The 72,089-nt window shown below is 35.8% G+C and overlaps 1 protein-coding gene across 2 annotated transcripts; it reads left to right on the top strand.

Annotated features, from left to right (window-relative positions):
- The first annotated feature begins 21,483 nt into the window (after positions 1-21,483).
- Positions 21,484-49,173, top strand: FAM204A (family with sequence similarity 204 member A). Of its 2 annotated transcripts, none has more exons than XM_063307224.1 (8): positions 21,484-21,547; positions 26,063-26,304; positions 27,425-27,521; positions 29,020-29,059; positions 29,496-29,595; positions 31,719-31,808; positions 48,461-48,567; positions 48,874-49,173. In XM_063307224.1, the coding sequence occupies exons 2-8, from the start codon at positions 26,065-26,067 to the stop codon at positions 48,923-48,925; spliced, it is 726 nt and encodes a 241-aa protein (XP_063163294.1). In that variant the 5' UTR covers positions 21,484-21,547; positions 26,063-26,064; the 3' UTR covers positions 48,926-49,173. The 2 variants fall into 2 exon arrangements, with proteins under 2 accessions (XP_063163294.1, XP_063163293.1); XM_063307223.1 differs by lacking the exon at positions 21,484-21,547 and adding an exon at positions 25,895-25,978.
- Positions 49,174-72,089: the final 22,916 nt, after the last annotated feature.

Genomic DNA, 72,089 nt, shown 5'->3' with positions numbered 1-72,089 from the left:
TATTAACATAGTAATTACCAATGCAATTATGAAATTGAAGATTAACCTGGAAATGTAGGCTGCCTAATTTATTTTTATGATAGCTAGAAGTTTAATAGAATGTGTAAAGCTTCTACCATTTGAGGTATAGTGGGGTTACTCTAATACATAATTTAAGGGATGCTAATAAAGGAGCAAAGCATCCAACACTCAGGGAAACTCTCACAGGAATGGGCTTGCTGACAAGTATTTTTATTTTTATTTCAACAATATTTATCTTAGCATTTTTGCAGTAGGGTCCTAAAAGTTGCATTGGACCTCATTGGGCCATTCTAGCACCATATCTGTACACAGAAAAGACAGGCAACCTTGTGGTCCTCCAGACTTTCCACAATCCCTTTTCATTAACCATGCTATCTGTGGTCCATGGTTTAATATCCAAAATGTCTTCAGGTAACCAGATTGCCTATCCTATCCATGAACTCAGTTCTTTCTCTGCCGTGCCTAGAGCTATACGAATTAAATCTGAGAACTTTTGCATGCAAAATAGCTATATCTTCACTGGGATAGGTAGTCTTTCCTGGTTTAGGGTCATATCATCTGAATATGTCACTTTTGCCAGTTCATTCAGTGGGTTTGTTTGTTTTTAATCACTCACATACTGGGCATAGATGGCAGCAAAGAGATACAAGCAATGTAGGGGTCATGCAGCTTTTGAAGCCCAGACATGGTGTGCCCAAGTAGCACAGAACATGGCCATCTTTCTAGGGGTTATTGCACACTTTTCCATTAAAAAAACCGGCATTTTCTCCTCACCTGACTTGAATGAGTAATTAGGTCTGGACACTACCTATAAAAAGGAGAGCATAGTAGTATATGTATAAGAGCATCAATGTCACCCAACAGGCAAAGACATTTTTGGCCCTGATCTGGGATATTGCTATATTTCCCTTCCAGTAAGAAATAAGGCTGTCTGGTGCAGCAATTCTAAGATCTTAATTAGAGAATTAGCTTCAGTAAAAGGTCTTCTGCCTTACCCCCATACTATAATGGGGGAGGTGATGCTGTTGTTACACACCTGCCAGGGTATGTGTCTACAGATAAGGAGGGTGGGCCAAAGTGAAGCCAGAAGTATCATGTGGCAGCAGTCCTGTTGCTGAAGAGTCCAGCAGCATTAGAGCCAGTGACCACACTGGCAAGTTCACACCTGCCCCCAATAAGAGGTTAGCCAAAAGACACGTAAGGCTTAAAGTAAGATCAGATCCTGGAGTAAGCTACTTTTTGATGGGACTCAGCAGTGTATTGGATGGAGGTTCTGCATGGCTTATTTGCTTACATTCAGAGAACATTTTGTACAGGAGTTTCAGTCAAGATCAGTGGACGAGGAGATAGGCCAAGCTGAAGACAAAAATAAAGGAACATTCTTTCTATCCTCCAAGAATAGGGTCCATACAAAGTGTCCTGTGGCCTGATGGGAGACTCATTCTTTTTATGCAGGAGGGATAGAGATAGACAGATACTTGTTGCAGTTTATATTCTGGGCAATCATTCTTTAAGGAATTCTGTGAAAATGGTGTCTGCAGTTTATCCTCCATATTAACAAATATTACTTCACATGCATGGATTTTGAATTATTTGTGAGCACTGCTCTTTCTTTTCCAAGTGAAAGTATAATGTTATGTGGTTTGCTATGATACTTTGTATGTTCAGTTTTACCCAAATAAATGTCAGATTTGGATAATTTTACATAACCTATGTAAAACGGCGTTCCGTGTAGTCATGCCGGCCACATGAACACGGAACTGTCTACAGACAAATGCTGGCTCTTCGGCTTTGAAACGGAGATGAGCACCGCCCCCTAGAGTCGGACACGACTGGACTTAACATCAAGGGAAACCTTTACCTTTACCTATACCATATATCCTTAGGAAGATGAGTCTCTGTAGTTTAAGAACAAAGTAATTTTTTCCATTCTAAATTTTTACAGTGATGACATGGCAGAGGATCATATAAAGTTTAAGAACATCCTTAAACTTTCATCCCAAATTACTTGAGTAAGTAGATCATGTTCAGTATGAAGAGTTTTACTGAGACATTTGAGAATACAGTTTCTTGTTTTATTACAAAGATAGCATGTTACAGACTCTAACCTGAGAAGTAACCTATGTTAAATTTAATATGTTGGTCAAGTAATCTGGATAAGTTGCTAGGAACTGATATGGGAATATGGGTTATTAGTATTCATTAATTTAACAAATGCATATTCAAGTTGCGCTTAACTCCTGCTGACTTTAAGACACTTCCCTGTAATTTTATTTTCTTCTTCTGGCTTCACCATTAGCTGACAGCCCTTGTATTTCCTTGGATGACCTCCCATCCAAATACTGGCCCTGCTTAATTTATGAGCCCAGACAAGGTCAGCCGGCAGCTGAAATGTATTAATAAATGGTGAGTTAATATTATGATGCTTAAATATTTTTCATATGTTCCCCAATCCATCTTTTAATTCTTCCATGTCAGAAATCAAACCAAGCAAATGGCCAAGGTGATGGCTAAGCATCTGAACCACAGAAGTGACAGTATAATCCAGATTTAAACTTAAACATAATTTGCCTCTAAGTCCAAGATGAATTAGTAAATTAGTCTGATCCTTGTAATCAGATTTTGAGGGGTGGTTTCCAGTTGATTCGGATGACCCCCCACCTTGAGGATATCAAATTATGTTGATACTGTTTATGGCTATGAACACTTGGTCAGGTATGATGCCACACAGCACTATAACTTTAAAGTCTACATTTAACTCATATGTATCAATATAGAAAGAGTATAGAATGACAATATGAGAGCAGATAATTTTATCCTTTGCTTAATAGGAAGCGGTTTTTGATACCTTAAAGTTTCTTTCATTTACATAAAAACTGTCCAAACTGACATTAACCAGTCAAATCATATATTTTATTATCTTCAAAAGAAAATGATTCCTTCAGGGAAAAAGATATATTAGCCACTTTTTAAGGTTCTCTTTCTGCTTTCATCAGCCTTCATTTAACGGATGTTAACATTTGCCTTTGAATTCTTCTATCATTAGATCTTGTTTTAATACAAATAATGCATAGGGGTAATGATGTGTTGACAATACTTTGCAATGGCTTAAAAGAAAAAAAAAACCCAAATATAATTCAAACATGAAGATATGAATTAACAGCAGTTTCATTTGTGATTATGCCAGACTAGTAAATTAAATCACAGCAAACTGAACAAGGCTCTAACAATATGGAAAGAGCTCAAGGATAGTATGCTGGACTAGAGTATTGGACCAACCGGTACTAGGTTTCTGTTAGTCCCATTGTTTGTATCTTAATTTTCAATTTATTAAATATGCTAAGATATTCTCACTCCCTTAACCCTATATAACTGTTAGAGGTCTTCTGCATAAATAAGGCACTTCATAATGTTTCATAATACTATTTTATGATTCTGGCTGTAAACTGAAATGGCAAAATCCATCTTAATGACCTTGTGAAACTTCTTCAAATCTTCCAACACTGATGATGCGTCAGAAGGATTTGTTCTGATTGTCTAAGTCCTATCTTCTCCCTCTCTTTTGACTTTTTTTTTTTTTGGTGGCAGAGTTTGGTAAGTGCAAGAGTGAACATTGTTTTAACTCCATAGCCTTTTTCTTGGCAATCTTTTGTCTACATGAAAATGAGCTTCATTGAAGCTCTTAATCTCATGAAAACTGTAGCCTCTTAAGAAATTGCCAAAAAGAATGAATGAAAGGAAGATGGATCTATACTTCCGTCCCTTCCCCTGCAACCTCCAGGTGTTGACAGGGAAGATGAGAATGAAGCTACACTCAAAGTCATCTGAATACATTTACATCTCCACAAAACGGGGAACTCTATCCAATTCTGTGGTAACTACAGTGAGCAAAATGTGATTACACACCTTCTGTATACTTATCAAGTGTCAGCCCTTCGAAGTAGGGAAAGTCAAGAAAGAGGCACAGTAGAGATTCCAGGAATGCTCTTAATTATTGTGGGATAGAATAACAGAACTTTGAAGACTGTCAGAGTTTCTCTCTGCCCCTTCTCATACCAAACAAAATCACAATTGAGTTATTCTCAGTTTCTTTCTCATGCTTTCCTCTTTCTCAGGTCTGAATAATCTTTTCTGAAAGTCCCTATTAATGGCCAACTTATTCTTATTCCCTGGGTCAGGTCTACATTTCTTCCCATCAACATGGGATGACCAGGAGTCAGAAGCCACCCACCCATCACACAATTTATTTTTGAACAAAGACTTACAGCCATGGCTTGAGATTTCTCTCCACTCTTGGCAAGCAGAATAGTATTTTTCTAATCCATCATTTGCCCACTTCATATGCTCAAAGTATATGTGTTTCCTTGCTGCTCTAACTATCACTTCAGGAGAACAGTCATCCTTTATTTGGTCCAGCACTGACCATCTGATTCTTCTTCTTAATATCATGATATGAACTGTATCCAAATTTGTATTTCAAAGATGTACAACTTTCACACTTCACCACAGAACAGACCACAGCTTTAACAATTGAAATCTTTCTTGACATTTAAATGCCCATAACCTTCCTGATCTTGTGTAATGTTGACATTGCCTCCCTCACTAGGATTAATCTTCTCTTTAATTCTCTAGCACACTATCCAGCTTTATCTATTTTGAACACTAAAAATCAAAATTATCTACCACTGCTACTTCTTTGTTCACAAAGCATGCAGGTTACCATTTTATTTTCCATTTTTTCTTTATTAATGAGGAAATAATGGAAAATAACATCTTCACTTTTAGCTATGTTTTTGGTACAATATTCAGATCCAAACAGACAAGTGTGATTCAACTCCAGTATCAGCATCCTCTGATACTACATCTTTTTTTAAGTCACCTCCATAATGCCTTTGTTGCTCAAATGCATATTGTCCAGAGCCTACACAGTTACCATGGAAATTCCAGAAAAGATACAGCTTTTTTAAGGACCAGCCAACAGGTACAAAGAGAATGACCAAGCTAGATTGGAAGTATCCTTGCCTGTTTCAGATCTGAATGCAGCACAACTCTAGTTTTGACCTCCAGTTTTGACTTCAGCTATCCTTCCTTCCAATCCTACCATTCATATATATTTCTTGTATAATTTAAATAACTATCCTAGTCTCAGTCTCTTACTCTGAACCATTCTATTTCTCCAATATTTTTTCAATAGTTTCTCATTCATTATTAAAATTCCTCAAAAGAATAATCAGACTAGCCCTTAACCTTAACTATGTTGGTACAATTAAACCAACCACTCAGTCCAGCTCACTGATGTGTCTTTGACATGATCAAGCAGCCAAAAAGCAATTTGCACACTAATGAGATCTAAGTGCCATAAAACCACTTGAACTTGGAATTAGTGATGTTCCAAACCTTCATGTTTGTTCTCTTCATTTTGGTGTCCCATTCACAGGTGGCAAACCTGGGGCATGTGGGAATATTGACTTGAAAGAAGGTTGCTGGCTGCAGAAGCAGAACTTTTCCCTGTAGCTGGTAAATGCCATTTTAATTTACTATCATTCATCTGGGAATAGTATAGTAATGCCTCTGGAAAATAAATGTGGCCCCCACATAAAACTAGCAATCTTAGGGAACAGCTCAATTATAGACTCTTCAAAACAATGGCAAGAAAAGAAAGAAGGCAAACCACAAAATATATGTCAGAGTTCAGTAAAATGATGCTAAATTCAGAGAAAACATGGATTGGCAGTTCACAGGTTCAAGAACTGGAATGCTCTCCCCTTAGAGGATGAGATGCACATAGTGGTTTTTGGATTTTTGCAGCCTGTATCTGGTCTTTACTTCTTTGCTTTATTTGTCTGCTGCCCATTTTAGAAGGTCCTGGGTGGCTAACAATCAGAAATATCATCAAGCAACACTCCCTGCAAATAAACCCACCAATAAAATAAATCATTTGAATCTGAGTGGCTTTATCTGCCAAATGCTGCCAGAATTCTTCATAGCAGCCCTTCAGATGTTTTCAGTGATCATCTTTCCCTAAAAGAGAATGAATTGCCTTAAACAGTGCTACTGGGTGACATTCAGCAGACACAATAACAGCAGCAAAATATTTCCAATATTGAATAATATTTAAGGAATCTAAACAATTACCCCATGCAAGTCTTCAATCAAAAGAAAAAGAAAAAAGCTGAGTTTCTTAAAGGATACTTTAGCTGGTCTCATTTAGCTGATGCTGGTCTCTTTCTCAAGCCAACCTAGGGATAGACAGGTAAAGAAAGAAGAAATATAATCATGGAGCATAGTGGAGCATTATATCAAAGGATATAATCATGGAGCATAGTGGAGAACTTACAATGGTGGATCCTGGTTCAATAGTCAGATTAAAAAGTAGCAGGTTGTATTTCAAAGTAGATACACAACTTGTTATGCTGGTTTATTTCATGCACAAAATACAAAAGAACATACTTAATTCTCTGAAACTTTTAAGTTTATTATTGTTTTTATTTGTTTAAGTTTGATGTATGTTGCAACCTTAATTATATCAAAGCTTCAGAATAAAAAGCGTATTCCTTTTCACAAGGGATAGGGAATTAGAAGATTCAATCAAAGATTGTAATAATATAGCTACATAGAAATTTCTGTTGGGAGAGAATATTTGATATTGGAAAATGAACATAAGAATTTTATAATCAATAATCTTATGTTCTAGATTAATATTTGGTTTTGTTTCTTTTATCATTTGCACCATAATTTAAACCAAAGTTAACAACTCAAAAAAGCTAAAGTACTGGAAGCTATCATTCTTGTTCCCATTGTTCTTTGAAAACACCTTTGCAGTGCATTTTAACCATACAGGAACAATTCAAGAAGTTGGCCTTTGAACATCTATGACCAGATGTGTGATTACCTGGGAAGTCTCATTGATAATGAGCTCACTTGACACATGTCAGAAAGCATTCATAGGAAATGTGCAATACTTTCACTTTTACTCTGTAATTATTAATGCATAGCTTCTTTTTGAGGATCAAAGAGTAACATCCTTTCCTTTTCCTTTAAATGATATAGACCAAAGTTTAATTACATGCACATATTCTTGATAATCACTATCTCTTTTTGGAAAGTGCCTATTCTTTTAAAAAAGAATAAAAATAAAATGAAATAATCCCAATGTATTCTTTTGAAAAGAAAGGAAATTGTAGATTGAGAAAACAGTGGGAATTTTAAATAGCCTTGCATGTTAAAAACATGTTTCTTTGATGCCTATATTCAATCCAGTCAATTGCATATTCTATTGTTCTCTGTAGGTCTACCACAAGAACTGAACAGGCAATGTTTAAACCTTAATCAATAAAGTGAAGCATAACCTTAGGGAAAATAAGTGAGTTAATTTTTCCTCAGGTCCTTAAATCTTTGTACCCAAGGCTGGAAGTCTTTTAGTTCTCCAGAAGTTGTTGAACAACAGCTCACAGCAGCCAAAGGCCATCAGCATAGTCAGGAGTATGAAACACTATAAACTGTAGCTCAATAACTTCTGGAGGATCATGAGTTCCTCTTTCTTGTTCTAATCTTTGGACCATGTTTTAAAATTAATATTATGTTGATTTTTAAAGTAATTCTATTCAGCCATCACCTTCATCCCACCAAATCTCAGAAATTTTTTCATGAATATCGATATGGTTGTCCTCCTCTCAACATTTAATTCTCCCTAACCAGTTCTTGTTCCAGCTGACCAGTACCACAAATTGGTATCCAGCGAGTGTCCCACCATCATTGCTGTCTGGCTGTATTTATGTCTGTGTGTGTGAGGAGGAAACCCAGCCACTCAATTTAAAAGCTATGGTGAAGCAATGGCAGTGCATCATGGTACCTTGGCTTCAGTGGAAAAAGAATGGGAACCAAAGATTTTGAGTGAGGCAAGTATTCTTGCCAATGGAAGACAATGTCAGCAATAATGCCTCAAAATTATCTACACAACATTACTTTTGGTGTTGTGGATGAGCCAGAAATTGATTGGCTCAGATACAGAAGAGCTTTAACGTCATGTGATAAAAAGATATTGACAATGAATGACATCATACTGAAAACCGAAAAAAAGGAATGTATTTTAAAGCTAATCCACAAGATACATTTTTACAGTTATGTCCCAAACAGCCTGTTCTGTCATATTTACCCTAAAAAGTAGAATGACCTTGTCTTTTAAGTTGCCTTTCCCTGGCAAAAACAAGACTAGTAACAAAGATATAGAGACACACAAGCACACACAACTTGTACATGCCAGAAGCAACACTCTGAAAAGGAAGGGAGAAAGGAAGGAGAGGGGAAAAAAGTAACTGAATAACCTGTTGTTAAAATTAAATTATTTGTAAAATAATTTCTGGTAAAATTAATTGATTCCCCATTTGCATATACTAGTGTTTTTTCCCCCTTTCTCACATACAAATTGCTTGCCTAAATATGCTCACATTCCCCACAGTCCTTCCAGCAGGCACAACAAAAAACAAGGAAAATAACAACCACTAGAAACCAGAATGGACATAGTGATGAAGTAAGAGGAAGCGTAGTTGCAATGGGAGCAGAAGGAAATAGCAAAAGAAAAAACAAACCTGGATGGAAATATGGTCAGGAGAACAGAAAAACAGACAACAGAGGAAGCTACTTTGGCATTATGAAAAGTATGAAAATTTAGAAGACAAACCCTTTCCCAAGAGAGTTGTCCGAGGCATCCATGCTTTCTGCAACTATTTGCATCTCCAGTCAATTGGTTTGTTTTCAGCAAGGTCTAATATTTATTTCCTTAAACTTTTAACATCAAACATCTTAAAATAACCTAAGTTGCTCTAGAAGAAAAAGAATTATCATGGCCCTATTTGTTAACTTACTAATATTCCAAGCACACTGTTTTATGCTACAAGCAATTTGACTATGATAAGACAAGCTGATGTTCAGTTTCAGTCCTGTCCTTGCATGCTTATCAAACTAATCTTTTTTTTTTCTTTGTTTAGATTACAGGAAATAATAAATAAAATATTTCTATTTTTGGAAATATTCTCCATCTTCCTGAAACAGGTGGACAATGTGTGTGATTTGGGGAGTAATCAATCTAATATAATTATTATACCCTCTTAAAAATGAGATAAGCTTTAAATAGTTAGCTAACCCATTTTGTTCTAATATTCAGCAAACTCCAAGAAAATCTCTTCTTACACAATCTTTTGGATATGTCATTTGCCATTTATATTTCATGGCCTTAAGGGGAAAAAAGTTATAAAAAGGTATTAATGCAAGTAGATAATAAAGCTGCATTCTATAAATCTATAGCAGCTTAGAGTAATCATTAAAGCATGCAAAACTCTTTCATCTATTCAAAAAATACGCAGAGCACAGAAAGCCTACTAAGGTGCATGACAAGTCAGAGTTAAATATATATTAATAAATGAATTAGCTTCATAAATAATAGTCATAATGACATTTTAGGAGACAATAAGTCTGAGGATTGTCAGAAAAAGGTTGATGCATGGGCTTCACGTCTCAGTGATTCTTCAAAATGAATAGGCTTTGTGGAGATAGTTCAGACCCACAACCAACCTATTTCCTTGAATAATTTACTTGTTGTCAATTTGTACAGCCGCATTACACATGCAAATTGTGTTGCCTATGCAAACACCACTTTGAGATGATAAAAACAAATTTACGAAGGCTATAGAGGAAGGATTTATTTCACTTTCTCACCCAGGTCAAGCAATACATGTATCTGATGATTGTGTGTACCCAATTTTGTTGTAATTATATCAGCAAATTATTCTTTATAATCTTATTATTTTTAGCAGTCTCCTTGTGCTTGGGATAATTAGCTTTCTTCACTCAGTGTAAAAACAATCCAACTTGCCAGCGAGGCAGGGCACAGCTCCATTATCTGTTTGGGGTTTAAATTTATTCCCTATATTCTTGGACACTTTGTGTAAATTAAAAATTTCATAGTCCCTAATACTGTACACGCTGTTCATTCAGTGATGAATTAAGGTCCCTAAACCTTACGTTTGCTATTCGATATCTCACCCACTTTATATGTTAATCTGTGCTAATGAATTCCACAACCCCTAGCTACAGTGAGATGACTAAAATTATTACCACTTACAGAGATATGCCTTTTTCATTTAAAGTTCAATTCAAATTGCTCCCATAAACAGTCTGCCTCACAAAGATACTTCCTTTAAAAGAGAGTTACTTACCTGTAAGTAGAGTCTTCTAAAGGTAGCATTATCTTTGGATACACATTCCAAAATCATGTGACCTCTGGTTTTAGTGCACAGGAAAAGTGAGCTTGGCAGAAATACTGCCAACTTGTAAAAATCCCCAAAGACATTTCCTCTTCTCTCTAACCTTATACTCCCCTTCCCCTGACCTTAGTACTTGACTCATAATGAAGGATCATCTATTTTAATATTTGTATTAATTTTGATAACACTGAAACAGCCATGCTTGAAAATAGAAAAGTAGATTTAATAAGGTGTAAGAGCTTTTTTTTTTTTAAACTGTCCTCCCTGCATGTTCTGAGTTGGGCATCTCTTATTTCTAAGTCATTCAATCACCATCTGCTAGCTCAGAATTAGTATGTTATTTTTATAACCTTTCACTGTTATACTGTAAAATTTTGTTCAGTACTAAGGTTACCAAGCGAAGTACTTTGTAACATGGCTCAATTGCTTAACTAATGCTTTGCAAAAGAAATCAGAACTGGGTTGCAAAATTGTTTCTTTTCTTTAGCAAGTTTTATTGCTAGGAGAGTCTTAGGCCCAAAAATTGATTTGGAGACTTCAGCCAAGATGAAACTGATTTCAAATACAGGACAGGGATGCTCCATGTAATTTCCAATATATATTTATATTTATAAATGGTTAGGAGTATATTTTGTGAATATTTTCTGACTGGGACATAAAATTCAGAACAATGAATTTTATTATCAGATGAAATTGTTGTTTTCCAGGCCCATCCAAATCAAATTGAAAGATTAGATGAATGAAAGAATACCAAACTTCAAATCTAAAATGTATAAATAAGGATGCAAAATAGATGTGTGATCATTATAAAGGAAATAATAAATTGAAAAGAAAATGTGGTAAGAATGCATTTTTGGTAAGATAATTGAAGGTAAAAGTAGTACTTGTGAGCAATAGACCCAGACAGAACAATTGAGAACATTTCACTGCCATCTTGTATTTTAGAAAATTAGAATGTTTATTTTGGAGAACGATAATAGTTCAACGCTGTACTTATGCTAGAGTCATTTTATCCTCTATGATAAGACATAAAGCTTCATGGCATCTTTGAGTCATTACTGATTGCTCTGCTGGCATACAGGAAACTTTCTGCTACAGCCCTGGTAATACACTTGTCCTGTCCTGGCACTTGGGCCATTATCTGCTTCAAATGCAGATCATGGATTGAATCTGAGATGATAAATAAATGGAGGTAAACAACTTATTTCTGGCAAAATTCAACTTGAGTCTGAAGAAATTCCTTTTAGTACAGTTTGATGCAAATGGCTGATGTAACACTTGGACATTGATTCCTTTTCAGAATGGCAGCACTGCTGTACAAGACCAGTGATTTATTTACTACATTTATATCCCAATTTTCCTTAAATAGTTCAAGGCAGTTTATGTACTCACCATCTCAAGGTCATTTAATGAGATTCATTATGAAGTTTGAATGAATCCAAGTCTGCATAGCCTAATGTAACATTACTGATACTGTATCAAAAAGCTTAGAATATTACTGTACTGTAATTTTATTATTTTGCTGCAATGTATTACTTGCCTTAAGATACCCCCACATGATTAAAAGATGTTAGAATCCTATTATAAATGTATCTCAAATTGACAGAAAATACAGAGCCCCAAACAGCATTAAACCCCTTTAAAGCTATCTTGAACATTATTATTAATACAAAATAAAACCTGAAAATTTAGATGCTATTTTTTGGTCTTTGTACATCTCTTTCTAAAATCATTAGTATTCCTTTTCAGCAGGGGGTGTTTTATTAAACACAGTCACTCTGTAGAATTTCCCATTATGTTCACAAAAATGAATATGGCATAGATACTATCCTAACACAATGACTGTAATCTACTAATACAATAAATTCTTCAAAGTATGTTTAAACAAGAACCTCCATTCTTGATTATTTCAGCTTATTTCCAAAACACTATCTAAAATGAAGAAAATTAATATTTTCCTTATATTTGTGAAAGAAAATAACTTTAGATTCATTTCTTGCCAGCCACTGTCAAGAACATCCAGTGATAAATGATCGTTTAATTTATCTTAAATATACATTTTAACATTAGGATTATATAATTTGCCATCTTTTGTGCAAACACATGCAATGTAAATTTTAAAGAACATTTATTTCTAACAGTAATGTTTCCAAGCAATATCTAGCCAAATGTTTAAACAAGAGTTAAGTTGTTCAGTGTAAACCAAAGTTCTAAAAATTCTGAATATATTTGACAGTCAGTTCCTCACTATTATCAGTCTCTAGAATCTTTTACACTGAAATTAAAAATTCTGTCAACTAATGAGATTTACCTTAGATGGCGCTTGATATCCTATTTATGTAAATCAAGAATAATTACCAAGTATCTTTATGCTTTTCATATCATGGCTTTGATCAATTTATCAGCAGGGCCAGTATAGCTTACAGTGCAGATTTAGAATTACAACAGTGGGAAGCTATTGCAATTTAAAAAAAGAACTTTGGTCAAAATTCAAATATATTTTCTTTCCCATATATGATAGAAATATTGATGCTCCAAAGACACACTGATTGTCCATCACACTGGACAATAGAGCCTTTGTGTATAAAAAACAGAACTTGTGCAAGATTAACTCACAATGCAGTTGTATAGCCAGTTAACCTGAGAATAAACCTTGAGGAATTTAATGGGATTTATTTCTGAATAGACATATATAACTCTGAATTATGAATTAAAAGCATAGATATGAAATAAAATAATAATCCTGGGTTACATACTTGCTAGCCATAACTAAGTAATTTTATTATTTTATGGCATTGTTTCAAATGTTAAAACATGAGCAAATTTGTTAAACCAAAACGAAAGAAAACTACATCATGGCTTAGTGCAGTATGGTAACCCTGCCTTTCTCAGCTCTGCCTGGAGAAATCAAGAATTGCATTTGTGACACTTTGTAAGCAATGCCTCTGCTATAGGACTATGCTACGGTTATTTGATGAAGCACCAAAATGACGTATTTCCATTCAGCGTATTATATGTCTTTTTGTCAGTGGGTATCTGCTGGGGAAGAAGTGTATGACCTTGAAACAATATCTAACATCTGTACTGGTTTCTTTCAAGTTCTGCTTGGTGTCTTTTCTGCAAGGCGTTTGGGTAGGACAGGGTTATAAGAAGTACGGCACAGGCCAAATATGGCCCATTCTTTTTGGTCCCAGAATCTCCCCAGAAGGAACAGGGCAAAAATAAGCCTATTTTCATTTGGGGGGGGGGCAGGTGAGAGAGCAAAATAAAATGTCTTCTTTCAGTATTTCATCTCTTTAGACCATGGAAAACCACTTAAAACCTGCTCTGGCCCTTTGTATGCTGATATGGCCTTTCAGGTTACACAACCCTGAAATAAGATATATACCCTCTTATTTATTTGCTTTCTGTACAATATGGCATAGTTTGTTTTGGTGTTTTCAGTATGTACTGCCATAGAGAAGTTTGACTAAAATGAATACTGACACAGATGAATGATGAGCACACCACCTTTATTTTATTATTTATTACTTAATTTTTCAAGCAATAGCAACAATGATTCTATAACCTGCAGTGTAATTGCTGATCTTCCTAGTTATTTTACGTTCTAGAGAATCCCTGACACATGACTCGTTCATAAGAATAATTGCTTGGAAGAATTCCAAGACAAGAATTTGAGTAAAAAAGGAAGTTACTTCCACTGACTTGAAGAAATAAATCAAATGTTTTGACATACAAGAATAGATTGTTGATGTGAGAAACACACACACAGAGAAAGAGAGAGATTAATTGGAAAGTAAAACTGGACTAAATTTCATACACGCTTCGTTCTCTTAGATACAAGGAGGCTCACTAAGCAAACATTCATTTTAGATCGTGTGGCACTTGTGCAGTCAGTATCTTATTCATTACAATAGGAATTGCTTGTAAAACTGAAGAAGCAGTAAAAAATATTTGTTAGTCCAAGAAAGGAAAACCATGAATTGGAAATAAAAATAGATTTATACATTTGGATCCCAGGACTGATATGAAGATGAACATACGTTTCTACCAACTTTTCCAGTTACGTCAATTCATCCATTTGTAGTATAATCCTATCCTTGAATTCTGCTCCTGGATAGGGACAGAATTATTCTTATTTTTCTGGTGCCAGTAGATCAAAGCGCTGCTTTACTAGAAAACAATCTCTGCTGGCATAAAAGTCCTCTTCCATCAATGGGACATTACTTCTAGCATGAGGTACAAAAAGACATCAGAAGAGAGAAACAGAATGGAGAATTTGTAGCTTCTAATAATGCTCTGCCTGCAAAATGGTAATGCCAATTAATATATTGCTGTTGAAATGCTGACGACAAACTCAGCTTTGCTTGATTGAATAGTACAATTTACTGTACGTGTTGATGCAGGTAGACAAAAACTGCAAAATAATATTTAAATTAAATCAGAATTAAATTCTGAAAACAAAAGTCATGTAAAAGTCCGTAGTGTTGCTCTGTACAATACATGATCAGGGTTAATATTACTGTTTCATATACTACATTGGATCGCAGCCAAACGAAAAAGTCTGTAGTGTTGCTCTGTTGAATATAACATCAGGGTTAGTGTGTCTTATGTTACTTTGCATTACATTCAGCAATGGTGGGTTTCAGGACAATGGACGCAGGAGACTCACAGAGAACCCTTCTAAATTCTAAGCAAAACTAAACAAATCACATATTGATTTAGTGTTATATGCACGAGGTCACTGCAGTTTATAAATCCTTGTTTGTGGGTTAACATGAGTGAACACTTACAGTTGTTTCACAAACAAATAAGTTTTGCAAAACAAAAAAACCTGAACACAATATCCATGGCTCAGTGTTATACATAAACATAGGTAGGTAGGTAGGTAGATACACAGACACACACACACGGGGTATGTGTGTATAAGCTTATATACCAGAGTTCCTTATTTATATTCCAGGCAGCTAATGTTTCCAACTCCCTTTCCCTTTATAGAGTCTGCTGATTGGTTTTGCAGATGTAGCATTCTGACAATGAACTGATTTTCAACCAAGAAATGAATATACAGATATTTGGAAAGAAAGAGCTTTATAGGATACAAATTCAAATGCAAGTAAGTTCCTAGCATGCCCTAGTGAAGGCTATGAAGGCAACAATTAACTAAACTGAAACTGTCTGCAAAACTACTATACAGCATGGTCAGCAAATAACAGTGACTGAATCTGCATAAAATGCTAAGTCCAAACAAACCACCTTCTGGGTTAATTTGATGGCCTAACATAAACAATATACTAAGACATAATATAATTTGTTTGGTTTTGGCTTGGCTACTATAGTTTGCAAACCATAGTTCAGCCTAATGTACACACAGAATACCAGTCCAAGGATAATGCTGCCCTATCTTGCCTGCAAAAATACAGATGACCATTAGACGTTAGCAGAGAATTAAGAGTTTTCTGTAACTCTTTAATGCTGTCTAGTGGATTGTTCAGACTTTTACAGCCCAGATAGGGCAGCCTTATCTAAGAATTTTTTTCGTCTTTGCTCATTAGCAGTTAGTTAATGTAGGACAGGAAGATTTCCTCTATTTTGTCCTCCTCCTCTTCTTACCAGAGTGTTAAAGACATTGCTACTGTGATAGAGAAGGAAGAAGACTCCTCTGGAAAATAGGTTTGGAGAATGACTACAGTGGGTATAGTAATCAAATGGAAAGGACAAGAGATTTAATTAAGAAAATTACAGAAAACAAGGAATTTTTTTATGCAAAGATGTGTATGATAAAAGACAAAGAACGCAAAAATCTTTTGGAGAAAGAAGATATAAAGGAAAGGCATAAATATATGTAAGAAGTATAAACAAGAAATCCACAAACCAGTCAACCCTACAAAGGTTTGACCCATTAAACTACTGACACTTCTGGAAAGTGAAGTTAAATGAGCTCTAGAAAATATTATTAGCAACAAAGCTGCAGGAGTTGATGAAACACCAACCAAACTGTTTAAAAATCTGCAAGATGATGCAGTTAAAGTGCTACTTACAATTTGTAAGCAGGTGACCAAGGGACCAGAAAAGATCCATTTATATCCAAATAAGAAAAAAATATGGTGCTAAGGGAAGCTCAAACTACCAAACAACTGCAGTTATCTCACATGCTAGTAAGATAATGCTCAAGATTTCAACAATACATGGAACAGAAACTAGATGTACATGATTGCTTTCAAAGAGGCAAAGCATCCAGGACTCCATTGCTAACATTTGATGGACAACTGAAAAGGCAAGGGAGTTATAATGATACCTATTTTTGCTTTACTGATTATACAAAGACTGATGACTATGTAACACAATGATGTGCAGATAGCCCTTTGAAATATGAAGAATGTGTATTTTGAACAGGAAGCAAAAGCTAGAATGGAATATGGAGCAACCAAACAGCTCAGAATAGGAAAAGGAGAATGCAGGGTGGATATTGGCACCTTATTTAACTTACATGAAGAATGTATCATAAGAAATGCTGAATTAAAAGACATAAAATGGAATTAAAATTGCTGGAAGAAATATTAACAACCTCATATATTTTGCTGATGCCACTTCGAGAGTTGTAAATGAGGAATCTCTTCTTGAAGGTAAAAGAAAAGAATGCAAAACCCGGTCTACTGCTAATATGAGAGAAATCTACAAAAACCTCAACAGGCAACAGACAATGCCAATCCAATGTAAAGAGGTGGAGAAGAGATAGTAACAGCTTTTATTTTCCTAGAATCCACAATTCTTATCTTTCTCTGTCTATCCATCATACTTGGTGAAAAGTCTATGGGAGATTCAGTTTCTGCTTGGCCCATTGCCAGTACAGGATGGTCACTACTTCTTGAGTGATGTTCTTGTCCTCCCACTCCCAGCCAATTGCAAATGCACCCTGGACAGCCATTTAGTCCTGGGCTGCCAGACTACTATGTTCTCTGTTGGTTGGTTGTTGCTCATTCTTTTATAATAGTTCATTGATTTAATGGTCCAACAATGGTCCATTAAATCAATGAACTATTCTCAACTCTAGAAGCTATGTTCCATTCACCTCTTATTTCTCGCTGTGAACATACTTTTGCTTTCTGCCCAGGCTGGTGAAGCACCCTCACCTTGCTTTTCCATTCCCGGTACATAGTATCACAAAACTTCCTTCCCTTAATTTTTAAAAATATCTTTAACTTACAATGTTGCAACTTCTATGAAAATGAACCACCTGTTCTTCCTTGTCACAAAGTTTCATGGACCTACAGAGGAATGAAGGAATGAAAAGAACATCCTGTTCTCTATTGTTTTGTTCACTAGAGCTAGGATGGTACCATAAGGAGAAAAAAGAAAAGGTCGGTGTTAGTGTCAAAGGAGATAATGTGGGAAAACGGGGCAGGCAGAGTGAAAGTATCCATCTGTGCAAGTGTCTTGGTAAGCAAAGGAAAGGCATCGGAAATAGTTAGGAGGGAACAATCTCTAAAAGGAAAAGGCAAGCACTGGTAGATGGGTCTGACCAGGAGCCAGTCAATGAGGCTTGCCTTTCTTGCATAGATGGGAAGGGCAAGAAGCAGGAATATGACTAATCAGGTCTTGTGGTGACCATAGTCTGGACAAAGCACTGCCCAGCCTTTTTGCAAACCTACTGTAATCCAGATGGGAATTTCTGAAGTTGGCTTAAGAAACAGCCAGGCATAGCATGGGAAACAAAGGCAATAATCATTAGAGAAGACACTGATGTTTGGAAAAATCTAATACAATTGAAAAAAGAGGATGACAGAAGACAAGGTGGGCAGATATTATCACTGATACACAAGCAGGAGTTCACAGGAGCTCAAAGAAGCAGTTACTAACAGACAATTCTAATACATACTGTCCATTGGGTCATGAAGAGTCAAGAGTGAATGAATAACTAAACACCAGCAACATTGGGTTGTTTTTTTTTTAAACAAAAAGCAAAGTAGAGGTGTTTCTGTATGACTTATGGGGAGGTGACTCAAGGGAAAAGAAATCTGCCACTGAAAATGAGACTAGTTTTTCATACATGTTGCCACTGTTAACAGGCAAGGAAAATGAGACTAGTTTTTCATACATGGCACAAAGCCAACCCAATGTGTGAATCAGGTACAAGAGCATTGGGAAGGAGTAGGGTATGAATCTATGAGTCTTATGAGTCCTAAGGTTCTAGCTGGACCTTAAGAGTTCTGGGATTACTGAACTAATAAAAGAAAGTATCAAAATATACATTGTGTCATGTTCGCCGTTTCAATGTGTTTGATACATCGTAACGTTTCGCATGTCATTAGCTGGATGCGTGTTTCATCTTTGCCGGGAGGATGATTCCTGTTGGGAGTGGTTTATCTCTTGGCTGTGAACTTGGAATGTATTTGGGTTATCTCCTGTGTTCAAGGTTACTTTCCCAGGCTAGGAGATCTGACGGTTGCCAGCACCTGGGACGGGCGGCTCTGCTGGTAGGGAGGCGGGGTTACGTTTGCAACGAGGGTTTTAAGTTTGTATTTGGCGTGCTTTCTGTCATTCTCAGCTTTCTCTGTATTTGTCCTAAGTTCCCTAATAAATCAGATTTCATTTAGCAACCTCTTGTGAGTCTGAGTATTTGGGCTGGGCAACCATTACACATTGGATTGTTTAACCTATGGAAGGTATAGATTTCAAGGTAAGGATAATGAGTCCATCAGAGTCACAGGGTAAACATTCTGAAGGATGAAAAGGAATTATTTCTTTGGATTCCTGGCTCCTTGTCAGAATAAAAGCTAATTGACTGAATTTACATTTCTGACAAAAATTACTACAAAAATCTGCATGACTACTAGTTGGTAGTACAGAATTAGCATTTTCAATATATTACTGCTCTCTGGTAATCTTTTGGATTTTTGCAGCCCAATCCGATAGCCTTAACAGAGATGCTCAGAACCAACCATTTCCACAAGGAGTGTTTGGGTTTTAATCTGCTGCTTGAAAGAAGGACAATTCATGTTTAACAATGCTGATTACTAAGATCACTTTTATGGTGAGATGGGCGGTGCATAAATTTAATAAATAAATAAGTTTGAAGGTATTCTTATGGATTATTTGATTAAGGTGCTGAGGTCATAGTCAGGAAGGCATTTATATTCAGCTTTGCATAGAAATCTTTTGATTAATTTACAGAAGCCAATGGATATTGTTTATAATAAATGGAGGTAGCTTAGCAACTAGCATGATCCTCTTACTCCTAAATACAATGATTCTTTCCTTTGCAGTCTTACCTAACATTAAATAACAACAAATAAAACAACACAGTAGAAGAGTAATTCTAACAAAGATACCATGTACAAAAAGATAACACAGCTGAACTTCTCCATAACAAGTAACACAAGGTTTTGCCAGTTTTGTCAATAATTCCTTATTTCAAGAGATAACTCTTTGAAAAGGGATCCTGCAGTTAGACTCATCATGTTAACCCACAATGCAGTTAGTCTGATTTGAGTTTAGCATGCCATATGATTCCAAGGATTATGACTTGTAAATCATAGTTCATGGTTTAAGATGTCTTGAAATAAGTAATGGGAGAAAAAACCCTACCTGTAGCCCTGAAGAGCAAGTAACTTCCCAATATGTATTAATTAATATAGTGATCTACAAACATTTTGTTGGCTAAGCTGAAGGCGTTTACTGTCCCACCATCCCATCAAGATGTATAATATTTGAGTCAATCATATTATTTTGGCATTCAAGCAGAAAGATATACAAACAACTCTCCATTTCCTGGCAGTTTTCTGCCTTTATTTTTATATATTTTTATATATTATTTTACATAGATAAATCGGCTACTGCTTTATTCTGGCAGTAAAGGGAAGTTTCTAATTAGGAAACAAGGGACTGAAAACCTCTCTACTAGGTTAGGCTTGGGAAACAACCCAAACCAATATACCTAAACTCTTATAGTATTATTATTTCTAGAAATCAGTCTCTAAGTGGTAGGTAAGTGCAGGATTACCCCCTCGGGTGTTAGTTCTTGGCACAAATAACCTGCGGTGTGCTTGTTTCTGCCTTAGCTAATGATTATTAAATCAAATGAAATCTATAGGCAGCCATTTTTCTTCTCAGAAATGTTTACTTCCACTACATGCCTAGCTATTCCCCTCACACTTGTGGAGGGACTGCTTTTAAATGTCTGTCACACCTCTCTTAAGTTGCACAAACAACACTTTCAAGATCATGTTTAATACAAGTGAAAGGAGTCCATAGAGTCATTTATTTGAAACTTCAGTGATCACTAGATAGGGCAGCCATGAATGCCTTGGAAAAGATATAAAATACCGTGATGTATACCTACAAAGATCAGAATCATGCAAGCCATGGTATTCCCTGTGACACTCCACAGAAGTGAACGTTGGACTTTGAAGAAGCAAGATAGGAAGAGTATGGACACCTTTGAACTTTGGTGTTGGAGAAGACTCCTGAAAATGCCAGGACAGCCAAGAAAACAAACCAATGGATCATTGAACAAATCAACCCAGAATTCTCACTTGAAGCATGAATGACTAAGCTCTAATTAATTAATTTATGTTTTATCCCACCTTTATTATTTTTATAAATTATCCTACTTCTGTCACATTATGGGAAGACCCAGCTCTCTGGAAACAGCACTAATGCTGGGAAAGGTGGAAGGAAAGAGAAGAAGAAAATGACCAGCAGCAAGGTGGATGGACCCAGATACAGTGGTGATTGGTGCAAGACCTGAAAGACTAGGTTAGGGACAGGAAGACCTGAAAGACCAGATTAGGGGCAAATAGTCATGGAGAAAATCTATCTATATGGTCACTAGGAGTCGAAAACGACTTGATGGCACATACTCAAAAGAAATTCAACTACCGAACTTCTTTGATCATGGCAACGTCTGCATTTTTGGCTACCCTCAGAATACTATTTTAATTTAATTTAATTTAGTTAATTTAATTTAATTTTGGGGGGAGGCGGGAATACTCGGACCGTTTTCAAAGCAGTCCAGCGAAAGTAAGCTTTCAACCCACCTTGGCCTTTCAAGCGTTGCTTCCGCGCACCGAGACCCCGCCCGCCAGCAAAACCCGGAAGTTTCGACAGGCAGCCTTTCGGCTGGAAACGCAGAACGACCGGTTGCTATAGCGACGCCTGCACCTAAAGGCTGGCCAATGCGGGTCGGCGAGGGGTGGAGTTGTGCCGTTAGGCCGGCTGTGGGAGAAGTTCCAAGATGGCGGCAATGTAAACAAGATTCGGCGGTAAGTCGGGCTGGGAATTTGAGTGTTACTGGGGTAGCTCTGTGGTGGGGGGACGAGGGGGAGTCAGTTGCCTTGGCAGTTTGGCCGAGGCAGGCTGTGGCTTTTCACAGATTTTCGGTCAAAGCCGTCTCTTTGGCAGACGCAGGTGTGCAATTCGGGAAAGATGAAACCGACCGACGATTTGCTCAGAAAGAAGCGCCCTAGAATGTGGTGGCGTTCCCTTCCCAAGTCTGAAACATTCTTTGTGCCGGAGAACCCCTGGGGTTTCTCCTCTCTCTTTTCGCCCTCGTTTTCAGTTGCTTTTATTCACTCGTTGATGTGCTTTGCCATGCATAGGCCGTTCGAGCAAAATCCGCCAGCGCTCCGTAGTTTTGCGAAAAGGAAAATCTGCGTTGGGCTGAAGCTCGCTGAGACGATTTTTGTGCTGTTCGGTTGCTTTTGTGTAAAAGGAACGAGAACGTTTGGGCATCAGGTCCCACTGTCTTACAGGGCTCCTGGCATTTCATAGTTATTGCAGAAAGTTTTGCTTAGATAAGTTGGTGAGAAACTCTTAAGCCTGTTTGACAGATTTAAGGGGGGTAACAATAAACTATAACATGGACATAGATTAAACCTCGGAGTAGGTGCAATCCAGATGCTGAACTCTTAGCACCATAAAGGTTTAGTGCAATATATAAAACGGGGTATATAACATAGTGTAAGATTTGTTAATAATATAAATAACTTATAAGCCATATGTGTAATAGAAGAGTGTATACTTGATGATAGCTATTTTGTAATTTTGGGCCAAGACCTGTTGCAGTGAATGACAGAGTGGTATGGGAATAAAAGAGAATGGCGATAAGCATGTTTACTTTTCTGCTTTGAAAACATTAAGGTGTTTTCCCCTCTATATTGCTGATTATTTCCCTGTCAGATGGGCTCTAATACTGTAATCTCATGAAATTATTGTTGCAGATTGATTGATGGGTGAAAAGAAGGATTAGCCATGCTTACTCCAGGCAAGCATGTTTGCTCCAAAAATAGGATCTCACACCTGCTCTGTACCTCAGTGTAATAATGCTGGAATTAAGAATATGGATTTTTATCTCTGTGTAGTTTTGCCCTTACAATGAGACATGAGGCAAGAAAGATAACATTCTTGTGTGAAGGAAGATAAGCATCTTTATATTTCATACTCAGATTGGCTGTTGTTTTGCTGCTGAAATTTTCATAAGATAATGTGGTCTGTGCCACCTACTGTAATCTGTAGCTATTGTTCTTCACTGAATGCATTTATAGGATTAGAAAACATCCTGGATTTCTAAATTGGCAAACTATGTTGATTTTGCTCAAATGAAGTACGAATAAGTGTATATGCAAGTTGTGTACCTAAATTATAATGTATCAGAGATTCTAACATCAAAACAAATGAGTGGTGAATAGGAAAGCATAAATATGATAAAAGGTATTTGTTTTCTGTTGTTGCACTATTTGTAAGCGTACTCATTTTTGAGTTAGGGTCTATTAAGCTCAGCAATATAATTTGATACATATTGTTCAGCAAATTATTTAGTGGAAAGCACTTGTGTTTAAGTATATTCTTAGTAATGCTATACAAGTGAGAAAATCAAGCTAACAATTAAAATTTATGTATTTCATTCAGAAGTGACAGACATCAAGAGGTAAAACCAATACTGTGTTGCTTCATATCATGGAATAGAGTTGGATATGACCTTGGAGCTCATCTAGTACCTCAAAGCAGGGTCCACTGAAACATCTTGGATAGGTGACCATCCAGCCTCTTATCTGGAGACCTCTATCTGCTACTCCTTGACTGCCCCATCATCTTATTTTATTAAAAATTACTAGAATTTGAGGTTTTCTAAAATAAAACATGTAACATATGGAGGCAAACGTTTATAATTCTATTGTTATCAGGAACAAAGATTGAGTAGAGTGATCTGTTTTTGAGGGACTAATAAGAAAACCAAAATACAAAAATAAGCAAACAGAAAAAGATCACTGCAAAAATGAGGGATCTGTGCACCATCGAAAGGGAACTACATAGAATTTTATGGAGTGGGGTATGATGTTTGTTTGTTTATTGAACTTACAAATCACCAATTCGTACACGTCATAACAGTTTACAATAGCAAAATAGGGCAATATAAAATAATAAAATAAATGAAACGTTGATAATTCATAGAATCAAAAAATTCAGTAAAAACAGTATAATGCCTAAAAATGTGATCTATAAGGCCTTGGATACTTAAGGGTAGCCTTAAGTATCCAAGGCCATGTAGAATAGATTAGTTTTTATTGTTAAAATCTGTGGCGGTCTAGCCTCAGAGAGAGAGGAATGCTATTAAATAAAGTGGGTTCCATAACTGAAAAACACTCCCTTCAATTTCACCAGACACTATCCCTGCTGAGATGAACGCAGTGGACAGGATGGGTTTTCCTGGAGAGGGTAATCCTGATGGAACCTAGGAACCACGCCAAGTTGAGCTTTAATGGTCTGAACCAACACACTGAATTGTACCCAAAAACGTGCCAACAACCAATGCAGTTTCTGCAATATTGGTATAATATGAGTGAGGTAGCCATCTTCCACCAGTATTTTGCACCAGATGTTTTTGAGTAGTCTTCAAAGATAGTGCTGTGTAGAGCCCATTGGAGTAGTTTGGCTTGGTGGTGATGAGACAGGTTACTGTCGCTGGACCCTCTCAACCAAGATATGGCTATAACTGGAACACCTGATGAATCTGGATATAGGCCTACCAGGTCATATCCTGTGCCTGTCCAGAGAACAATAGCTGTGAGTTCAAAAGGATAGCCACAGATGTCGAGTACTGATGGCGAGCTGGAAGGGGCCTCTATCCAGGGGGGAAAACGCATGTGTAGTACTGAGGAATTAAGCAGCCATTCAAAGAGACACAGATCAGACCCACCTTAACTTTTGAGGTTTATCTGTCTGGGTTTTTCCCACGCTTCTTCAGTTTGTTAGGATTCTGTTTTATGTAGCAGTAATAAACACTAGAGACCTACTCCTTGTCTCAGCGTGATTTCTGACTGTTAGGACAACAGATTTTTTCAGGGAGAGTGCCATACTATTCAGAGTTACAACTGGAACAGACCGTGACTCAGATGGCCTTCTGTGTTCATGGAACAATACAAGGTGTCAAGATGACATTTTCCATTCTATGTTTTTTTGTCTGTTTCCATCCTTTTTTGTACCATACATATACTTATGCACACAAAAGTTGAAGAGGGATATCTAGAACTACTGCAGAATATGTTTTCTTTGAAAAATTGGTGAATCATGAATAAGTCTAGGAAAATATATAATTGCCTACTTTTATAAATGTAAAGAAACAGCCCACCTTAAGAAAACTTACTTATGTATAAAAACATTTCTGTACTACCACGAAGCACTTCACAGGTGATTTGCAGACCAAAATAAAATACCATAGGCGTAATAGCAAAATTAAATAATGAAATATGAAGAGTTGAATAAAAAACTTTAATTTCTTTTAACAATATTAAAGATTGGTAGAATACCAATGCTTTTGTTTCCTGCTTCAGAATCCTTTTCATATGTATATGTGTAGTAAAATATCAGGCAATCCTAACTTGAGAACTTTCTCCTTCTTGGGAATAGGAGATAGGCTTTTTTAGTGGTAGTGCCATGGAACTGGAGATTAGTCATCTTCTTCCAAGGAACTGTTAAAGACTTCTGAAAATATCAGCAAATGTTTAACATTTAATTAATTTCTCTTTTCAGATACTTTTCTGCTTTAAACAGATAAGTCATGCTGCTATTTTTTTCGTATTTCTTTAGATTTCTTTTATTATATTGTTTTATCTTTTTTCTAAGCTAAAGTGCAGAAAAAAGCACTTTAGCTTAGAAAAAGCTAAATATAGTGTAATTTTACTATATATGAATTTTACTATTCATAAACAATTGAGCTTGGATATGAGATCTTGCATTATTGCACTGTGTGTAGTCTAATTAAAAGAATTATAGAGAATGTGCTGTACATTTATTCAGAACATTGCAAATGCATCTGAGTTTACATTTTATTTGTACCCCCTCTTTTTAAAAAATTGTATAATACGTTTGCTGCTAAAACTGCCAGAACAACACTGAAAACAAATGCTTATATACTATTATCAGTAGTTAACTTACTTGTGCACATTGGTATTTTTTTAAAAAAAATAAATTATAGGTTATTGGACAGTTCTAATAAGTCTTTTAAAGCTATTTAAATGAAGAATTATTACTTTGTAATTGTGTATTTTTCTCATTCCTTGTATGGCCAATTTATGCTCATATTCAATTTCCTTGGATCGTAAGGACAAACAAAGGAACTCGAATTAACTGACACAGATGAACAAAAAGTTAAGGACTGCAGTGCATTAAGAATTCTTGCCCTGGTTTTATCACTGGTAAAGATGCCCTAAAAATATTTTTAATAATGTTGCTGAAGATTCCTTCATGATGACAGTGAGTTATTTATCTTTTATTTCTAGAGATGTGGAGCGGTCTGCTACCTCCTGGTGTGAATGAAGCTGATGTTTCCCTAAGTTCAGATGATGAAGAAACTGTGTCCCGTCCTGAGCTTATCTTAAATGAAAAAGGAGAAGAAAAGGAACTCCTAGGCAAACAGACTATTGATCATGAGAAAAAAAATATAGCTGAAAACCAACTTCCTTCTGCAGAAGAACAGGAATGTGTGGCATGCCTTCCTGGAATTTCCTTAGATATGTGGAATGTAGGTTTGTTTACAACTCCGTACAGTATTTCATTGAAACTGAAGTGTGGATCAGTTATGCCTGTTGATAGCTGGGCATGTAATCCTTCCTCCAAGAGTAAATATATTTTGAATGAAATATTTGTCTGTTTAACCTTTTCTGTTATAGAGAAGAAATATTGTTTTAATAACATTGTTTGACAAACTTTTACTTTAAAATAAGATTGAGGGAAGTTTTGATGAATTCATTTTCAACAAATATCTAAGCACTTCAGTGCTTATATACTGGAGTGTTCTTGGATCTTTCTTAGATTTTTCAAAATTGATTTTGCCTTCTCTTGCCTTGTGTGCGTATGTGTGTATGTAGTGAATGTTATGGAATTCTTAACTTGCTCATGAATGATTCCTTACTATATTCATTAACTATATTTCACACTTCTTCGTTAGGGCTTGTATGTTTTGTGAATCATTTAGAAGAAATGCTTCAGCTATTAAGTGAGTGTAGCATCTTTCCTATTCATTAAACAGCCCATCTTTTTTTTTTTTTTTTTGCTTCCACATGAGCCTGAAAGACATGTAGCTGTTTTAAAGCTACATTAACTTCAGCAACTCAGCTTCTTAGAATAGTGTGAAAGCCACTGATTACATATAGAAGGAATTTCAAAAGTGGCAAATTGTATGGGGTGTTCAGAAGGGTGCATAACCCTGGAAGCAGATGTGGCTGCCTTAATTATTATAGAAAAGTGCTTCATTCATGCTCCCACGTGTTCTGAAGTATTGCACAATCATAATGTTCAGTGGTGTTAGGTTTTTTAAAGGAGGAAATAGAGTCCCATTGGGCATGCTTACATATATTAAACTTTTTGGATCTCAGCCTTTATGTAGAGTTTTACAGTTAATGTCTAAAGAACTTTCCTAATAAGAAAGTGAAAAGTATCATATAGTTATATTCAAGATAGCCTTGAATATATGACAGCTGTTGCACATGTACAGTGTATATTTAAGCATCTTCACTGACTGCTGTGTTATGAATATTGTACTTTTTTTTGGTATTGTGGAGCAATTAAAATAAGTTTTTTTATGCTACTCAATTTACTATAATGAAAGAAAAACAAAAAAAATCAGTTTTCTCTTTCAACAGAAATTTCAGAACCTGCAAAAGAAAAACCTTGAGATGAAAAATCAAGAAAAATGTCAGAGAGATAAGCGACGAAAGAGAAAGCATTCCCGAAAAAATGGTTTGTTTCCAATTATTAAAGCACAGGAACACTATAATAAAGTTCCCAAATAATTTAGTGTTAGGACTGGGTAATTTTATGATCACCTTATTGATTTTCTGTTATCCAGTAGTATAAAATAATTACCGTAGTCCAGATCCATATAAATGTTTGCCTAATTCCAGGTATGCAAAGAGGCTTTGTCATTTTTTCTGTACAGCAGCCTTCTTGCAGTAGGACAAATCATGATGGAATTTATGAGGACTTTTTCAGAGCTCTTTGATAAGGCAAGAGAGATAATCACAGAAAATATTCACATGCCTAAAATAGATTTTTGCACTTTTGTTCAGTTGTGTAATACTTTTTGCATGTGGTATTGCGTGTGGTCTTTTTGGGTCTATTGTGGACGTATTCTGTAGGAAAACAAAGTGTCAATGTCTGAGCTTGGTTTTAATTCTAAATTTTGGACTTTTTAACTGTTAATTATATCTCAGACACTCTCTTCTGTGTTTTAGTGGTTAGACCATACAAATTTTAAACAATACCTCTTCAGCTGCGGCTTTTGATTTAACATTTGGTTTAGTTGGGTGCAGTGAGCTCAGGAGTTCTGGGTTAGTTACTTGAGCTCAGGAGTTCTGGGTTACAGTGGGCTATGCAGCTCAGGTATCCACACATTTATATAGTGTAGATTTGTATGCAAATTGCTCTCTGAACCTTTGTACCAGAAACTGTCTTACTAAGCTGATTTGTCTCTGTCATGATAATTCTGTGTTGGAATAATACCACTTTGGTAATATCCCCACAATGCTTACAGAGGAAAGTTGGAGAGAGAGATTATGATTGAACACATCTTTATATATCTTTAGCGGTTAGTTACCTGTTCTGTGATAGTGCTCCTACCCTTTAAGGAGTATAACGGGTTTACCTCATCCCCCGCTCCCCCAGTTATGAACTATTCTTTTATTTCTTTATTGATTCTGCAAATTTATATGGCCATCCATCTTAAGTAAATCTTATAAGGAGGCTTGATTAACGAAAGCAGTAGAAATTACCTTTCTATAAATGATTTGGCTGTAGGTGCAAAGGATTGTATAATGAAATTGATTCTATAATTCAGTCCCAAACCTTCAAAACAAAACAAAGCCCACCTCTGGTTTTATCATTCCATCACTGTCTTGAAATCTTCATTCATCAGAAAAATAATTTAAAATAAGTGCATTTCTCAGTTGCCTGTTACAGCTAAAAGGGACCCCTCTCCCATCCTAGCTTAGTGCCCATATACAGCTACTTAGCATACCATATTATTATACAGAACATATAGGCCTTTAATTCCCTCTAAAGTTAGGTACGTGACAGTACATATTTGCTTTTGTTGCTCTGGAAGTGGAGGGATGAGAGATTGATTTCATCATGATGATTACTGCATCAGCAATTGACTGAATTGATTGAATCATAAAACGTTTGTATTAATTCATAAGAATTTTTTTCATACTAAATTTTAGGGTTTGATTTTTTTTAGGTGAAATGAAAAAGAAAAACAGTGAAGAAATAACTGAAAGGTATTTGAAAGGATGACATGATTATTTAAACCTCATTTTGTTCAGCTCTTCACTGTCCTCTTTGAGTGATTCAGTAGTGGATTTTTGTACAGAAGTGATCCTATCAGGAAATAATATTTGAAAAAAATATTACCTCTGCTAAAGGATAGACATGTAGGGCTTTGTTTTCATAAAGTAGGTATATTCTTTTATATTAAAAATACAACTATAAATAAAATTGAATTGTATTACAGTTGCCAAATAGAAGAAAATACAGTGTCTATAAAATATGTCCTTTTAGATTTAAATATGCATTTCTTTTAGATAATTCTGCAATAAAATTATTGATTTTAATGTTATGTTGCATATTTTAAAAATGTTACATATTTAGAAATATGATTATTTTCTTGTGATAGGACCTTGTCCAACTATTCATTCTTTTTTCCTTTCTTTGTAGCCGACAATCCATAAAGGAAAGCCACTTAAAAGAGCTCACTCAATATTTTGGAATCAATGATAGGTTTAAACCATTTGCAAGCAAGGAAACTACTCCAAAGGTGACTAGCTAGATTTTTTAAAATTCATTTTAAGCTTGCATTTCACTTTGCAATTCAAGATTTTCAAGCTGGCTTACATTTGATTGCAGTGAATACATACATATGCTCACACATAGACACACAGAACCCATGTATCCCAGGAGCTATTCATCAGTCATGTGCTGATTAGTGTGGCCAGAGTAAAACTAGACTGGGACAAATAAGGTCCTTGTCTTGACCAGTGAATAGGATCAGGTTGATCTTGTGCTGTTGTTTTGGTCTAAGGATAGGAGTACAATCTTCCATGAATCTTGTTCCATGGCCAGTGATAGACGCCTGTATATAAATGTAATGAATGCATTCATTTAAAGCTTTCCCAGCCGGTCGTGCAGAGAGGGCATGTTATGGACCCTGTCTGTAAGAGAGTTCCATCTGGCAGGGTCCAGGAAGCGCTCCTTCTCTGCAGTGGCAGCCGCCCTTTGGAACATTTTTCCCCCAGAGATAAGGCAGATTCTATCTCTTGTGGCTTTTTGTAAACAACTAAAAACCTGGTTTTGCCACCTTGCTTGGGGTGGAGGGGGAGTAATCACTCCTGGAGATGGTTAGTGTCCTAAATGGCCTTTTAGACATATGTGAGCGATTTTCCAACTAGCATCATCATCTGGATTTCATACTGTATTTATTTTAATATTACATTTGTATTTATATTTTTTATGGTATTTTAATGTTTTATCCTGGTTGTAAACTGCCTGGAGTCCCCCCTTTGGGAGGAGATGGGCGGTGGCAAAATTTGATAAACAAACAAATAAAGCTTTTATTTTCACACATCAATTGGGAAGACTCAGTTTGTTTTATGGATCAGTGAGAAAAGAAAAGAAAAATCCCAATCTTCAGGCTCATGGTCTAAAAAAGACACAAGTAAAAGGAAAGAATGTGGGAAGAACAAGGAAAACAAGATTTATTTATTTATTTATTCATTCATTCAATTTCTATGGCCGCCCATCTCAAACAAATGACTCTGGGGGCAAACAATCATAAAATCAATTAAGACCAAATACAAACACAATACAAAAAAACATATATAGCAGCTGATAAAAATCATAATCATAGATGTTAATATAACCAAGAAACGGGGCAAAGATTACTCAGGTACCACTTCTTAATATTATAAGGGTCACACTGATTATTTAAATCTAGTCAGTGAAATGCATAATTCTTCTAATAACTTATATTCAGTGTTCTTTTTTTTCTGTTTTTCAGCTATATTACTAATTCAGTAAAGATAAACTAGAGTTTCAGAGACAAAAATCTGATATTATTATGTTGAGTAATAGTTGTTCATTTGTAAAAGTTAAGTCAAATTAGGATTTGCTGGTGTTATTAAAGCTTATTCTTAATGCTTGTTTTTAGAAATTAAAAGTGTGTCCTTTTCCTACATCTGACAATTTACAGGCCTGAATTCAATAAGATAGTGAAATAAATTAGAAATCACTTCCTTGATGAATATAAGAACTAAGAATTGCAAAGATACAATAGTAATTTGGATTTTTCATGTAACTTGACACAGACGATATTTTGTTCAGGAAAGGAATGGATGAATTAGATATTGAGATTAAATATTATGATAGGCATAATATTATAGGCATAAGCTAGTTCATTGACATTTTAAGTGCAGAATTTATTCAAAAAGTAAGGTGAGAGTAGTATGAAAGTTTGTTCTTAGACAACAATTCTGTGACTATTTAACAATACTGCAGGCTACTCAAAGTTGAAATCAAAACGCTCCTTATGGTCATACCTGCTTACTACCTGACTGGAAGACATCCCAGGTCTGCTCAATAACCTGGAAACTTCACAAAAATATGCTAAAAGAAGGCAATTGCAAACTACTTCAGTTTTTTTGACAAGAAAACTATACGGGTCTATGTCTGAAGTTACCAGAGGTTGAGCCCTATTCAGTCATAACTTCCTAAACTACTTTAAAAACTATCTTTGCATGTGATTTGTTATATATGAAAGTTACAGGTGTGAAGTTCAATATTATTTTGGAGTTGATGGCTTTCTTTTAGCATTTTTTTATAACGTTCAGTTGGTATTCTAGGAGGAACATTCATTTTTACTCTTTGTTTTGGCATGTTTTCTAGTCTGGCCTTGAAATCAACATAGACAAATGTTTAGCTGAAGGTAATATTGCTCAAGCTGAGGAATTAAGTGATAGATTAGCTACCCGAGAGGTAAGTGACAGTTTTGTTATGTTTTTAATATGGTAAGAAATTTTTTACACAGAGCTTTCAATTATTTTATGGAACAGTTTTCAAGTTACATTGTGTAAGAAATGCAGGAGTTATTTGGGAAATCCTGTGGATAAATTCTACTGTTGAATTGCTTCATTCTGAACCTGTTTGTGGTGTGTGAGCATGGAATAAATACTGTAAATCATAAAACAGAAGCCCATAATGTGCCAGTATACAGGAGACAAGTTCTAACTCAATACTTGGATCCAACAGATGTAAGGGCTAACTTGTTCTGCTGATCCCAATACAGACCTCTAGACACTACTTCATGCTAGCTTTGAATATGCTGCAATATTATGGGGACTGCCAGTATAAAATTGGGGAAAGGACTATCCATCCATCAAGTGGCAAAAGTTTTTATTGCATCATCTTAGGATGACTATAAGTGTTCCATAATGATGAAAAAGAGTGAGACATCACTGAGTTAATTCTGAATGTTCTCCAAATTAAGAAATCTTTACAATCTGCTGTCATAGCCTATAAAAAAATTACTATAACTTTAAGAGATTTTGTTGTTGCCTCTAAACTATACTGTAGTTGATGTATGGTTTATTAAATCTATATTCGTTTCTCAGTAACTGTATTTTACATTAGAGTTTATTGAAACTATATTATTATTTTAGTAAATTAGGACTTACATTACCCACCACCCCCGCAAAAGAGGAGAATACTCACACTCCAGCTTTAAGAGGTTTATTCCTATAATGCTGCTATGATTTAGAATTATATCTGAATTGAGAGACTGTATAAACCAGTAATGAATATGAAAAAGATAGTACCAAGGTGCAAGATAAAAAGATACCTCAATAGCCTGTGGCTAATGTGCATTGAGCTATGAGTACTTAATTAGATTGAAGATGGGAAGAACTATATATTTGACCTAGATTTAGAAGGACAGCCTGCCAGATCTGATGAGGAGAAACAGTCAAAGGTGACATTTGGGATTGAATAGTTTTATGGTGAACTTGGTACCTGGTGTATTGGGGAAAAAAGTTTGATAGGAAATCTATTTCCAGCTTTCTTTCATCAACTTTCATATAAAGTGTAATACAGGTGGTCCTCATTTAATGACCACTCATTCAGCTATCGTTCAAACATTACAGTGGTAATTATGACTGGTCCTTGGCATTCCAGCTGTTGCAGCGTCCCCTCAGTCACATGATCGTGATTTGCGACCTTCCCTGCTGGCTTTCCACAAGCAAAGCCAGTGGGGAAGTTGGCAGGAAGTAAGAAGTCACGGTCACATGAGGTCCTTGTTTAGTGACCCGTGTGGTCCTCACTTAACAATGGCACCGGACACTACTGGCATTGCCATCTCTAAGCAGTGCAGTCCCATGACATTGTGCTTTATGATTGCATTGCTTAGTGATGGCAATTCTGGTCCCAGTTGCTGTTGTTAACTGAGAATTACCTGTACTTATTTTTATGACTTTTTTTTTTACAATTAACATTTGGGACACATTTATTTTTTTTTTAGGGATGGGATGAATAGATAGCAAGTAATGTTACTAACTGTTCACTACTGAGAACTGTTAGAAGGATTGTTAATCCCCTATTTGAGATGCAGTCATGTAACAAGAATATGTTTCCTCCTTATTATGCTTGAAATTCCCAATACCCAGAAATGTAATCAGTGGCCTTAATATTAGGTAAGATGGTTTGCAGATTTCTATTTTCTTTTTATTTTCATATTCTTTAGGAGACCAAATTCTAACCTAAAAAAACATAAAGGTTGACTACATCTTATTAAGTATCACTAATGGTTTTATGTATTTTCACCTTAAATAAAAATATGAATTTGTTGATAACGATTATTTTTTTGAATCTGATGAATGAGTGTTCAGTGAGTAAGTATTCTGTAGAGATCAGGTACAGTTTTGACCACTGATATTTTCCTTTTTCAAGAAGCAGTAACACGAACCTGCTGATAAAGCCTTTGCTTTAAGGCATGGATTCCAGAATGCTTTAAAATGTTTCCTCCCTTAATAAGTGAAACTAATTTTGATGTATAACATTTATAAGCCTGTGAAACAGATAGAGCAGCATGAGTATTTAAAGGGGAAATGAGGCCAAAAATAAAGAGATGGCTAAGAGAATCTATGAAAACATGCCCTGAAGAGCTAAGGAATGCCAAAATACAGCTGTCTGTGTACTATCATTATGTCACAGTGAGAACCAATTTTTATGGAATCAGATTGCCTTGGAATTGAAGGAATTGTAAATAATATACATAATCCAAAGAGAAACAGTAGACTGAAACATGAGTAACTTTATTTTTCCATGCTGCACTTGATGCCGTTATATTTTGATACATGACAATCATGTTCAATCATTGTTACTGTTATTTTGATACAATAGTATTAAGAAATGAATATTCACGAGGCTTTGGGATGCTTTTTTTTTTAAAACAAGTGTGAACTTTTCTCTGAGGCTTCTGGCATAATGAGAATTGTTTTATTTTAATTCCTTACTGAGATGAAGATTGGTAGACTAGTGTAGAATACTCTGTATAAAAACATTTTGTCACCAAGTTATTATATGTGTGGTACTTTACAATATTTTATTATATTGTCTGAATTGCCAATAAATCAATAATGCTTACAAAGTAGTGAGATAAATGTAAGATTTGTTGATATTTTCATTTTCTTAGTATCTTTAGAATTTTGAGATATTGTAATAGTTGACTGTTTGATGAATATCTTCTTCAATAGCTTTTTGGGAAACCTAGTATATAACATTGCTTGCTGGTTTAGCCTGTCTTCATGTTCAGTGATGCTCTCAGTAGATTCTTTTTTTTCCAAATAACTTTATTAAGTATTACAATTGTACAAATAAAAGCTAATACAAACTAGAAAATAATAAAGGAATAGAAAGAAAAAAGAAAAAATGCAGAAAAGAAAAAAATATAAAAGAAAGAATAGCGAAAAAATAAAAATAAGAATATAACAAAAAAAGAAATATAAAGAAATTCCCCTTCGTCTCAACAAGTATAAACAATTTTAACAACTTATCACTTCTTAAAATGCAACTAACAGTCTCTTCATCCCATATCATATTTCTTATCTAATCTGTAGGCAAATCCTTAAAAACTCATCATTCAGTCCTGGTCAGCAAAAGTCCAATAAGGGTTACCAGAAATAACAACATCTATTTTAATCTTGATCAAATAGACCAACTTTATATTCCTTCCCTTTACTTTTAACAATCTTGATCTTTAATCCCTTCAAATATGGTCCTAGAACCAAAACTTTAACAGGTCTCCTTTGTAAATTCAATATAGGGAAATTATTGAAGTCACTCTCCTGGTTGTTTGTTTATATGTCCCTTTTAGTTATTAAAATGTCATCCAGTTTCATTTGTATATCCAGTATTTCATCTTTTTCCAGATCATTCTTGTAGCCTGTCATTTTTAAATCCATGTTCAAATTTATTTCAGTCTCATCCAGTAGAACTTGTTCGTCTTCAATAACATCATTCACACAGAGTCTATCTAGGATGGCAGACATTCTTAAAATTAACTTCTGAGTCCATTGTTCTCATATATCCTTCAATACATTCAATGTTAAGGTATTTTGTTCCATTCTGTGTTAACAAGTCAAATAGGTATTACTCTAACTGTAATCTTTACTTCCTTTTAGCTCCCTCTAGTGTCCAACCTTCAAAGTCCCATCCTATTATTTTTTCAGAATTCAAAACACAGCTGTTTTTCCACAGGAAGGATCCATTCAATTAATTTCAAAATCCAATTTCAAGTCCATCTAGACCCTTAGTCTGTTTATAACTCTCCAAAAACAACACTCTAAACACTCTTTTGCCATTTATTCCCAAAAAATTGTGAAGTCCTTAAAGTCGCACTTAAAATTTATTTTATTAAGGATTGAAGGAAACTCAACCAATGAATGCTATCAGATTTGCTTTTCCAAAGGTTCTTAATATTTGAAAAGCAATAAAGAAGTAATCCCAAAAATTATTAAGAAATGAGGCTCAACTGAGCTTTATGTCCATTTAGGCTACATTGTGGTTGTGGGTGTAGATGGAATCCCTTGACTCCCAGCCTCTCCATTCACCAGCTGACAGCAAAAGCCTTGGCTCCTGCAGTCCATTCACAAGGAGCAGCTGTCCGGAGTACATGTAGGCAATCCCACACTCTCTCCTTGGCTCTGGAGAGATTTCACTGGCCAGGATCCGTCCCTGGCTGCCAATCATCGCCTTAATGCCATCCCCGCTCATTCAGGGACATCTAACTCACCATGTCCTCACCAGAAGTCCAGCGCTCTCAGTAGATTCTAAAAGATTCATGAAACAAAGCTTCAGTTTAAAATTGTTCTTGATTTTTTCCTTTAAGATTAGTTCTTGTAGCATTAGTTGCACTTTCCACCAATTCACCAGAGACCGACATAGAAATATTAATCTCCATTTAATTTTTGGACACTGCGAAATCTGTAAAGGAATGCAGTCCATATCTGTTATGTTACTAAAGTTCTATTAGTTTCTGCATTGTGAAATGTTTTCTTAAACTCATATAGATCACAAAATATAGAAAATATCTATTAAAGGTTGATATGCGAGACATTTTTAAGCCTGCTTCAGAGAAGTAAAGTGACTTGATAACTTTTATGAGTAATTTTTTGTGAAATACTTTGTAATATTTATAATTACAAATAGAGCCAGTTTAGTGTAGTGCTTAAAGTGCTGGCCTAGAAACCAGGAGAATGTGAGTTCCAGGTCCCCGTAGGCATGAAAGCCAGCTGAGTGATTTTGGTCCGATCTCTCTCTCTCATCTCAACCTACCTCACAGGAAAATAGGAGGCAGGCAGCAGTATTAGGTATGTTCACCTCCTTGAGATATATATTAAAGGCGGGATAGAATAATAATAATAATAATAATAATAATAATAATAATAATAAAAAAAAATAGGTTTAAGAGAACACAAACTGATCGATGTTTCCACAACCTCTCTGGTACTTCTAAAAGCCACACTTAAGTGTTGGGATATTCTCAAGAGAGTGTGATGTAGTGATTAAAGTGTTGGACTGGTCCCAGAGACACTCAGGGTCCACTTTCCCCTCCAGCTACAGAAGCTCACTTTGGACCAGTTGAACTCTCAGCCCAACTATTTCATAGGGTTATCATGGAGAAAAATAAGAGGAGGGAGCCCTTTATATGTCATCTTGAGCTCCTGTACAAAAGATGAACTATAAACCTAAAAATTAAATAAGCAGGGATGGGATTGGAAAATTGCAGTGGTGGTGTGGTTTGATGGAAATTGGTTGTTCTCAAATTAGTGAAAATACATGCTCTTAGGGCCAGATGAATATTTCTTTTTTGCCTTGGATGTCACAATAAAATCTTAGTACCAATCATTTGTTTGCCTAATTATTCCTTTTACTGTGTTAAAGAATTTAGAATTTATGGCTGTAAATTAGATCAATTGTTTATTTGATTAGCTTAAGTTACGTATGAAATTAAATACCATTAAATATTTTCTGAGTTCTTTAGAGGATTGATTTTTACTAATTGAACAATTTGATTTTAAGTCAATGGGCATTTTGTTTTGTAAGCTCCTTTTTGTCAGTAGTTTTCTTAAAAAAACATTTATTGATGGTGACTACTTATTCTTTAGCTCAGTTCAGTCATGACACACATTTAATTTGAACTTGATTTGGATTGAATCCAAATTAACTTTGCCTTATCATGTTCCTAGTAATGTGGCAATTTTTCATTCCTAACTCCTTATGAAATTTAGCATAGCAAGATGTGAGCACTGCCATTGATGTAGGGAAGAATTCAAATTTGAGATTTAAGATTTGATGCCAACATAGTTCAGTTTGAACTGCTTCAAGATTTAATTATACACAGAGAGGGAGAGAGAGACTCTAACTGGAAACTTCAAGTGCCATTTGCTTTTTTTGCATGGCACAGACTTCCTCTGATTACAGGATTTTCTGAAGTAGTGGGACAGTTGGCATAGGTGGATGGCAAGCTCTACCAGAAGCTTAGTTGATTGAAAAACTGGTCCTTCCTGGGAATGATCCACTTTCACTGGCCTTGGCCTTGTTCCAGTCTGGGCAGGGCACATTGGCAAAGCTTGACCTGTGGAGTCCTTGGTGCTCTCTGAGCCTTGTTGTTTTCCTGCAGACATTTCATTGCCAGACTAGGCAACATCTTCGCACTGAAGATGTTGCCTAGTCTGGCAATGAAACGTCTGCAAGAAAACAAGGCTCAGAGAGCACCAAGGACTCCACAGTTCAACCCTGAGCTACAAATATTCGCTTTGATTGGTAAAGCTTGACCTCTTCCAGGAAGAAAAAATTATAGGTGGTAATCAGGTGATCACAATATAGGTGATCACTGGGTTTTTTCGGGTGTCAGGAGGTTTGGTGTATCTGGTTGGCAAATTTGGCCCTTCCAGGAAATAACCTCATCACCAGCTGTAATTGATCGTGCCAAGGTTGTGACTTGCTGGCAATTATTCTATATTGGGAGAAGCAGCACAAGTAGGGTAACACAATGAGATACAATGTGACAAAGAAAGAATAGCACAGAGAAAGAACATCTATAGCCTTGCCATCCTATTTAAAGCAGTAAAAATATGAGCCTGTGTCTATAAACTTTAACCTGGCAGCCATGTATTCATTATCAAGACTTACATCTGCCCCATCATGTAGAATTTAAAAGTAAGATCAGCCTTGAGCCAATATTTGGAACGCTGACAACTGAATTAAGGTCCTAATTGTATTTGCAGGACCAGCATGGAAATGTAACATTCCATTAGCACAAGAGAGAGCAAAGTCAGGGCTTATGGTTAGCCACATTAAAGAAGCTGAGAGCTGAGAAAGTGAATGAAGCCCAAAGTGTGTTAGCTTGCTACTCCAAAAGAGCTGTAAAAGGTGTAGAGTTTAATGCAGAGATAAATCTTGCTCACTGGCTGCTCATATTAATTCTAGAGAGCCTATCACAACATTCAAACATCCCCCAAGGTATTCTCCATTCTTCATATATGGAACTGAAGTTGTAATATTGTGTATTGTTTGCAAAAATCCCAAAAGCAGCAGAAAAGCTATGGAATGTCTGAGGAGTTTTAGAGCCACCCAGTTCAGTTTGTTGCTTTAAAGCAGCTATCCACTTCAGTTTGTGAATCTCCTTCAATTGGGGTGGTTCGACTGAAGCTTCCTTGAATCAAATAACCCATTCAAACCTTTATACAGTCCTAATAATTAGTTGCTGCTATGGATGTCTTAAAAGTCAAGGGATAAAAGAAATTAAAACAAGTCTCATAGATTTCTAAGATTAAAAACCCTTTAGTTAACTTGTGTGATGACATAAATACAGTAACTTGTAGTTGTTTTGCTTTATTTTTGCTTTATTTTTTTTGTTTTGGTTAAAGTAATAAATACTGTAACTTGAAGAGAGAAAAGGAACAATCCTTATTTGATTTTATTCTTGTCAAGAAACTTGATAGGATAATTCTTTGCATGTCTACTCAGAAGTAAATCATATTGAATATACCAGGGCTTACTCTTAAGCAAGTGAATATAGAATTGCATCCTAAGTTACCTCAGGTATTATTCTCCAAATACAATAATACTATCAAAACTGTTCTAAATGTCAGCCCAGTACTTTTGAATGGTTTCAAAAATTATATTGAATAGCTATGTGCTCTTTATTTTTGTCTGAAATAATTCATACTGTGTATTCCATCATAATTCCTGTTTTTTCATTCTTTCTGTTGACTTTTACTCATCCTGTTGATATATAAATAAGTGTATACTAATGTCATTACCATTTATGTTCTATTAAAGTATCCTATCAAAAATTAAACTATGTCCTAGTTAAAAAGACATAATCAGATTCTAGGCTTTCTTTAATATATGGAACTCAGTGTGATAATTCACAGCTACAAACCCACACAAAGCTAATGAAGTACACTCCTACACATTATACATTCTATCTGAAGTCCTTAGGTAAAAGAATTTTGTGGTGCATAATTTGGTACAGAATTATTTATTTAATTTATATCCCACAATTTCAGCAAAAAATAATGATTGAAGTGAAACAGTTGATATAATATAGAGAGAGTTTATTATTTTTAAGAATGAATGGAGTCAGTTTTTTAAAAAACATGGAAATGTACATTAATAATTTAACTATTCAAACTTTTTAAAAAATGAATAACAAAGCACTATATATAGCTTTCAAATTATTTATCATACTGTGGGAAGAAATACTGCATTGTATTGTTAATTATTCTATCTTCTTAATCAAAGGTGTTTCTCAGTTTCTCTTCATCAGGGGTGTTTTCCCTTAATCTTTACTATATGACAGGGGTTATCACATAGGATTATATTCATATGCTCTCTTAATTATGTATATCTTTTTAACAAACCTTTAAAAAATTCAAATGTTACAAGTCTAATTAAAGAGACAAAGCACAGTTTATACTGTAGATTTTTTCTGCAGTTCAATTAATCAGCATGTTTTCTCTTTTAATTAAAACCATTTTAGTAAATTAAAGCCCACAGCAAAACACATATATAATTTGTTTGTAATTAGCTCTTAATTGGTGGTAGTTGAAGCTTAGCACCCTTGGTTTCTTTCTTCATGATTGCCATTTTATTAGCAGCCAGTCATTAATTAATCTTTTTTTCTAATTAGCTTATAAAACTGTTGATGGCACATTATTGTAAATGTGATTTTAAGTTCAAAGCTTGTTAATAAGCTTTCTTACTTAGAAGAACAGAGATAAAGAAATTGCTGAAAACAGTACTACAGTTCTTTTTTTTTAAAGCAGCCTTTCTTACAAGGGAACTGTAAAACATCTAACAGCTTATGGTTAATTTTTAATGTTTTTTTATGAATGGAAGAATTTACTTGCATTTAAATATTTTAATAAAAAGCAGAGCTAAAATAGGAGAACAGTATTGTCTATTTATATTTTAATATATCCAGCAATAGATTATATTTTAATATAATATATAGCAATAGAACACAACAAAGAGATTGGAGTATTTTGAAGTTGAACAAACAATTGGCAGATTATCATTTTCTCTTCAAAATCAACTGAGATTCTTGTTTGCTTTATATATTTAATATACATCAGCAGTGGATAGCATTCCATAACATAAAAGGGGAAAATCATTGCCACAGGCTGAATCTGAAATAACTAGATTCATATTTGATGAGAAACTGTAATACAGTATTAAAAGGCTGTTTGGTTTCTCTGATAGACCACAGGATGCTTCAGGACCTGTTAGAATAGAGATGTTCTGCTAAAACCCCTTTGGGTTTAGCCTTTTATAGAATGGATCTTATATGAAATTTTTGAATTTAGCTTTGAATGTTCCATCAAATTATTCTTATCCTAGAGTGTGTTTTACAATAGGTCTTTGAAATAAATCTTTATCTCTGACTGCCTGGCTGTTTCTCTGTCTGTTGCTTTTTTGAATTTGATACCACCAACCTAGAGGCCCAAGGAGGTAACCAAAAGGTAAAATAGACATATTTATAAGCCCAGCCACAATTTTAAAAAGTAAAAGTTATACACTGTTCAAAAGAGAGGGATCGGTTTTTGTGACTAAAGACCAGCCTAAGTAAAATAGCCTTGTATTACCCCTGGAAGTAAGCCAGAATTGTACACAAATTTCCAAAAGGAATGAGTTTCCTGGCTTTTACTTCACTGTGATAGTTAGCTTCCATACTTCCAGTGTCCTAATTTGGTTGGCACATAAATAGTGATTCCAGAAGAGCATTTCTAGTGGACTTCAGGGACCACGCAACTCATAAATGTTTCACCTCTAAACATTTTCACCAAACACATCAAGAATTTTGTAATGTTTTCTGGAAGTTTCAGTAAGTATCTTTGCAGCTGACTGAGATAATGTATTTTCTTTCTGCCTCAACTTTATTTACCGTTTGAACGTCATCTGTTTCATAGCTTTTTTAAAAGGCTTTATGATGCTGCTCAAGGAACACTAGAGAGGGATAGCTGACAAGGAAAAAATTAAAAATTGGACAAAAAGTAAATGAATAATGTCATATTACTAAAAAGATGAGAGGCTAATTTGTGCCGACTTTTTGCTAATTTTGTTCAAGCCTTAAAATGAGGAGCTGTCACCCGTTCTGTGTAGCACTGATGACAGTGCCAATGATCCATGAAATAAGCTGCCGCTGGCTTTGTTCTGATAAGAATGAACAAATCTGCACAATGTACGGCTCCCTGAATCTCATTTTCATACTTGCATGCAGGCTAAAAGAAATAAGCTGTTTGCAGGCTTGATTAATCAGACATTTGAGGGGGTTTTGTCTCTTTGATCTCTTTCGTCTCCTAGGTAACTTGCTTGACATTAATGTTGAGCTTGAGTAAAGACAATCAGGAATTGTAGACCAAACTGATATAAAAATTAAAGACTTTAGCACTTTAAGTACTTCAGTAATGGTTCCGCTTTACTTTAGAAAACATCTGTTTTCATTTAATTAAAGAACAAAAGTGAATAGTATGAATATTTTATATAGAAACCTGTTATTCCACACACAGACACAAAACAACTTTGGTAAGATAATTGGCTTTTTTTAAAATAAATACTGTCAAACTGTTTGGAAAAAGATGAAGATTTTAAAAATTGTCACCAGGTATTCTTGATAGCTGTATAGCTTTTCTTTGTGAAAAATAACAGATAGGAAATTTGTGTTATGCTCTTTAAGCAGGTAGACCAAGATTTCTGAAATGATTATCTTTGAACTTCATTATGAATGATTTTTGCCTCATATAAAACTTACTTGATTAAAAAAGTTTGCCTCTTAAAAATGGTAATGAAGATGAATCACTATATCAACATTACTCCCAATACAACTTCCACATATAAAACCTATAAAATTGACAGGATTTTTTAAAAAAAATGTCGCAATGCATTTGCTTGAGGTTATGCAGACGCTTTTACAAATCTTCCAAGTGGCTGTAAAGATGAATGCCTCAAGGGTCTAGCCAGGGCCCTGCTTTTCCAACCAGCTAAAGCCCTTATCTTAAATCCAAGCAAAGTACCATTAATCTTTTTGAAAGACCTTTTATGGCTTTTAATATATCCCAAATTAGAACATTTTACACCCTTGGTTCCTGAAATGTGGTGATAAAAAGCCTTTAGAGCTTAATTTTCTTTACTGCATGCTCTGACCAATTTGCAGTTCTTTGTGATAATGTTTAGACACCTTAATTAAAATGCAGCAAAATATTGGATGTTCTATATGGAAAATGCTGATACTTTGACTACATAAGAAAGTGTTGTATGTTTTTTTTTATTCATGGTTTAGTGCTTCTTATAGCATTGAAACTTGCTACATTATCTGATGACTTTTTTTTAAATGTAAAACCTATTGACCAAGATTTTGGGGGCCTCTTTTAAGATGGGAAGTGGAGCTATATACAAGACTATATATGGGAGCATAAAATATTCATTTGAATAAGATATGGTCTTACTGATTTATTCTTTCTACTTTCTCTGCGATTTATTTGCATTTGTCTTTTAAAAGTTACATCCTATATTCTATAATGCCTTTTTACTGTGATGCAAATATCATAAAATACTTCTACAACAGCATGTACCATTTTAAGCCCTTTTAAACCCATGCTTTGACAAATTAGAGTGAGTTATTTTATTTGTCAGAAACTTAAAAAAAAGACAGCAGTGCAAATAATTTATATAAGCTCTATTGCTGATAATGAAAGGCAGATGAGCTGTACCTGTAGGACCTAGACATAAATGTATGAGTCTAGATCAGAGTCTTGCAAAATCTTGCAAGATGATGCTGTCAAGGTAATGCATGCTATATGCCAGCAAATTTGGAAAACACAAGAATGGCCATCAGATTGGAAAAAATCAATTTATATCCCCATACCGAAAAGGGAAACACTAAAGAATGTTCAAACTATCGAACAGTGTCACTCATTTCACATGCCAGTAAGGTAATGCTCAAGATCCTACAAGGTAGACTTCAGCAATTCATGGAGCAAGAATTGCCAGATGTACAAGCTGGGTTTAGAAAAGGCAGAGGAACTAGGGACCAAATTGCCAATATCCGCTGGATAATGGAAAAAGCCAGGGAGTTTCAGAAAAACATCTATTTCTGTTTGATTGACTATTCTAAAGCCTCTGACTGTGTGGACCATAACAAATGGTGGCAAGTTCTTAGCGGTATGGGGATACCAAGTCATCTTGTCTGCCTCCTGAAGAATCTGTATAACAACCAAGCAGCAACAGTAAGAACAGACCACGGAACAACAGACTGGTTTAAGATTGGGAAAGGAGTACGGCAGGGTTGTATACTCTCCCCCTACCTATTCAACTTGTACGCAGAACACATCATGCAACAAGCTGGGCTTGAGGAATCCAAGGCTGGAGTTAAAATCTCTGGAAGAAACATTAACGATCTCAGATATGCAGATGATACCACTTTGATGGCTGAAAGCGAAGAGGAACTGAGGAGCCTTATGATGAAGGTGAAAGAAGAAAGTGCAAAAGCTGGCTTGCAGCTAAACCTCAAAAAAACCAAGATTATGGCAACCAGCTTGATTGATAACTGGCAAATAGAGCAAGAAAATGTAGAAGCAGTGAAAGACTTTGTATTTCTAGGTGCGAAGGTTACTGCGGATGCTGACTGCAGTCAGGAAATCAGAAGACGCTTAATCCTTGGGAGAAGAGCAATGACCAATCTCGATAAAATAGTTAAGAGCAGAGACATCACACTGACAACAAAGGCCCGCATAGTTAAAGCAATGATGTTCCCCGTAGTAACATATGGCTGCGAGAGCTGGACCATAAGGAAGGCTGAGAGAAGGAAGATAGATGCTTTGGAACTGTGGTGTTGGAGGAAAATTCTGAGAGTGCCTTGGACTGCCAGAAGATCAAACCAGTCCATCCTCCAGGAAATAAAGCCAGACTGCTCACTTGAGGGAATGATATTCAAGGCAAAACTGAAATACTTTGGCCACATCATGAGAAGACAGGACAGCCTGGAGAAGATGCTGACGCTAGGGAGAGTGGAGGGCAAAAGGAAGAGGGGCCGACCAAGGGCAAGGTGGATGGATGATATTCTAGAGGTGACGGACTCGTCCCTGGGGGAGCTGGGGGTGTTGACCGACATGAAGTTCTGGCGTGGGCTGATCCATGAAGCCACGAAGAGTCGGAAGCGACTAAACGAATAAACAACAACAGATCAGAGTTAGGCTCTGTTAGATATTATAAGTACTTTGCGGACATTATTATGGCAGAAATATGGGAACATGTGTGCGGAATTTCAAAATATAACACATGCCATATATAAGTAATAATATAAATCTGTCCTTTTTAGTTGGGTTCATAGATAGTTCATATCATTTCTGGGTGTGTAATTTAGGCTGACTATACTGTTCCTTTTATCTCAGAATAAGTCTCATAAAACTCAGTGGACATAGTTCTTAATAGAGTATAAGGTTATACTATGCTGTGTTAAGAAATGTTAGATTCATGTCACCTATTGTTTGAGTCATTATTAAAATGTAATTGACTCCTCGGACTAGTTTCTTTACCATACTCTGTTTATTCACTTGCTTATTCAGTTTGTGTATATATTTTCCCCTCCCATTTTGTTGCCCATGAAGAATTCCTTACTGACTCTGTAACAAATATTTTATCTAATAAAATTGAAAGTGCACAGTAAGCTGCAAAATATTTTAATTATTGAATAACAAATGAAATGTAATCTTTTTCATCGCATTGCTGGCTGACTTACTTGATAAGCCAATTTTAAGATTTTACCTATTTGTAATTACAGAATATGATGAATGCAAGTCATTAATTTATTAACACATGCAGTTATATTCATCAAAGCTTCACATATTCAAAACCATGTTACTCAGCTTAATATTTGAAGAAAGCCATTTATATAGCACTTCAGTACATCTGTATTGTTCTCAAGTCTTAAGAAAATGGGCATACATGACATTTTGTTGTTCTTAGACTCCATGGTAGTTATACTAGAAACAAGTTATACTGTGAAAACAAGCATGAGTTTCCCTGGTCTATAATGATTTGGTTAATGATCTAGGTTAATGATACAATAAGTTCATTTTCACATTTCCCACTGAACTGAAATTGCTCAGCTGATGTAGCCCTCTAGTGTTGGCAAGTGACAGAGTCTCAGTTCTTTCCATTAAACTTCACAATTCATTCCTTTCATAATAAGTGTTATGTTTGAGGTATTCATACAAACTGCAAGTCTACAAGGAGCTATGTAGTACCTACTACAGAGTATTAATTATGAAAATTTAAATTAATGGGGTTTATGAGTTAGTGAAGTTCCAAGATAAAAGCACTGTTTTTTATGTCATGATATAAGGAGGACTGTGAATCCTTCATTGGGAGGCTTCAATCATTGCTACATAAGCAACATAGTGATATGGTCATCTCCTCCCAAACTTTTGGCATGGTTGCTTCCAGGGTTCTCTATGCATACTGCTAATGAAATAAGACATTTCCACCAGGATTTGCTGTGCAGTGAAGCAACAGATCTGGCAGAAGTGTCTTTTGTGGAAGGACACATTGCATAGATGAGGAAATCCCTCAGGGTGGCTGCACCAGATCTTTGGGAGGATGTAATTACTTTGATGATCAAAGCATTTTTTCCAAGCACAGGCTTGGTATAAAAAACTTGTCTTCTAATTTTATAATATGATAGCTGAGGACATTCTTGAGGAAGAAAAGATTGCTTGTCTGCGTGTGTATGTGCCTATGTATATGTGTGGATGTGAATATGTGTATGTAAACACATATGTGTATCTATGCTTACATGCACTAAAGAATGTTTTCCCCTTTTCCCCTAACCCATCATACATGTTCCCTGCATTTATCTACCTCTTTTCTAATGGCTTTGTATATCCTTCCTCAAGTTTTCCATTGAAAGAGAAGGATCTGGGAAACTACACAGTTGTCAGCTTGATCTCTATACTGGCAAGGTCCTCAAAAAGATTACTAAACAGCAAATTTTATGACCAGTATCTGTTGGGCAGTGTTGGGCTTCAGGGTTTAGTGACAGCGGTCTACACAACATTCCCTGACATTTTGCCAGCAACTGTCTGGTATCTTCAGAGGCAAAGTGGTCTGCTGTGCAACTGAGCAGGGTCTTTATAGCCAGGTGACTTGACTTTTGATTGGTCTTTAGCCGAGCTGATTTCTGATTGGCACAGGTTGTGAAGGCTAGTCTCTGATTGGTTCTTTGTGTTCAATCCTGATTTGTCATTTTTGTGGTGTTGATTCCTGATTAGTACTTCCCTGTGCCATACCAAGATCACAAGGTCCACAGCCAGTAAAAAAGAGAAAGAGTCTGCCATGGCTTCAATCAAGGAAATGACCATCACAATTCTGCCCAAAAGCAGGACCAACCAGGAATTGTTTCTCAAAAATGGGAAAATGAGAAACTTGCCTGGACAAGGACCCAGTCAGGACTCAAATACTCAGATCAACCAACCAGAACTCAGCATGAAAAAAAACCAAACAGGTATCATTACTCCAAAAATGACCAATCAGAAGCTGGCATGAACAAAGGACCAATTAGGAATCAACACCACCAAAATGAACTGTTCCTGTGCTGAAGGTTTCTGTAGCTCCTGATGTGGGATATCCAATTAATCCACCGGTACTCCTCAACATTTTAACAGCTATGTGAGGGGCTAGCCCTCCTCTTTCCATCTTTCACTGCTTTCCCTATCTTTATCATCATAGGCACATTCTGTCACCTCAGTTTTGGCTTTTTCCTACTCTTATGCCTTCTCCCATCTCTCCACTCCCATATCTCTGTTTGAAACAGCTGCATTTGTTTGTAACAGTGTATGTAACAAAACAGCCCTTTTTTCTATATATGATCTAAAACATCTAAAATAATGCTTTAGATTGGACAGGACCACCCAAAAACAACTGTGAGTAGAACAATTTGTGTTCCTATACAAAATATGAACCAAGAATAAAACTCATATGCTTCTCTTTATTTACTGTTTATATTATGACTGATTAAAATATGATTTGATGATAACTTCCTGTTCTTTCTTGTTTGCCTATATTCTTTTCTTCACACATTTTTCATATTTCAACCTTTTGGTGTCTTCCAGAACTCCTTTTTTAGTGTATCCAGCTTAAGAAAGTCAAAGAATTCTAGCAATGGAGCGGTTACTGCCCAGTTCTTAAACATTATATGTTTAAAGAAAACTCAAGGGCCATTTTTATTTGAGCAGATAAATTAGTATTACAAGGCTGCCTTTGTTTTATTTCCATACTGTAAGAAATCTAAAAATATCTTATTAAGTATAATTTCAGGCAGCTAATATTAGTCCATCATGAGTATTGCTAGCTTCAATTTTATGCTTTTATGTTGTCATCTAGACAAATAATACAGATTTACTCCACAAAGTCAAAGCTGACTACACCATCCACTGAATATATACAAACATTTCCTGTGACAGGTACAGGACAAATTTGATTCATGTAAATATTCCCCAAATATGTTAAAGAAAACTGCCTTTAGATTGTCTAATGTCTATAGATTCTTATTTATATTCTTTTTTTCTTAGCTTGGTGTGAAAATTGCCAAAGCTGTTGCTTGCCGAAATTTTGTGAAAGCAAAGCAAGATGTAGAGGCTACTCAAGAGGCCCAAAAGAAGAAAAAACTTGCATGGGGGTAAGTCATTGGGCTTCTGTCTTTGCAACTAGTAGATATTCTGAATTAAATATTTTACTCCTTCAAATTGATACAAACTGATCTATATTTGTTTAATTTAACCTTGGCTTTTTCTATGAGTAGTGCATCTATTTGATGTAGGGTCTTTAGTACAACTGACAAATTATTTGAATGTTTATACTTTTCCTTTTTAATTGCTGGAGTATTACACACTAGTTCCAATTTAGACATTGATGCTAAATGAAATTTGAAACTTCCTAAAGTGTACTTCAGTAGAGACTGACATATGCTTGTATTTCCTTTCAGTTTTGAAGCCAAGAAAAGATGGGAGACAAAAAGCAACATGGGATACATGTAGTTAGTTCTGCCTAGGAAGGCTGAAAAATTGTAAAGTGGGGGAAAAGGTTTGTTAATATATATGATACATAAATTATACTTTTATTTGTTTTTATTTTGCATTATTTCTGCTGCTGGATGAGTCACAGAATAATTGGTTTCTCTTCCACATGTTACAGTATTTCAGGTATTCTACCTTTTAAATCTTTCTGTCTTTTTCATTACAGAAATCTTCAAGTTGTAAAATATTTTATCAAAAATTATTAAGATTAAAATATACTAGCTTTATTCAATTGCTTTTAATACTAATAAATTATTTTAATTTAAAACAATACAGTGTTTGAAATTCCTATCTCTTCAGATATATTTATATAAAAATATAAATGTTTATATTTCTGAAAACATCAAGTAAATTTTCTAGTAATTTCTGCAATGTATTTCACCTACAATTCTCCTACTATTATTTATTTAGAATATTTATGCAGCCACCCAACTCAGACCTGGTGACTCTGGGTGCTGTATAAAATCATTAAACCAAAATGCAGAAGAAAAACAGTACATGCCACTAAAATAGAATAAAATCCTTAAATGGCTACCAGAACTGAGATCTGTTGTATCCTGCCAAATGGGAGCTCAGTGCCTGGGCAGACCCTCAATGACCTTCTAAAAGCCTGCAGGTTCAGCCATTTATTAGGCAGGAGATTGCTTGAAAAGGCAGGGGCCGCCACTGAGAAGTCACACCTCCTGCTTCTTATTAAGGGAGATGACATATTTCAAGTACAAGGAATATTAATCTAACAATGGCTAATTGTTTTGAGACCTTGAGTTAAAACATTGTACCAAGAAATAGTAATTTCAAGGTTTATGGCAAGCCCTTAGTTTTCCCTCCTAATATGGATTTTTTTTCTTGTTTGTAGCCTGAGGATGTGTGATTTCCTCCATCCCCCTCACATGAAACACAGTATTTCACAGAGATGAGTTTGCCATAGTGTAATGTAGAATTAACTATAATTAGTTATATTGACAGTTAAATACACAGCAAAGTCTATAAATTACTGACCAAGCAGGTTTACTACATAGCATCATAAATCTCCAAAGACTTATGTTCAGATACCATTGGAAGAGGGGGTTTTTTGTGAAGAAAAGAGGGAGAGCGACTATTTTCCAACTTCAGTGTCATTACAAGTATACATAATGTTGTTACAGATAGATATTCCAAGAAAATGGATCTACTAAAGACCCATTTGAAATTAATTCCTTCTCAAAGTAGTTTTTATTGTAGCAGCACATTTTAAACATACATGGCAGATTTCATCTTCTAGCTAGAGTCTTTCCATAAATAACATTTTAGGATTTCAACTAAAACAGTTTTCTCAGCAATATCAGAATTTAAAAGTACACATTCTTCAACAGCCAACAAAACAGAGTTACCATTGTACATTTTTGTTGCCAAGAATTTGGAACAGGAACTGACCACATATGTTCATTGTTTATATTCTGACAAGCTTTCCTGTGCTCTTTGTTTACTATTATTAGATGCTAACTAACTATAGAATTCATATTGTGCTGCACTGTATTTTAATATACTGAGAAGTTGAACAAGGGGATGGAGTTCTATGTTGAATACCAGTGGGAATGTGAATATATCCTGCCTAAACTAGTGCTTAATGTCCCTTCCTTTTAAGTAATGGGCAATTCAGCAACATGAGCATGGCTGAAGAAGAAGATAGCTAGTCTTGTACATAAATGCTGTTGCCGTTATAAAAATAACTTTGTATTGGCATAATTTGTTTTATTCAGCAGGACATCAGAGTAAGTGCAGAAAGCATTCCTGTCATTCTGATTTGTCTACAGGATGATGATATATAATGTTGGAAACTAAATCAAAATGAGGACAAGACTTTTTTGTCTTGGAACTCTGTGTGTAGAAATATCAACAGCTTTGGGTAGATTTGGCATTGCTAATAGGAAAATGAAGGGTGGCAGAATGAATGAACAAACAAACAAATAAATAAAGCAAGCGTGCAGTGGGGCAATTTCAGTTTCCCTGAAACATTATTTTCATTAGTTCTTAGCTGACAATACAGTTTTAATAAGTATAGCCTAAGGAAAATATATGGCTTGGGGAAAAGATGATTATTTTTCCTTGCTTTCCCAAATGAGTTACCTTGTTTTCCTCTTCAAAAAGAAAGATATGACAAATGGTAGATAAATATTATTCAATTTAAATGATGGAATTTATTTAGTCAGTTTATGCCTCATCTTGCTGCTTTAGCAAGTATTCAGGGCAGAAAGCAATTAAAAAAACCTAAAAGTACAAGCTAAAAGTTGAAAACAAAATTTGTACTAATATTAATTAACAAAAGCATTGCAAGAGAGATGGATCTATAAATGATGAGAGTGTTAGGGCTAAATCCAACTCACAAGAGAGTGCATTCCATCGTCTAGGAATGGAACCTAAGGAGATGATGGTCTCCCACATATGAGAAAAACAGTCCTCATCTGGGACACCTGAAAAAGAACCTCTTTTGCAACACTGGTTGAGTGTTCAGTTTTCAGCTGAGATGGAATATTTGAGCTGGTAGAACCAAATTGCAAAGAACGGTAAAAAAAAATATGTTAATGGTACAATAGATTCAAAGTAGATTCTTTTCCTACTCTACTACTGACACTTTCTGAGATCACCAACATGAAATTATCTAGGAGAAATCTCAAGTCCACCTAGCAGGTCCAAAACACCTCAAATAAGGAATCAAAAGTTAACATTACGTCAAGGCCAGATTATATAGAGCCATACTAGAAATGGGGTGTGTTAATACTGGGAAAGGCTTAGTAACAGTTCATAAATATTAATATGGATCAGTGAATCAGAACAAGGACAAAATGTCAAGGCTTAGAAAACCAATCATAATTTGACATCTGAATTGCATCAAACATGGTAGAAATAATGGTGTATATTCTGTAAAGGTTATTTTTCTTTTGGTTTTCAAACAATTAAGAAAGGCAAAAGAAAGAAGGGGGAAGTTCTCTGGGATTTAGTGTAGAAATCTTGGTTTGGGAAGTAAAAGTATTTGTGTGCTTAGTATCTTTTAAGATGATGATGATGATGATGATGATACATTGAAATCAAGAGGAAGTTAGTAGTGAATACATCAGAAGAGTGAAGAAGATCTTAAAGTCCCAACTTAGTGGCGTAAATATCATTAAGTCAATTAACACCTGGGCAGTTCCAGTCATTAGATATACAGCTGGAATAGTGGACTGGACTCAAGCAAAACTAGAAGCCCTGGATAGGAAGACCAGAAAAATAATGAAAATGAATCATGCCCTTCATCCATGCAGTGGTGTTGACAGACTCTATTTACCAAGGAGCATAGGTGGGCATGGAAGTTGCAAGTACATCAGGCAGTTGAAGAAGAAAAAAGGGCATTGGAAGAATATCTGAAGGGCAGTGAAAAAGATGCATTGAAGCTAGTACACCATGAAGGCTTACTGAATACCAAAGAAAACAAATTGGCCTATAAGAAAGACCAAATGAAGAATAGAAAAGAGACATGACCAGTACATTAAAAAAAAAAAAAGCCAGAACTGAGAAGACAGCAGCAGGTAGCAAGTGCTGCCTCTGCAGAGAAGGTGAAGAAACAGTGGACCACCTAGTTAGCTGCTGCAAGAAGATCACACAAATTGACTACAAACAACAGCATGACAAAGTAGCAACAACGGTGCATTGGAATATCTGCAAGAAATACCACTTGCCTGCAGTACATACTATGTGACTAGTTTGCTTTAACTGTGTCTGATTTTTTAGATTGATAATAGGCAACCTGGGACACTCCTGATATTTTGAATCAACTCTCATAACCTTAGAGATGAGAGCCAGTTTGGTCTAGTGGTTAAGGTTCTGGGCTAGAAACCAGGACTCTGAGTTCTAGTTCCGCCTTAGGCATGAAAGCCGGCTGGGTGACTTTGGGCCAGTCACTTTCTCTCAGCCCAACTCGGTGCAATGTAGACTAGCTTCCTCATGGTGCACCCCGGGCAACATGACTTGTCACAGCTAAATAGTCTACACATCTGGCTGCTGGACCTCACAAGGATTTCCCAGCAAGAAAAAGCAGCATGAACACCGAACTGCTATGCCATATGATTAAAAAAACCCAAAACCTTAGAGATTGCCATGCTGATTGAGGCTTATGCGATATTTAATCCCATAATTTCCATTCTGATTGAAGTAATAGGTACTTACTGATTGAGACCATTATAACATAATTAATGGAATATTCAGATCATTTAGTTCCGCATGAAATAAGAGCATTTCACGAATATGTTTTTGACCTAAATTTTATGTAGGGTATCCTTTCAGTTACATTTAAGAGATCCATTAATGAAATGGAAAAAGTCTAGTTTCTATCTTGCACTAAGAAGTTTGCCTTTTCATAGCAAATAGCACTAATGGCTTTTAAAGATTATATATATATTACTAATAGACATTTTAGCTAAATTTCCGTTATTTCACAGGCGTGATACAGCTACTTTATGGCAAATTCAACTTACTGTACCTACCTATCTACCTAAATGGCCATTAATTTTTCTCACCCCCAGAAATTAACAGCCATTGGATAATGTATTTTACAATTTTGTGATGAAACAATTATTGATATTTATATAAAGAAATGAGGAAACGTGACATAAAATGCTATAAAAAGGTTTTTACCTTCCTGTCAAATTATATTCATATTCTGGGCAGATGTAATTTGTCAAAGATCAAAACTATTCAAAGTAAATTCTCTGTTATTTGGGGGGAACACCCTTCCAACTGTGCATCAGCTGATTTATAGTATGTGTCACAAATAATACAGATGATATATATGAAATGATATTCATGGATAATTCTAGATTCTTCATATTGTATATTTTATTTGTCGCGTTTCTTTACAGGGGAATGATCTGCTGTAAGCTTTAAACAGTTTTCTTAGCTTAAATTCACAATCTGGTGAATTGGTGAACATATTGGTGGAGCAAGTGAGCAAGAATTAGCATCATGTCAAGCACTTAGTATGAGTATGCAATTTGCCTTTACCATGCTGGAAGCCACATTTCAAAAAAACAATGAAATGACAAAAACTAAACGTGATATGATTTCATGTTCATTTAATTTTAATTTTAATTAAACCAATTGCATTATTTTAGTAATATTTAATATTGTTTTCTTCTCTTACTTTAATTTATAACAATTTTTATCTGTAACAGCTGCAACCAAACCTGTTCCTATGCTGTAGTACTTTCCATTAATATTTTTATTTATTTTGAAACAATTCCTAAGGCATATGAATTATCTACTGAAAATGTATTCCTTTAGTTTAAAGCAAACATTTATTTCTTTGTGCTTTAGAATTACTGCAATAATAATTCATAAGTTTGTTAATGACACACACACACACACACACACATATGTATATATATATATTTGATATGTGTATAAAGGATCACAGGAGTTTTTAGGGCCCATTGTATGCTAGAGTGGCCATCTTACAAAGTGTGGCTGCTAGGATTAAGTAAAAGTATGGGGTAAATTGTAAAAGTGTTGTTGGCATGAATTACAATATTTCTATTACTATTTTTCTGATTCACATGGTTTTTTTTTCTGAATACATAATATTTTAATAACTTTATCTATACCATGGGTGTCCAACCTTTTGGCTTACCTGGGCCACACTGAGTGAAGAGGAATTGTCTTGGGCCACACATAAAATATATAATATAATTAATGTATATAAGTAATAAAACTTAATTTTTCAAAATATTTTTATTACAAAATTTTAAAAAAGAGGGCAACATAAAACTAGTGGGATATTTGACCTTGTTTTTGTTAAACTAATGTATCAGTGTCTGGTTCGATGAAAGTGGTTGCAATTCTCAGTGAGTTCTCAAGGTGCTTGTCAGAAATTTTAATTCTAATTTTACTCTTTGTGTGATTCATCCTTGGGCTGCATTACTAGCTGTTCAGGGCTGCACACGGCCCGTGGGCCACGAGTTGGACATGCCTGATCTATACAACAAAAATACTGGCATGATCTGACTTGATTTTAGTCTCTTTAACAGGTAATGGAACCTTTAATTGAGAAATCATAAATTACTGGTATGAATCACAGGCTTTCAGCATTCCAGACTTATTTTTTCTTTACTGGTGTGGTTAAACTGGCAAAACAGCATTCAAAATTGCAGGTTTTCTCAGTGAACTTTCTAACACCTTATGGTGATTTTAGGAAGTAATTTCTGAAGCCTTAATTCAACTGTTACCAGTATCACAACAATAAAAGGGGCATTTACAGCAAAGATTTTAAATTTGAGTAGTCAAATGTATTTCTGCACATCACTAACATTTATTGCAAGCCATGTCAAAATAAAAACTTTTCCCTCATTTGCTTTTCATTGGTTCTGTCAAACAGTCATTAAAACTGTAGCCAGAAGTGATAATAATTTCCTGTTCATAATATTAAAACCCATTTCTTTTCTTCAATACCTTAAAATAATTATTTTGTCTGCCAGTGCCTTGTCTATATCTTTATGATAGGAAGACATAATTCTTCAACACACATTGTTAAGTTGCTGAGCAGACATTGTTCTGTGATATGGTCCTCCTAAATTGTTCTATGAATTTGGGTAACAAAATCATGTGGAAAGATAGAGTTGTATGTATCTTTTTCACAATCACTGTCATGAGGGCAGGCAAACAATCCAATGGGAAAGATGACCCATATGATTAATCCTGACCAGTTATGTAGTGCTATGTTGTAGCCATTCCTACCACTAGAAATCCATGTAATTGGATTTTAGATCTTTAACTCCATTGGATACCAAGTCTTACTGGAATCTAAAATTTGGGTTTAAAACTGCTGCATCTCATCAGTAGGGAAACATAAATCTCCTTGATAGTATGTATACAGCAGTAACGTCCTTTGTCATCTGTTTCAGTCAGTGAATGACACCAGTTGGGATGTCAACTCCAATCTAATTTTGAAGCCAGTATAACAAAACTTGATGACATCTGTGGCAGGTGTTAAAACTGTTTTAAACCCCATGCTAATAAGATTTTTAAAATAATAGAATATCAGCACATCAGCAAATTACACACACACACACACACAAACACACAGGTAGTATTTCCTTAGTTCTGCACAAAGATTAAAAATGGCAGACCTCGCTTGCACATTCATGTTTTGATAGATATGGTACAAAAGATACCAAAAAAAAAGAAAGAAAAAAAAAACTGGCATTAGAGAGTAATCAAAGAGTGTCTGCTTCTTTATTTCCTGATTTATGGATCAAAAGTTGCCCTGTACCATGAAGTTCTTGCTATGAGAAAAGATGATGCACTTTCAAGTAGTCATTGGTGTCCTGCCCAGTACCAAAGGCTCCACTGCAGCTTTCAGGAATGTGGCTACATAAAACTAAAGAGTGAATAGACAGTCAAAGGTGGTATATATCTATGAGAAAGTCCTGCAGTTGGATATAAACTATAAAAATATCCTTAAGATTGTAAGTAGTACTTTGGAGATATAAATATCCTAGTTCCCTTATAATTTGTCATTTAAGAATGTAATTCATTAATAAATGCAACAAATATATGACTGCATGGAATCTAAATCCATGTACCTTCATAATGTCATATATTTATGGACAAGTTGTTAGTGTTAGCATGGATTTTTTTTCCTCATCTCTAAACAATAGAGTGTATTCACTCTAAATATTAGAGTGAATGAAGAGTATGTTTGTATTCTCTCATCTCAGTGGCAGCATATTTATCTTCTCCATTTGAGCTAGCTAAATTCCAGTCTAGTGGGGAAATATGTATGTTCATGAGCTTTGCATAGTTTCCCCAGATGAAACATCTGCTCTAAGAACAACTCCCCCGTTACTGGTTGGGAAGGGGAGAAAGAGCTTTAGATTCTTAGCACTGGTGTCTTGCAGGTTTCAGTTAGAGTGGCATTAAATCTGTAGGCAACTTAGACATATAATATACTATACAACACTGTTCATCATAGCTCTTTGTTCATCATGGCTACTTGTTAGGCAATCTCCAGATTCAGAACAGATACTCAAAGCATATAATACAAAAATACAATTGCTTTCATGCCCTTTGGAGTTTTCAGAGCATCTAATCAGACACTGCCAAGCGGCATGAAATTCCTTGGTCTGATCTAGAAGATCTTATTTTTCTTGTCTACAATTTTTGCTGGTGATAATTGTAGTGTTCGGCTGTTGGACTAGTTATCCTTCAGATCTTTTGGGGGTTTTTTGCTCAATAAATTTAAATCTTTAATATACTGTATGGATATTTGCTTCACATGTGGTTATATTAATTTTGGCTCACATTGGAGGCTTTCATTGTGCACCTCCGTGTGAAGTACAATCACTTAAATATTACAAAATAATCATTTATGAATGTTTAAATATTTATGTAATTGTTCTTTGTTCTTTCATCCAAGATGTGTGCATTTCAAACATCCATCCATCCATCCATTGTTTGAAGAAACAGCGTTTTCAAGTAACTGATTGTACATTGAAAAAAATTTCCTGCATCTTTTTAGAACTTTTTAGATTACAAGAAGTGTATTATATTTGGTCTATTGATCTCTGATTGAAGAGTACAGAAATGTCACTCAAGGAGTGCATTTTATAGGCAATTTGTAACAGTAAGATCAAAGGGAAATTTGAAAGAAACAGCTGAAAGCAAGAGAATTGTATTAGCGATATAGTAACATCCATAGTCACAAAAAATAAATACATTTGGCTTAAAAATAAAAAGGATTTAAAATTATGTTTTACATCCAGAAGTCACAAGACTTTGCTAGCAGAACATAGAAGACTTAGTTAAATTTGTCAAATTACCTATGAAGATGGTGAATATTAACTATGCACTGCTGTGCAGGTAACACAATTGTCAGGATATACTACGGCTTATAAATGCGCTTGAAGGAGTCTATGTCTGTCTAGATATATGCATACACACACACACACACACACACCCAACTTTTGCAGTATTAGAATAGCACTGGGTATGTAATACCAGTACAAACTGATTTCTAAGTTTCATATTAATGCATATTAGCATCCTAAGGAACCTATCTGATGAAGATTTAAGGAGCTTAGCACTGTTCACACCTTCATGAAAAATAAAACAGTTAAATCTCTCTTTAAATGAACTTTATAAGCAAATCTATTAACAGTTGTCCATTATCTGCCACAAGGGGAAACAGGTAGACAATTCTGAAGTCTCTTCGAAATCTTTGGCTGCTCACTATTAGGCATTAACTTACATGAGGGAAATGCAGGTGCTGTCACGGAATGTTTCTATTTATTTTACCACATGGGCATGTTTAAGTTGAGTACAAGGGAAATTACCTCCTTCGCTAGAGCACTGAAAAAAATGGTCCAAAATGAAGCCTGCTGTGCACATTATGTGGATGTTTTAATGCCTTAGATCCAGTAAAGTATTTCAAAGATGTGGCCCCATTATGCAAAATTGGGCCAGGGGTGGGAGGGAGGTTGTGCCACTGCCATTGATCAAGGAATTGGATCCTGGGGCAGCACCATTAGTGTGGCTGAACAGCAATGAGAAAGGCGCAGTGCTGGGATGGAAGCAGCTGCCTAAGCATGTTACCTGGTTCTGCAATGCCTTTTCAGTGGATGGGTGCTAGAACTATGGTAGGTACAATTATACACATAGACTATAAAATTATTGGGAAATGAACTACTGGAAAATTATTTTAAATAATAAAATGTCTTATTGCTTGAACAAATCAGTTGGGTCCAAAAAATAAAGTACTAGGGCTGTGACAAGGTTTGAAGGGATATTTCATTTCAATGTTGTTTCAAGAGAAAGACCCCTTCAAAGGGAGGTGGCTGTGTTCTGCTTCACTGGCTCTGAGGCTTCCTCCAGCACTTCCAAGAGGCAAAAATGTGGAATTCAGGAAGGAGGGAAGGCATTCCAAGCTGATAAGAGGGCTTGCAGTCTAGAGGGTCTTGGGCGGTCAAAGAGAGGAGAGCCCCACCCTAGACTCTCCCTGGTTATTTTCCCCACAGGTTAGTTAGGATAGCTTTAGTCTGGCAAGATTCTGTCTATACAGTGAGAACAATAAAAAACTAGAGTGCAGAATACACTGTTTTGGCGTCATTCTTGGTTCAGTCCTGACAAAAGTGACTTCAGAAGCTATGCAAAAGAGTTTACAAGGAGACTTGCCTGATGCTTGTCAAGATGAATCACATCATCCTGCACAAACTTCCATGTCCAAGAACTGCCATTGTCTTCAGTGGATGGTTATCTGTTTTCTGCCTACAGATTAAAAGACATAAATGATTGTGCCTATTATTTATTGCCATAAAAATTACTTTGAGAGAATTACGCAATGGTTGTTAGCTATTTTTGCTTATTTTGCTGCAAATGTTTTGGTGTGTGACCTTTGCCCTTTGTACAAAACCTGATATGACCTTCAAACTGGCAGAAGTTGTGCATTCCTGCTCTAAGCCATACACCAAACCCTGATGAAAATGAAAGTGGTATAGTTTCAGTGACTTGATTCAGTTGGTCCCTTCAACAAAATTTATGTGATGCTTTCTATCAATATGTTTCTACTCCATTGAGGTTTATTATTACTGATTTATTAAGTTTATAGTTGAAGGCCCAAAGGAAAACACAAATGCAATATAAACCAAAAAGTAGGGTGAGAAATTAACACATTAGGGAGACATCTGCAAACATTAAAAAACATCAACCTTCTGCACATAATTGAGCTAACCAGACCATCCAAGCCTAAATGGATTTCCAACCTGTAACTTTCTAAGAATTGAATAGAATTTAGCAACTTTCATTCATAGAAGATTTTGGAAGAAATTTTGGAAGATTTGCTAATGTATACAAACTCCATTTCAGGTCAGCCTGCACGTGTAAGGAGGTAGAATGTTAACTTAGGGCTTATTCACACTGATCTTTGCCCCATCACTAGGGCAGGCAACTGTTTCTGGAGGCGGAAATGGATGCCATCAGCATCTATTAATCACCTAAAGCAATCTCACAGCATGTTTCCCAGTTCATCTTACAAAATATACTTTTCCTTGTTCTATCACTTTGATTGCTCCTGTCCATTTGGGCTAGAGTGCTTCAATTGGTTGCAGACTAACCGCATTAGTTCGCTGGCTGCTTTGCAGAGGAAGGAATGCCCCTTCATTTGAGCCACTGTGTATTAGTAGCTCTTTTAGACTTCCACTTTATACTACAGTTGCAGCAGCACAGTATAATTCTTGGAAAACAAATGTTACTGGTTTAAAACCCGTAACTTTAAACTATTACTTTTGAATTTTTGACTGTCCTATATCTTCCTTTGCATTATTTTTATATTTTTTATGGCTGCGGTTTGATGATTCCACTGATTTTTCTAGTCAACTGAAATAGGGCATTTACAGTAGTGAATATTAAAAAAAATTACCTTCAAGACTGTTGGAGGGGAAGTTTGTGGGATGTTACTAGTCCTCTACTCCAGTAATGAGAGTAAAGCTTTAATATTCTATTGTTAAATGCCCTTCTATGTGATACAGGAAAAATGCTGGAAAAATGATTAGAAGCAGTGAAAGATGTACAGAAGCTCTCTTAATAGTATTCTATTTTCTGACATCTAATGTAGCTTTCTCTGGTCCAAGAATTAATAAGAATTTGGCTGAGAGGGTGCAAGAAGACAAAGCTGCACCTTTTTGGTGATAAATTTATCAGTAAAGATAGATTAAGCCAAGGACTGAGTCTCAATATTTATTTCATATTCAATATTCAGTAGTATTTCAAGCAACACATTCTCATGTGAAGCACAACTAACTCAGTTCCAACTGTAAAAGTACATTTGACACAGACTGATGAATGCAAAGTATAGTTCTAAATTTTGATGGGATTGCTTGAAATATTATTAAATCTTTAAAGACACGAAGTTGTGCACCACACAACAGGAGGCTTAGCACTTGGACTTTAAATACTTTGACTGCTGCATAGACAAAGCTGTTGCCATTGCAGCTAGCAAATCTAATTATAGCACTGGAGGCCTTTTGGACATATAATTTCTTGAATTTCTTGTTTCCAAGCCATAAAAGATTGAAAATAAAACCCTGGATATTTGAAAACATTAATCTACTCAATGTGAATGCTATGGATGTCTAACTGTGATGGCAATTGGTGTTGCTAGCCCCAGACGTGATGATGCAGCTAGCTCAAAGCTGAAAGGATGGCTAGCGGCCGACGGTGCTGGTGGTGAATGGCGAATCCAATGTTCTAAGGATCAACACACCATTGGAACCTGGAATGTAAGATCTATGAGCCAGAGTAAATTGGATGTGGTTATTGGTGAGATGTCAAGATTAAAGATAGACATTTTGGGCATCAGTGAACTGAAATGGGCCACTTCACATCAAATGACCACCAGATCTGCTACTGTGGACAAGAGGACCACAGAAGAAATAGAGTAGCCTTCATAATTAATAGTAACATGGCTAAAGCAGTGCTTGGATACAATCCAAAAAATGATAGAATGATCTCAATTCGAATTCAGGGCAAGCCATCTAACATCACAGTGATCCAAATATACGCCCCAACCACAGATGCTGAAGAAGCTGAAGTAGAGCAGTTCTATGAGGATCTGCAGCACCTACTGGACAACACGCCTAAAAGATGTTATTTTCATCATGGGAGACTGGAATGCTAAGGTGGGCAGTCAAATGACACCTGGAATTACAAGTAAGCATGGCCTGGGAGAACAAAATGAAGCAGGACATAGGCTGATAGAATTTTGCCAAGACAACTCACTCTGCATAACGAACACTCTCTTCTAACAACCTAAGAGATGGCTTTATACATGGACTTCACCAGATGGACAACACCGAAATCAGATTGACTACAGGACACCCTGGAGAAGATGCTGATGCTAGGGAGAGTGGAAGGCAAAAGCAAGAGGGGCTGACTAAGGGCAAGGTGGATGAATGATATTCTAGAGGTGACGGACTCGTCCCTGGGGGAGCTGGGGGTGTTGACGACCAACAGGAAGCTCTGGCGTGGCCTGGTTCATGAAGTCACGAAGAGTTGGAAGCAACTAAATGAAGAAACAAGTAAATACATCACCTTTCTGGTGGTTGTTTTTTTTGATCATGACAAGGATGGCCCCCTTTAGAGCAAGGATTGATGCAGAAAAGTCTCTGCTGGGAGAAAATTTGACCCGCATAAAAGTATTTTAATGGAGAATCATAATCAGCCAGGATAGTCAGCTGGATTAGACGGTATCTTAGACAAGGAAGATGTGGCTTCCTATTTCCTCCACAATGTCTCTCTAGAAATCAAATCAAAAGCCACCATCAGGTAAGTAGGTAAGTAAGTAAATTTATTGTTCTGACCATAGGTCATAACATATAACATGCCATAAAATACAATAAAATAACAGTAAAATATTGTAAAATAAAGTAATAAAAGTATTTGATGTAAAAAGGTTAGAGCAAAATAAAGCCAAGGCTACAGCTAAGAACTGAAGGATTTCTTTCAAAGTTTAAATGACAGCAGAGCGAAAGTAGCAACTTGGTTGCTGACAGTTGGATAATGTCCTCCACTTGACCAACACCACAAAGACAGAGACGTTCGACAGGGAGCTTACAAAATCTCCCTTTGAGATATGCAGAGGGCATGGTTTTCAGGTGAAGGGATGTTAAACCCCTTCTCAGTGAAGCACTGGTTTTGTTAACCAGGTACTGGGAGAGGTGTCTATGTTTTTTATAATGATGATACCAAGATGAAAATGTGGATGATTGTATTGCAGTGGCATCTTTATTGGCATCCCTTTCAAAAAGCGTATCTCTAGTATTTTCTGTTCCAAGAGCTAAGTTCTCCCAAAGGTCATAGGGAATACTTTTGTGAGTTGAGTGACAAAAATTTGGTCGATTCCCAACTGTGTAATGGAGAAAACAAGAGTTTGACAAGATGGGATTCTTGAAGGCTTTCTAGTTTCTTATAGTGCCCAACAATGCAAGGTGTATTCTAACAGTGATAGAAGATAGTCCTAACTCCATCCTTAAGTAGGCAGCAGGGGTGCCCTGGGGGAGCCCCCAAATCATCCTTATGAAATTGTTTTTGACTACTTCCAATGGGGCAATAACCTTCTCATTCTAATTCCAGATCTCAGCCCCATGCAACATCTGGGTTACCAACTTGCTTTGAAATATTTTATCTGCAGCAGCTACCAGCTGCTTTCCTTTAGAATATAAAAATTTCAGAATAGTGCCTGCATTGTATCTTGGATAGTTGCTAAGAGAGTATTTAGAGAGTATTTAGAGAGTATTTAGTATTACTGCATTGTATCTTGGATAGTTGCTAAGCGAGTGTTTAAATGTGTTTTCCATGTAAGGGATTTATGAAAAGTGATGCCCAGGTATTTAAAAGAGGGACATTGCTCTATTTGTTGGACATTAATTATCCATCTGTGTTTAATATTACTTCTGCTAAAAACTACTACCTTTGTTTTATTATAATTTATCCTCAGTGTTTCCTTTAGGCAGCTAGTCTGGCCAATAATCTTCTAAGACTAATCTTGGTACAGGATATAAGAGCCATTTCATCAACATACATTAACATTGAAATGTTCTGTCCATCAAGTGAGGTAAGAAAAAACCTTGTGACTTCATGGCCACTACATGCTATTAATATAAAAGTTAAATAAGAAGGGAGCAAGCAAACAGCCCTGTTTAATTCCTCTCTCCAGAAATTAGGGTCTGACAAGGACCCATGTGGGTCCATTCTTACTCTGGTTGTAATGTCAGTATATAGTTCATTATTAGTTTGAGAAGCCAATGCTAGCTGGGGGATTCTGGGAGTTGAAGTCCACCCATCTTATAATCGGCAAGGCTGAGAAACACTGGTGTAGAGGCTTCAGTATATGTGATAGACTGGTCTTGCTTTTCACCCTCTTTTGCTGCAGCTGGATGAACTCCTGCTTGCCCTGCAACTGTATTTTATCACATTGGTTGATGACTTTTGGCCTTCCCAGGTGTTGTGTTAATAGATGGTGTGGGCGCATTGGATGTTAGTTTTGTTGTTATGGTTTTTTGCTGTCTCCCTGTTTGGCCATCCTTTCCTTTCCTTTCCTTTCCTTTCCTTTCCTTTCCTTTCCTTTCCTTTCCTTTCCTTTCCTTTCCTTTCCTTCTGATTTTGTTTGACTTCTTAACATTTTTAATCTGTACATTGTCCAGAATTACTTTGGGTGGGTGGCTTACAAATGTGATTAATACATCAATAAGCATTTACAAGTCAACACCATTTTGCTTGCATTAGGTCAAATTATTGCATTAGGTCAAATTATTGCATTAGGTCAAATCCCTTCAACTTTTATTTTATAAATCTATTTATTTCATTAAATTTTATTTCAAAAAATAAACAAATGAAGTTCATACTTACTCCAAGGCAATGGAAGAGTAGCTCATATAAATTAATTCCACTGTTATTTCTAATAAAAATAAAATGCAAAATTCTAGTGTACTTTAATGTCTTTTTCTCTCACATGCAAATATCAACTGTGTGTGTGTGTGTGTACATACACACACACACATACATACAGTTTTATAGAAGCAACTTAAGGACCAGCCATCAATTATCGTGGACAAAACAAAAGCCTCTGCTAAATTTTAAGTGCTTTTTAGAAGTGGAGTTGCCATAACAACTTGATGCAAAAAAATCTTTGGTGGTAACTTTGTACTGAATCCTATTGAAACTAAATAACTCCACTTTTATGTTAATACATACCCAGCCTAGAAAGATACCATTGGCTGAGGAGAATTAAAACTTTTTAAACAGGGAAATTCCTTTTCTGAAGTAAAAGAAACCTCTTAAAAGTAAGTGTTTTCCTTCTCTGTCTTTCTGTTTCTCTCACTCTTTTTTTTTAAAGTATAATTTGTCAGACATTAAAATAACAAAAGGTCTTTGAAAAAGGATTATGTCTTCTGATGTTTCACCACTAGAATGGATTTACATTATGCCCCACTGAAGTTGTAATCTTGAATTCTGAGGTAATGTTTTAGCCCTTTCTTTCCAGATAAAGATTTCAGTGATAGCACTTCATTTTTCTTTGGAACATTCCTTTATTTTTCAAACTCATTTTCTCCTGCTTAAATTGTTACACCAAAAAAACCATACAGATTGTATGCAGTTCTTTATTAGGAAAGGAAGGAAAAAGTAGAAAGTCAACATATTTCAATCAGATCCAGTAGTCATCAAATGAAGAATTTCAGTATTCATTTCTAGGTAGGTAGCGAGGTAGATGATAGATAGATAGATAGATAGATAGATAGATAGAGATAGAGATAGATAAGAAAGACTCTCCTAAACTATTAATTTGAAGGGATTTTTCTTCTTTTAACCATGAATATACCTGTCTTTTCCTCTCTTCCCATATAAAAGCTGTATGTTTTCACATTAAATAGTTTGTTGATCAGATCAGTTCTGTTTCCCTGTAAAAGTCAGTGGCATAGTTTTTGATATCTTTCTTTTAGCAGTACAAATTTAATTAATCTAAATATCATTTTAGATTCTCAATCACCAACTCCTCACCTCATTAATGAATGAATGAAATTTTATTTTATTTAAAATTTCTCAGAAAAGCCAGGCATAACTTAAAAAAAAAGACTGTTTATCAATAAAGAAACAAGGAAGTCTTTTTAACTCAACCACTCAAATGAGATCTTCTCTTCAACCACTGCCAGATTGGCAAATTAATGTTGCCACCAGGCTGCACAATGCCATCCATCCTTGAAAGTTTTTTTTTAAATATATTCAAGGTACTCTGTGTCCTTTCCCCTTTACATTCTGAAGAGTAAAGTTAAAGATGGTTCTTTAAAAAACTACAAGTATGGAAATCATCTTTGTAATTACCTTTATGAAGCAAGTAATAAAGGAAACATTCTAAGGCAACTGAATTTCTTCATGGCTGGATACAATATAGAAAGAGACCTTCGTATTCCATGGTCTATGATTATGTTTTCATTTTTTATAGGAACATTCAATGCTTTTAGATGCACTCATTGTTCTGCCTACCCATTTGGAACTTTTGTTTTGTTTTGTTTTGGGGGGTGGGGGAGACTCCAAAGTGTTTGTCTGACTCTTAGTATGAACTGAGGCACTATTATTTATTTATTTAACTCAAGAAAATAAGTAGTTTGGCCTTCTTAAATAGTTTCAAAATGTGGATAATGTGGGGAAAACCCCCTTAGATTTACCCTTCTTTTTTATCAGCTTGTAACATAGTAATCTGTCAAATGAGCTATCCTAGGTCTGGTATATTTTTTCCTCCAGTCAAAGGATAAGTTTTAATGTTGAAGTGTCAAGAATCCGGAATGTACGCTGCTGCTGCAAAAAAAATCAGATGCTAAAAAAAAATCCAATGTATAAAAATCAGTATGCCTTAGGAGAATTATAAGATCCAGTTCCCAAACTAGATAAAATGTCTAGTTTTATGAACTATCACCAGTAAATTCCACGTTAAGATACATCATTTGCATGTACCTATAACTGCCTCTGGGGATTGATTTGTATGTCAGTGCTTCCCAACATTTGATTATTGTTTACCCTATTACTAGAACCGAATATGCAAATAGACTCCACTAAACAGCAATGTATTTGAGATTATATAACAGTTTTTGTTTTGGGGGGCAGGTATATCCACTGCTGCTCATTCATACATCCAAATAATCAAATCCTAGTATAATTGTCAAATAATGGGCTTGTATATGTGAACTTCTTAAAAGAATACTGGGGAAGAATGTGAGATAGATAAAATAAAAGGAAATAAACCTTAAGCAAAAGTCAGCTTCTAAATTATATTTAAAACTCAATAAACTCAATCAGCCATCAAAAATCTAAACGGCAGTAACACAGAATTCTGTAGTCAACCCTTAAGATGGGTGCTTCCAGAGCAGCTATTCCCAGCTAACACTGGCCTCTAAATTTCACTATTTATTTAATCTAGTTGAGAAGCCTACCCTCGACAAGATATGAAGTCTAGGGTGCTTTATCATGGACAGTTATTCACAATGTTTCCTTAATTACAGGGTGTAATTATAAGTGTAGCTACAAATTTCCAGTATAACTATTTTATTTTATTTTCAAACACAAGGGGGAGCTCTCATCATGCCAATATCATGTATTCCTCAACCAGTGATGCAAGAAGGACATTCTGCAATCTGTTTCTTTATGTGATATCTTGAATGCTCTAACATGTTCTGGGATCATCAAGATCTGAAAGGTAAGAAGGTCTAACAGACAGAAAACAATGCATTTTGCATAGACAGGGATGGCTGAAAGTTGCCTAGTAAGATTAGTATTACAAGGAGTCTGTTGCAGGGGCTAAAAGTAATCAGGACATCCAAGGTGATCTGTTCAAGGCTCAAAGACTACTGAAAGTAAAGGCAGATGAATTACCAGGTTCTGAAAACACCATGAATCTGCATTGCTATATTCTTAAGCCATATAACCATTGCTATATTCTATAGGCCTGAGGAAAGTCTGTATGGGCTCCCTGTACTAGCTAACTCAGCTTTGATAAAATACAAACTTTTCTCCTGCCACTATCTAGGTGGCACCATCGAGAGATGCATCTCAGACCAGCCATTTTCTCTGTTCATAAACTGATCTGGGAACACACAGAATAATGTCTGAGATCTGCTTCCAGATTGTTTAGTTCTTATCTAGCAGTATCCCTTGACGTTTGTATAACTTCATAATCAGAGACTGGGCCAAACCCTGTTATCTGTAGTCAGTGTCATGCTCTGCTTTAAAAGCATGTTTCACATTTGAACTAGCCCCCGCCCCCCATTTCCAAAGTCATAGTATAGAATGTTGCTCAGAGAACGTGAACATACATTAAAATAATCACTGAAACAGAGAAAGAGAAATGGTTGGCTTTCAATAAAAAAATATGGGAATTGTGGGAACAACCACATTGTCCTCAAAAGAGACTGTTTACAGCAGAAAGTGGAGACAATGACTCCAGAAGTAGGAAACAAAGAGAAACATTCACAGGGGCCACTTCTCTCTCTCTCTCTCTCTCTCTCTCTCTCTCTCTCTCTCTCTCTCTCTCTCTTCACTAACACTGATAAGAGGCAGTAACTCTGTAGCAAAGCAATGCTCAACAAGAAGACTATTATGCGGCTCACAGCCTCTCCAGCTAGTGATTGGAATGGCTTCTGCCTGTAATCTTGGAGAGTAATTGCCAGAATATATCAAGCAAAATAGACTAATGGTCTGAGTTTGTATAAGCCAGCTTCCTATGATCAAGGCATGCATTCAGTTGCAATAGTCCTAGATTTTAAAATAGTACAATGACAAAGAACCACAGGAGAATGAAGTTAATGGACAGAGGCCACATAAACTGAATTTATTATATTTATCCCCCCTAACCCCAACAGATCATTAAGATACCACAACCATTTCCGGAGGCCACATTTGGGCTCACTTTGGCTTGATTTGAAGTGTGTTTCATAAATTATCACCCTCATGTGGAGGCTGATGAAAACTGTTCCTTAGGTGGTGGCATTCTACATGGGTGCCATGGTAATCATACAGTTATTTCTCTTTGTGCTGGATTAAGATTCATATTATTTTAACACTGTGATTTCAGTTTTTTCTCTTTAGCATGTGAGATCTTCAGCTGCACTCTATTAAAATGTGGCTTGTTGTGCTTAGAATAAACTTTCCCAACCTAGTACTATTCAGGGCTACTGGATGACGGCTCCCTGGATTGCCAGTAGATAGGACCACTGGAAAATAGAAGGGTTAGGCTGAAGAATGCTGATCAAGAACTTTCACTGGTCTCCAAGGATTAGAATTTTTAAAATAAATAATTCTGTCTTCAGACTGTCATGGTCATATGTCATATACATACAGTACATACATACACACATGTGCAAACACATACACATACACACACATATATGTGTGAGTGTATGTAAGTCTGTGTGTGTGTATATACACATACTTCATTTATATCTTTGTTGTTTTTGTCCTCTCTTGAGATTATTTTAGATTTATTGCTCTTAATTTTTAAAAGCCAAGTGTATCTAATGTTCTTATTACTCCTAATTAATGTGAGAATAAAGAATCAGAGGGTATTCCTCCAATGAGTTCTTTTTGAAGAGTGACAAATTAATCCCCTTGGATATGGCTAAAGCCAGGAAAGATCTCCTCTGTTTTGTTTCCTTAATAAATTGCAGCAATTAGTTGTGCACAACTCAAGGTCTTACTGTTTTAATACCTGTTCTCGTTTTCTTTTTTTGCACGCTTCTTGGAAGCCAGAGAGCCAGAAATCCAGAATTAATGGATGAATAAATAGAGATATATTTAGAGTATGCAGTAGCTCAAATAATAATGTTAGGAATTAGATCAATTTCTGTACCGGGAGTCAGTTTATTCAAAAGGGTATTTATAGATTAGGAGTTTTTTATTTAATTTTTATTCCTTTGCCTGATTCACAAAATTTTAGGAGGGAACACATCTACTATCACCATCTTCCATTTATAACTATCTTGTGTTTTCTTACTCTTCTTTTTTTTCCTCGCCACAAATAATCCATTATACAATAATGGCAGAACAACCATATTAAGATGATGAAGACAGTAGTATGTATGTGTGTGATACACACCCACACATGCACAAGTACAAAGTGTAATGAACAATAAGGGCCCTAGCTTACCAAAAAAAATTAGCCCAGATGGTAGGTTAATGGGTTACAACTTTCAGTGAACAAGCACTGCATTCTTGCTATATTACAAAGAAGTAATGAGAGCTTTAATTTGGCACACCTAGAAATAAATCTCAATTTTCTGATCTACAGCAAGTATCATTTAAGGAATAAATCATTAGCACATTTAAGGAATAAATCATTAGCACAAACAAGGCTAATTGTTTCAATGTACAGTGATCCCATTTTTGTGTGACCTGTTGCTTCTTTTGGCTTTCATAAACCTACCCTGTGTTGAATCCATCAATTATTTAACAATTGTCTTTGTCAGAACTTACATTTCGTATGCTGCTTATAGAACCCTCGTCGTGGGAATGGATGGAGTTGGTGGTTTCTGATGTGGGATTCAAGGCAAACAACTTGCAAAGCCAGTGGTGCTAAAGAGGTGACTGACAAAGACATGCACCTAGACCTCTGTTTCCAACAAATCATAAACCTTTCTCCATGCCTCTATGAAACTCTTCCCACCTCCAGTAGGACTGATGGTGTTTACATTGCCTCGCTCCCACCTCCCCACCCTCACTGAAGAAGAAGCGAGGTAGACTGCAGTGCCAAACAGTTATCACTTTATTTCCTCCTAGGTGCAAAAAGTGGGAAAAAACTTCCTCTGGCAGAAATGAACTCAGTTCTAAGTGTTAACCTGTTTGCAGCCACTCCAAGTGAAAGTGCTGATTCGCTGCCTGCTGGCTCATGTTTGCCTCAAACTTTCAGATGCTGGCCACTGTCCGGCACCTGAAATTGTAGAATTTTAATTATCTTTGAACAGGGGATGGTTCTGCAACCACTTCAGACAGTTTTCTATTAACATTTGACAAGATCTCAAAGCAATTGAAACATATTTAATGAGATTACAACATTAGATTGGAGTCTGAGAATTTCTGATCAAATTCCAGTTTGCCTAATTAATGCATTCCAGCACCTACTTAACGAGATTCATAACAACAAATCATTTTGAGCTATCTCCAGTGAGATGCACCCTGCCTAGACAGTGGATAATGGATAAATGCATATATGTTTATGTTATTTCAGTGGAAATCCATGTGCCTGTTGGTAATGAATTGAAGGTTAAGTGACAATTTCTCTTCACAGCCACTCATGTCTTACACCCTGTGAACAGAAAACTGGATTAACCTTTAATTACCCCCAGTGACCTCTCAACCCTAAAACAACATTACCACTCCTACCCAGAGTATTTGCATATACTATTTTAATGAGAGAAACATCTGTTTGCATATTTGGTATCTCTTATATTATGCAGATGAGCTGGCATTGGGCATAGCATAGACAACTGTGGGAAGATCTCTCTCTCTCTCAGAACTGGGTGGGGATTTTTTTTTCCCCAAGTGGTGCTAGAAAATTGGTGCCTCTCCCCATCTTGCTCATGAAGTCTGACTTGTATTAATTAGAACAAGAACAATCTGCTGCCAATAGCATTACAAACAATGCATAATGCACAGCTGCGATGTGATCTCAATGGCAAGCAAAACACTATTCTGAATTCCAGCTCTTGCTACAAACACAAAGATCGGCTTGCTGTTGCTATAGTTCACTCTTGTCTGTATTTCTTCATTCATAAATTCCGTTCTGTTCTTTCTTTTCTTACCTTCTTTTAAATATAAAAGACAATACAATTAATAGATTTTCACAATCTGCAATATTTCCCATTATCTCCAGAGGTCAAAAATGATTAAAATACCCTGCATTATTTTCACATTGGTCAGTCAATTTTTACACCCGCCCTCATCAAAAAGTCAGAAGCAGGTGCAGTGGGGGAAAGGTTGCTAAACTCTGCATACTGTATATGTTACAAGGCTTACAGCTGACTTTGAGACGTAGTTCCGCAAATGTAAGCTCACAGTGTTCAATAAAGCCTACTTCTAGGTGTCTGATCTCACTACCTATTCGTAACACAGGACACAGAAAATGAAGTCTGAGAACCACTTTCTTTTTCTTACCCCTGACCATCTGCTTTGAGATACCACCCATGGATCTGGGATGCTGTCATGTTTGCATTCGCTGAAGTGATTCTCACCCATTTGTTATTTGTCCTTTGTATCTCAGAACATTATCTAGCTGCTTTTAAATTATCTTGCAGATGCTTTTACCCAGTGTTATTTTAATCCTTCATTAGAGAAATATCCTCTGCTCCTTCTAAAACTCTTCCAATTATTGTCAGGGCATGAAATGTGACAAGAGGTTTAGTGATTGCATGCTGTAGCTTCATAGATCTTCATTTTTGGAAACAGTGATGGGAACAACCTACAGGTAGTCCTTGCTTAACGACCATTCATTTAGCGATGGTACATACTTATGATGGCACTAAACCTGACGTGGCTGGTCGTCGCACTTATGACCGTCACAGCATCCCCACAGTCCCGTGATCGT

Source organism: Candoia aspera, chromosome 6 (genome assembly GCF_035149785.1).
Source record: "Candoia aspera isolate rCanAsp1 chromosome 6, rCanAsp1.hap2, whole genome shotgun sequence".
Taxonomy (NCBI): domain Eukaryota; kingdom Metazoa; phylum Chordata; class Lepidosauria; order Squamata; family Boidae; genus Candoia; species Candoia aspera.
Note: the sequence above shows the minus strand (reverse complement) of the source record. Positions and strands in the feature narration are given on the sequence as shown.

What these genes read in the sequence shown, in the direction of transcription:
- FAM204A (XM_063307224.1), top strand. Translation starts at nt 26,065, where the DNA reads ATGTGGAGCGGTCTGCTACCTCCTGGTGTGAATGAAGCTGATGTTTCC. An exon ending in TTTCCTTAGATATGTGGAAT is followed by an intron (nt 26,305 to 27,424) that starts GTAGGTTTGTTT and finishes CTCTTTCAACAG; the next exon opens with AAATTTCAGAACCTGCAAAA. An exon ending in AAAGCATTCCCGAAAAAATG is followed by an intron (nt 27,522 to 29,019) that starts GTTTGTTTCCAA and finishes GATTTTTTTTAG; the next exon opens with GTGAAATGAAAAAGAAAAAC.